This window comes from Gorilla gorilla, chromosome 13 (genome assembly GCF_029281585.2).
Source record: "Gorilla gorilla gorilla isolate KB3781 chromosome 13, NHGRI_mGorGor1-v2.1_pri, whole genome shotgun sequence".
Lineage (NCBI taxonomy): Eukaryota > Metazoa > Chordata > Mammalia > Primates > Hominidae > Gorilla > Gorilla gorilla.
Window position 1 is genome coordinate 103,435,523 of NC_073237.2, and position 72,089 is coordinate 103,507,611.

The window sequence follows — 72,089 nt, forward strand, 5'->3', positions numbered from 1 at the left end:
CAGCTACTCATGAGACTGAAGTGGGAGGATCATTTGAGCCCAGGCAGTTAAGGCTGCAGTGAGCCATGATCATGCCTCTGCACTCCAGACTGGGTAACAGAGTGAGACCATGTCTGAAGGAAAAAACATGTGTAAGAGAGTCGTGCATCTGGAAGTGAAAGAGCAATAGCTACAATCATGAAAACATATGACTCCCAGGTGGTCAAGAGGTTAGGATAAAAATGAAAACACAAAAAACTATAAAATCCACTGGTGGAACAGATAAACAAATGATAAAGAGAATGAAATCAAATGATACTGCTACAGAAAACCTGGCATGGCAGAAATTACACTAAAACATGGCAGAAATAAACAATAAAAGAGGAAAAAAAGAACAAAGAGTATACAAAACGGCCAGAAAACAACAAAAGGACAAGAATAAGTCCTCACCTATAAATAATAACTTTGAATGTCAATGGTTTAAATTCCTCAATTAAAAGATATATTCAAGCCCACCCTTATGGTCAAGAAAAAAAAGATATGTATTTATACATTTATACATTGGCTGAATAAATTTTTTTAAAAAAAGAAAGAAACAAACAAAAAAAAACAAGACCGAACTATGTGCTGCCTACAAGAAACTCACTTCAGCTGTAAAGACAAACATGGGCTGAAGGTGAAGGGATGGAAAAAGATATTCCAAGCAACATAAATGAAAAGTGAGCAAAAGAGGCTATATTTACATTAGTTAAAATAGACTTTAAGCCTAAAAAAACACATAAGGAAACAAAGAAGGTCATTATATAATGATAAAGAGATCAATTCAGCAAGAGAATGTGACAACTCTAAATATATACGTACCCAATACTAGGGCACCTAGATATATAAAGCAAGTATTATTAGAGCTAAAGGGAGAGATAAACCGCTATACAACAAGAATTGGAAACTTCAATGCACCCTGTCAGCATTGGACAGATCATCTGCGCAGAATATCAACAAAGGAACATTGAACTTAAACTGCGCTGTAGACCAACCGGACCTAACAAACATTTACAGAACATTTTATCCAATAGTTGCAGAATACACATTTTTCTCATCAGCATATGAAACATTCTTTAGGATAGACCATATGTTGAACTACAAAACAAATCTCGACACATTTTTAAAAACTGAAATCCCATCAAATATTTTTTCAGATCACAATGGAATAAATAGAAATCAATAACCAGAGGAACTTTGAAAACTGTATAAATACATGGAAATTAAACAACATGCTCCTGAACAACCAATGGGTCAATGAAAAAATTAAGAAGGAATCCAACAAATGTTTGAAACAAATAAAACTAGGAACACAACATATCAAAACCAATAAGATACAGTAAAAGCAGCACTAGGTTCATAGCAATAAATGCCTGCAGCAGAAAAGTAGAAAGATTTCAAATAAATAACCTAATGCAGAACTAAACAAAACAGAGACAAAAAGTACAAAAGGTAAACAAGTGAAAAGTTGGTTTTTTGAAAAGATAAACAAAATCAACAAACCATTAGCTAGATGGCCTAGGAAAAAGAGATGTTCCAGATAAATAAAATTTAAAAAAAAATAAAGGAGACATTACAATTGATACTACCGAAATACAAAGAATCATTAAAGACTATGAAGAACAAACACTTAAATTGAATCCAGTGAGATTCAAATCAGGGATACAAGGATGGTTCAACATACACAAATCAATAAATGTGATACATTGCATCTATAGAATGAAAGACAAAAACCATATGATCATCTCAATAAATGCAGAAAATTCACCTGATAAAATCCCACATCCCTTCATAATAAAAAGAGTCAACAAATTAGATATAGAAGAAACATACCTCAACACAATAAAGGCTATATATGACAAACCCACATCAAACATCACTCTGAATGGGAGAGAGTTGAAAGTTTTTCTCTTTTAAGAAATAGAACAGTTAAAAAAAACAAGCCCACTTTCACTACTCTTATTCAACACAGTACTCGAAGTCCTAGCCAGAGTCAGCCAAGTGAAAGAAATAAAGCACATTCAAATTGGAAAAGAGGAGGTCACATTGTCCCTGTTTGCAGATTATGTGACTTCATAGGTAGAAAAACCTAAAGACTCCACCAAAAATCTCTTAGAACTTACCAATTCCATAAAGTTGCAGGATACAAATTTTTTTTTTTTTTTTTGAGAAGGAATCTCGCTTAGTAGCCCAGGCTGGAGTGCAGTGGCTCAATCTCAGCTCACTGCAAGCTCTGCCTCTCGGGTTCACGCCATTCTCCTGCCTCAGCCTCTTGAGTAGCTGGGACTACAGGTGCCTGCCACCAAGCCTGGCTAATTTTTTGTATTTTTAGTAGAGACGGGGTTTCGCCATGTTAGCCAGGATGGTCTCGAACTCCTGACCTTGTGATCTGCCCACCTTGGCCTCCCAAAGTGTTGCAATTACAGGCATGAGCCACCACACCCAGCCCAGGATACAAAATTAATGCAAAAATTAGTAGCATTTCTATATACCAATAACAAACTATCTTAAAAAAATCAAAAAGTAATTTCATTTTTAGTAGCTACCAAAAAATAATATCTAGAAATTAAGCAAGAAAATGAAAGTTCTCAACAATGAAAACTACAAACACTGATGAAGGAGATTGAGGAGGATACAAAAAAGTGAAAAAAAAATCTCATGTTCATGAATTGCAAGAATTAACATTATTATAATAACCATACTATGCAAAGATATCTATAGGTTTTATGCAATCCCCGTTAAAATACCACAGTATTCTTCACAGTAATTGAAACAATGATCCTAAAATTCATATGGAACCACAAAAGAGTCCAAATAGCCAAAGCAATCCTATGCAAAGAGAGCAAAGCTGGAGGTATCATACCATATGACTTTAATATATACTACAAAGCTATACTACAAAAACAACATGGCCCTGGCATAAAAACAGACACATAGACCAATGGAACAAAATAGAGACCCCAGAAGTGAACCCATGTATTTATAACCAACTGATTTTCAACCAAGGTGCTGAGAATGTACATTGGGGAAAGGACAGCCTCTTTAATAAATGGTGCTAGGAAAACTATCCATATGCAAAAGAATGAAATTAGACTGCTCTCTCTTATCATATATAAAAATTAACTCAAAATGGGTTAAAGCCAGAAATGTAAGACCCAAAACTGTAAAACTACTGAAAGAAAACAAAGGATATGCTTTAGTACATTGTTCTGGGCAAAGATTTTATGAGTAAGACTCCAAAAGCACAAGAAATGAAAGCAAAAATAGACCAATGTGATTATACCAAACTAAAAAGCTTTTGCATAGCAAAGAAAACAACAGTGAAGAGACAAGCTGTAGAATGGGAGATAATATTTGCAATATCTATCCAACAAGGGATTAGTATCCAAGAATATACAAGGAACTTAAACATCTCAATGACAACAAAACAAATAATACAATTTTAAAATGAGGAAAGGGTCTGAATAGACATTTCTCAAAAGAAGACATAAAAATGGCCGAGTATATGAAAAAACATTCAACATCAGTAATCATCAGGGAAACGCAAAACTAAAGTGAGATATCATCTCACCCTAGTTAGAATTGTTATTATCAAAAAGATTAAAAATAAGATGAGTGTGGTGGCTTATGCCTGGAGTCTCAGCCACTTGGGAGGCTGAGGCAGGAGAATTACATGAGTCCAGGAATTCGAGACCAGCCTGAGCAACATAGTGAGACCCCATCTCAAAAAAAGAGATAAAAAAAATAACAAATGCTGCTGAGGATATAGAGAAAAGGGAATTCTTACACACTGTTGATTGGAATGTAAATTAGAACAGCCATTATGGAAAACAGTATGGAGGTTCCTCAAAAAATTAAGAACTTTCAAATGATCCAGCAACCCCACTGTTGGATATTTATCTAAAGGAAAAGAAACCTGCACTCCCATGTTTATTGCAGTACTATTCACAATAGCCACAATATGGAATCAATCTAAGTGACTATCGACGAATGGAGAAAGAAAATGTGATATATATACACAATGGAATATTATTTGGCCATTAAAAAGAATGAATTCATGTCATTCGCAGCAACCTGGATGGAACCAGAGGTTACTGTGTTAAGTAAGCCAGGCATAGAAAGACAATTATAGCATGATCTCACTTATATGTGGGAGCTAAGAAGGGTTGAGCTCATAGAAGTAGAGAGTAGATCGTAGTTATTAGAGGCTGGGAAGGGTAGTGGGGAGAGAAAATTGGGAGGGGGTCTAGTGAGAGGTTGGTTAATGGATCCAATATTATAGCTAGATAGGAGGAATAAGTTCTAGTGTTCTATAGCACTGTAGGGTGACTACAGTTTATAATGTATATTTTCAAATAGAGAAGAGAATTTTGAATGTTCCCAACACACAGAAATAATAAATGTTTCAGCTGAAGAATATGCTAATTTTCATAATTTGATAATTATACATTATATATGTATATCAATAAATCACTCTGTACCCCATAATATATACATACCCCATAAATATATACAATTATTGGCTGACAATTAAAAATAAATATTTATCACTGGATTTAGGACCCACTGAGGTCATCCAAGATGATCTCATCTCAAGATCCTTTAGTTAATCACATCTACAAAGGCCCTTTTTCCAAATAAGGCCATGTTCACAGGTTCTGAGGGTTAGAACTTAGACATATCTTTTGGAAGCTACAATTTAATTCACTACACATCCATTAAAATCATCTGAGTCAATTTTCTTTTCCTCTGTGTTGCAAGGAGCAAAGAGAGACCCCTACACTGACATAGAGCCCACCTTCCCTTGGTCCCAGCTGTACATGAGCAGAAAAGCCATTGATAGCTTTTCTCCACATATGGTTGTCTTATTTGTGTACTGCTTAATCCCTTGGCTAAGGGGTAATTAGGAAGGGATACTTAAATCCAGCTTTCTCTCTGCAGGTCAAACCATATGTCTGGTCAGCACTGCATCCACTGGAAAAAAATAAGCAATTTTTTTCTTCCCACAAAGATGCTGCTCACTTCCCATGCAGTGTGCCCACTCAAAGGGGATTCCTTTTTTTGATTTGCATAAAGCAATGTATAGGCTAGGAGAGACTCTCACCATCGACATTCATGACCTCAACTGTGTTTGCCGGTGCCCAATTAGAGGTGATGGTATAAAGTACCTGCTAAAATTGTTAGGACCATGCAAAATTTGCCAGATACTAAAAGAGATGGAGAAAGGACTGATAAAAAGCAGCGGTGACACAAGGAAGGAAACAAGGGGAACAGCAGGTAGTGAGTTAAAGGGAGTTTCTAGAAGCAGAGGGAGGGACGGAGTGGATGTAGAAGTCCACCAGACTTGGACAGCCTTATGTGAGCACACCCCCATGCTCACCAACCCCACCACAAGCAGCAAGGACTTGTCCCTTTTGTGATAGGAAGGAGCAATATAACCTAGGCTGAGACCTGTTCCCCAAACCCACCTAGCTCTGCCCCCTGCTCTGTAAGACATTGAAGGAACTATCAGGGCCCCCGTAGTAAAGACCTGTTTGAATTTTCAGTGGGAAAATATGCCTTTGCTGTACTGTGGTATCTCAGCCACATGGAGAAGGTCAGCTGGATCCTCACTGGAACCAGCTATGTCTCCAGCAACAGACACCCACAGGTGATGACCCACTTGGAGGAAGACCCAATCCCCCAAGACGACCTGCCAGAGACAGGCCAGACATCCATCTTGTAGAAGAAGAGGATGAGAAAAAGCTAGTCATGCCCTCCACTGACACTGAAATCCCTTAGGTATGTACAACCCCAAAAGCCCTTCTATATCCACAATTTTGTTGAATTCTTACAACAATATCCCATGACAAGCCCATTTTACAAACCTAGAAACTGAGTTTCACAGAGGTGAAGGTCTTGCTGTGATACAGGACTCTCTACTCATGGTCGCTTTTTGCCATTCAAAGTGGTGGATTTTAGTTTTGCTTTTTCCATGTGAGACATACTGGGAATCTGAAGGCTGGGTTGTCATCTAGACTTCCTCGTGCTGGAATCTCAGGCGTGCCACTTTACCCCAAAGTGGTGTTTTTTCTGTAAATAAAAAAGAATAATAATTATCTTCCCCATGATGTCACTGTGGAACAGTCAATAAAAATTATTAAAAAGCAATTGCCAACAATTGAAGTCAAACACATAATAGGAGAGTAAATTGCTGTGTTCTACTAGCTTCTGAGGGAATTTAGATATAATTTTTTTAAAAAGACCAATCCCTGGATATCTATGCAAGTTAGAGGGAGTCATTAGTAGGATGGAAAGAAAAGTTGTTTTATTTTCTTGGTAGTTTTATTAATAAGAAAAAGAGTAGATGTGTATTGTTTCTCAAAAAAATGAGATTTTCAGGAGCATATGGCAAATTAATCATTAAGACTCTCTTATGGATCAGACCCACTTAATATGTTCTCTGTGGTGTGTGTACAACAAACCTGCAAAATTACATTACAGTGACTATTAAATGATTCATCAGGGTCACTTCCCCAGTAGATTTAGAATCTGGTGCTTATTCATGCTTCTCCCTCGGTAAGCTTTATTATCTCAATTGTGTTTGCCAGTGGCTAATTAGAGGTGATGGTACAAGCTAATTGCTAAAATTTTTCAGAACCATCAAAGTATTTATTTTGAGAGCAGGGGAAAATTACAGTTCCATCTTTGGCAGCAGAAGGGATGCATTGTGATTTTAACAAATGGTGTGTCTGCTGGTCCTTAAGAGTTCAGTAGCAGTTTAATATGCAAAGTGATTGGCTGACAGTGTGAACCTGGAGCTGAGATGCTATTATTGCTCCCAGTACCCAGGAGTACTCTGGCTACAGCTGGGCTCACGCTTCATGGCTTGAAATTCCCACAGCCTGGGTTTGGTCTATAAAGACTCCCCCACCGCTCCCCTGCCCCTTTTGCAACTCTTAACCATAGCAAGATTGGGAAAACTGTGGGGGTGACAAATTGAATCAGGCTCACAAGCGATGTCAGGGGAGGCCAGAGCAGATAAGCTCCAGGTGATAAGAAAAAGTGCAGTCTGATAGGGAAACGGCAGACTTCAAAGAGCAGAGGAAAATTGTTTGCCAGTAGGGCACAAAGACACGGATCCGGGAGAAGCAATGCTTAGTAACTCAGGCTGGCAGCCCTGAGAAGTCTGACAACCAATAGCCAAGTCATGAACCCTAGAATGAGGTCAGGAAGGAGATTGGCCCCTAGGGAGAAAGAAGGTGAGAGCCAGAGAAAGAGAAGAATCAAGGCTGGGTCTCAAACACAAAGCCTAGAGGCAAGAAGGATAAGGCTGAGTCCCAGAGAACAGGGGTTAGATAACTCACTTTTGATCATGGGAGTGATGTTGGTTCTCTCAGAAATCAATTATTGGCCCCAGCTCATCAGACAGCTACAACACTTTCACCTTCATGATACCTTGAGATCAAGCAGCACCCAACTCACCTAGTATTCATTTCCACTTCTCTTGCGCCTTCCCATCATGTGTGTGTTGGGGGGCGGGGCAGGGGGCAGAGGGCGGGTGTTAGTGGGAGCTGGAAAGGGGAATTACAATTTCTTGGCTTACTTGTGGCTAGAGTTTGCCATGCAAATTAAATGCACTCATGCCAGATCTGAATGTGGGAAGTGGAGACCATTTCCCTGTTTTTTACCATTTCTCCAGGTAAGAAATGTCATGAGGATATAGGGCTGTGGCAGCCATGACAATGCACCTCTCACTTCTGCACTGCAAGGACTGGGGTTGACAACAGTCTTGCTACTGCAGTCTGAAATCCATGCTCACATTTACCGCACCACAGCCATGCTTCTCACAGACTGATTGCAGCCAGTGACTATGCATGGCAGAGAGACATGAGCTCCTTGGATGGGTGACTTTGGCTTAAGGATTCTCCATATGCTTTGCTGAACATTTCTAAGGTCTTCTGTCTTGCAGATTGGATTCTCTGGCATCAGTAGAAAGAATCTAATAGAACATTGTCTTTTGCTCTCTGGTACTTGCCACTGTGAACTTCTTGAGGGAAGGCGTAGTGGCCTCCTCATTTTGTGCCTTACAAACCCTGAAAAAGACAAAAAGGTTAAAGACTCTAACATCTATTTTATTCATGTATTGTTTGTTTTTGAATTAGTAGTGATGATAGCCATTACTAGCTGAATACCTAATCCATATGCCAAACATTTTACATTATGCCCTACTAAATGTATTAGCTCATTTTATTCAATTCTCACAACAAAGCAGGTCTTATTATTAGCCCCATTTGGCAAACGAGGACATTGAAGCTTAAAGAGATCATGCAATTTTTCCCAAAGTCACATGGCTAGTAACGGACAGGCTCTCTTGCCTGATTTTCGTACAAACATCACATGCCAGGTGCCAAGCTAGGATCTACCTAGAATTTATTTCACATATTTCTTACTATAAAGGTAACACCAGCACCAGAAGTACAGCAGGATCAGGCTTGGCTTAGATGGATCTGATTAAGAAAGCTTCATTGCTGGGTTCCTTTTCAATGTTGTCATATCTATAATAATAGAGATTGCCAGATAAAATACAGGACACCCAATTAAATTTGAATTTCAGATAAATAATGAATAATCTGTTAGTATAAGTACGCCTTCAGCAGCATTTGGGACATACTGATTTACTTGGGTGTCTTGTATTTTCATTTGCTAAATTTAGCAACCCTAAAAACAATTAAGAATCTGCTCCCAGAGATCAGGGGGCATGTTGTTCAAAGCCATAATGCAAAAAAGCCAAGCACTCTTAGAAGAAAGATAATAATAACAGTAACAACAACTGCTAATTTATTGAGTACCCTTTTATGTGCTAGGCACTGTTCTAAGGTCTTTTGTGTAATAATTTACCCTAACCTTGCAACAAGCCGGTGGAATAGGCATTCCTGTTCTTCCTATCTTGCAGACAACTGAGCCAGAGAAACTTGCCCAAGGACAGCCAGCCAGCAAGCAGCAAGGTTGAGATTCAAACCATGACTGTCATTTCTAGATACTACATGTTTAACCACTAACCTCATAAAGAGTAAGGCTCAATTTGCCAAATTATAAAGCGAATATTCAACTCAGGTTTACACAAATTCTATAGACTCTCTCTTCATTTGTTCTTTCTCATTTACCAAAAATCTAGAACCCATTTTTCTCCTTATAGGTATCATACCCTCGTAGGGCAGTGATCTAACCAGACACTATATTTTTAAAATACAATTTTCCTGTTTAAAAATTATTATATGTTAAGGTTTTCTAAATTTTGGAATACAAAAAAGAATACAGAAAACTACAGAAAGTATAAAGAAACTTAAAATTACCTTAATTTCCTTTGTTAATGTTCTGTATAGCTTTTCAGTCTTCCTATGAACACATATTATTTGCTTTTTTAGACAAAATATGAATCATACTATACATACTGTTTTGTGGCTTCCATTAACAATATGCTCTGAACATCTTTCCTTTTTATAAATTGTCTAAATTGATGCTATGAACTGAATTGCATCCCCCACAAATTTCATATGTTGAATCTCTAACCCACGATGTGACTGTATTTGGAGAAAGGAAGTAATTAAGGTTAAATGAGTTAATAAGGGTGGGGCTCTGATTCCAAAGAATTCATGTCTTTATAAGAAGAGACACCAGACAGCTCACTCACTTTTTCTGCCGTGTGAGGGTATAGCAAGGAGATGGCCATCTGCCACCCAGGAAGAGAGCTCTCACTAGATGTCAACCTTGCCATGCATTGATCTGGGACTTCCAGCCTCCAGAACTAAGAGAAGATAAATCTCTGTTGTTTAAGCCACCCAGTCTGTGGTACTTTATTATGTAAGCCTAAGCAGACTAATAGTTTTTCAGGACTATAATACTCCATTGGATGGATACACCAAAATTTATTCAACACATTCCCTTGATAGGGCTTGCATCTGTGTCCCTACCCAAATCTCATATTGAATTGTAATCCCCAATGTTGGAGGTGAGGCCTGGTGGAAGGCAGTTGGACCACGGGGGTGGTTTCTCATTAACTGTTTAGCACCATCCCCTTGGTGCTGTTCTCATGATAATGAGCTCTCGTGAGACCTGGTTGTTTAAAAGTATGTAGCACTTCGCTCTGCTTTCTTTTCCTCCTGTTCCAGCCATGTGAAGAGCTGGCTCCTTCTTCGTCTTCTGCCATGATTGTAAGCTTCCTAAGGCCTCCCTAGATGCCAAGTAGATGCCAGCATCATGCTTCCCGTACAGCCTACAGAACTGTGAGCCAATTAAACCTCTTTTCTTCATAAATTGCCCAGTCTCAGGTATTTCTTTATAGCAGTGTGGGAATATCCTCATTGCTAATTCTATAAATTGCATTCAAATTTGCACTTTCAGAAGTAACACCTGTAAGTAAACTTTCCCAGCCCTAACTTAGGATAGATTTTTAGAGACAGAGTCACTGGTAGAGTGACCGATTGTCTCAGTTTGCATGAACTATCCTGGTTTTTGCACTGAAAGTCCCATGTCTTGGAAAACTCCCCCAGTTTTGGCAAACCAGGACAGCCAGCCACTGGATTTCTAGGTCAAAGACAATGCACTTTCTAGGGCTTTGTTACACATACTGCTGGATCACTCTCAAAATGGGTGCTAATTTCCATACCCACCATGTAAGAGGTTTCTCTTCAGAGGTATAGTACCTTATCTGTAATTTACATGAACATACTTTAGCATAGATAGTGAGATATAGGAGGTGTAAATTAAAAGTAATCTATACCCTAGAAAGATCTAATTAATATGTGAAGTACCCTAATCAGGAATCCACATTCTAGAGGTGGCTGGTTAGCATTTGAAAGACCCTAATCAGGAGCCCCTACTCCAACTCCAGCGCCTGCCACAGGCACTCAGACAAGTGCTTGCTTTAAATGCCATTATGTGAAGCTGCATATTGAGCTTGTTAATTAGCATAAGGGATATTAGAAATAATGTTTCATTGGTGAAATATGAGCTATTCAGAAAAACATTCTGCCTTGCATCAACAGAAGATTTTGAAAAATCTGGTATCAAAAACCAGCAGCCAAACACTTTTGGAGTAACACTTCAGTTGTGGAACTTTGTTTGATCCCATCACCCCTACATTTATCAGAGGATTAAAAAGGTTTGGAATTGGGGGAGTTATAATTTGGGGGTTACCACGATGACTAGAGGAGTGGGAGGAGGATGGATAGCAGAATTCAGTGCCTGGGTGGAGGCAAAATGTCCTACAATGCCCATGCCCAGACCACACAAAATGCCGTGGACGCTGGAAGAGTTTCCAGCTAATGTTCAGAATCTTGTGGCATTTTTGCCTCAAAATTATCCTTCCAGGTTGGAGAACCCCAAGAACAGAGGTTCCACACTTAAGTGGTTTTAGAAGAGAAAGCAACTGGTCTTTGTGTATTTTTGTTGTTTTACTGTATTGGGGCCTTTTGTTTATTTATTATTTTTGTTGTTACATGTGGCTAGGAGTTCAAAGGTCTGAGAACCAGGCACTCCAATGTCGAGGGCAGGAGAAGACAGATGTCCTAGCTTAAGAAGAGAGAAGGAGAAATTGCGCTTCCTCTGCTTTTTTGTTATATTTGTGCCCTCAAGGAACTAGATGATTCCCACCCACATTAATGAAGACGATCTTCTTTCTTCTGTCTATGTATTCAAATGCTAATCTCTTCTGGAAACACCCTCATAGACACACTCAAAAATAACCTCTTCCCAGCTATCTGGCCATCCCTTAGCCCAGTCAAGTTGACACATGAAATTAAGCATCACATCATCCCACAAGGAGACCCACTGAGGACTTCTGCAGGCTGAGATGGGGGTGAAAGGAGCAGACTTGGGTTCATGGCTTTAAAGGAGGTCTGAGATGAGGGGATGTAAACTGGGATTGGGAGGTTCAGGGAAAGAAAGGGAGTCAGCATTAGGAGATTGCCAGGTACCCCTGGTGGCCGGGGCCTGAGAATCTCCAGGGAGCTGAACCAGCCCCTACCAACCCTCAGGGGTTGGGGGGAAGGAGCACCTCATGCCATAAAGGTGGAAGGGCCACAGGAGCTTCTCCTTCCTATGCTCTTACATCCCAGTTGCCTGCAACCGTCAATGCATCGCCTATCACAATGGTCCTTCATCAGTTGCATATCAGAATCACTTGGAAATGTTTAAGATACAAGTGTTCAGGCATAGATTCTGATTTAATTCGTCTGGGATTGGTCTAAGCATCTTTTTTTAATGTTCCCCTGGTAATTCTAATGGACTGCCATGTGCTAAGATAACCATAATTTTCTTTAGACCACCTCAGCACAGACTATATGGTGTTACTGTGTTATAGGATTAAGCTGGTGGTTCTTGACCTGGGCCGTATGCTGAAGTCACCTAGGGAGCTTAAAAAAAATACCAATGCCTGGGTTCCACCATCAGAGATTCCAGTGTACTTGGTTTGCAGGTGCGTCGATGGTTTTAAAAGTTCTTCTAGTGACTCCAATAGAGATCAAGAATGAGGCCCACTGGATCAAGTTCTAGCTCAGAAACCACAGTATATTTAAGCGTGCAAAGTTTGGGGGTGGTCAGGTGAGTTCTAATCTAGACACTCATTCTTCAAGAGAAATCTATACATTCTTCTACTACCCTATCTCAATCAAAAAACAAATGCTTTGCAAATTAGCATACTGGACATTAAACATGGGTTTTTATTAAATTGCATGATGAATATGATGAGCAGGCTGTCCACTGGTGAAATCGCAGTTAGATGATATATATGTATTGGCTAACAATATTTTAGAGACACTTTCTACCTTTGCATAAATAGGGTATGGAAATTCAGTGAGGCCTGTATCCTTTACTATTAGGGATATTATTTTAGAAATATTACACTGAAACTATATTGGAGATATATTGCCCTAAGTGAAATCTCTAAGTGGTTCCATGTTCAGCTGTGAATTCTCAAAGGTGTTGGTTGCCTAATGCCATCTCTCGGGGTGACAGGAACTTTGGCCTTCACCACTGTATAAGTCCATTTTCACATTGCTATAAGGAAATACCTTGCTGAGCACAGTGGCTCATGCCTGTAATCCCAACACTTTGGGAGGCCAAGGTGGGTGGATCACTTGAGGCCAGGTGTTCAAGACCAGCCTGGCCAACATAGTGAAACCCTGTCTCTACTAAAAAGACCAAAAATTAGCTGGGCATGGTGGCACGTGCCTATAGTCCCAGCTACTCAGGATACTGAGGCATGAGGATTGCTTAAACCCAGGAGGCAGAGGTTGCAGTGAGCTGAGATCACACCACTGTGCTCTCGCCTGGGTGACAGAGAGAGACTCTGTCTCTAAATAAAATAAATACATATGTATATACATACATACATACCTGAGACTGGGCAATTTGGAAAGAAAAGTTTTAATTGGCTCACTGTTCTGCAGGCTGTACAGGAAGCATGATGCTGGCATCTACTTGGCTGCTGGGGAAGCCTCAGGAAACACAATCATGGCGGAAGGTGAAGTGGGAGCATGGGAGCAGGCACATCTTACATGGCAGGAGCAGGAGCAAGAGGGTGGGGGGAGGTGCTATACAGGTTTAAATGACCAGATCTCATGAGAACTCACTCACTGTCACAAAGACAGTACCAAGGGGGCTGGTGATAAACAATTCATGAGAAGATGTTCCCATGATCCAGTCACCTCCCACCAGGTCCCACCTCCAGCAGTGGGGATTACAATTCGACATGCAGTTTGGGCAGGGACACAAATCCAAACCATATTAACCACAAATGAACCTTTGATGCAAAGTGCTAAGTTGAGCACCTGGGAGCAAACTTCCTCAGGTATAGAACAGGTCATGAGAATCCTTTCGTGATGACTTGCTAACAAGCATTTAGTTAGTAAATGTTTGTACACCTAGCAGAACTGTCTCTGAGACTTGGTTTAATTAAAATGTGTTAGTAAGGATGTAAAAGCATGTGACTCTCACCCACCCTGCACTAGAGCAGCCCCTGATGGCTGTCAGCATAGAGCTGGCCTGGCTCTAATAGCAAACTCATGGTGTTCTCTTCTAGAACATAAGCAAAGCCTCTCTCATTGTTACAGAACAAGATGTAAAACACGACCACTCTGGAATCACGTCCCAGCAGAAGGATAAAACCACCAGCCAAACCATGAATATGGTCAAACACCTTCTACCAACTACTAGAGTGGCTGGTGCTTCTTTACCTGTTCTAGATTTGGCTCTGCTCTGTTCCTCCCACCTCCTAAATAAAACTTATCTAGGAACTGTGCAATCACAGAATAGCCTTGCTTCTGATAACACCCAAACCAGAGCAAAATCATATTCCCTTGAACTCTCCCCTAACACAAGCCTAAATTCTATAAAAAGCCCCTTCCATAACTCCCTTACTGAGATAGACCAAGTTTCTCCATTTTGTTTTGTCTCCCTTGTTACAATTACCTATTCGTATTAGTGTTCTATTATATGTTAGTATATAACAAATTATTAGAAATTTAGATGCTTAAAAACAATACAAATTTATTATTTCAAATTTTCCACAGGGCAAAAGGCTGGGCTTGGGTAGCTGGGTCCTCTCCTTAGACTCTTACAAGGCTAAAATCAAAATGTCAGCTGGGGCTACATTCTCATCTGCAGCTTGGGGTTCTCTTCCAAGCTAATTCAGGTTGTTGGCAGAATTCAGTTATCAGGAATTGAACTGATAAGGTATAGGACTGATAAGGTTTGGCTGTGTCCCCACCCAAATCTCATCTTGAATTGTAGTTCCTATAATCCCCACATGTTGTGGGAGGGACCTGGTGGGAGGTAACTGAATCATGGGGGTGATGGTTTTATAAGGGGCTTCCCCTTTCACTCGGTTCTCATTCTTCTCCTTGCTGCCTCCCTGTGAAGAAGGATGTGTTTGCTTCCCCTTCCACCATGACTGTAAGTTTCCTGAGGCCTCCCCAGCCATGCTGAACTATGAGTCAATTAAGCCTCTTTCCTTTGTAAATTACCCAGTCTCAGGTATGTCTTTATTAGCAGCGTGCAAATGGACTAATGCAAAGACCGAGGTCTTATCTTCTTACTGGCTGTTGGCCAGAGGTTGCTTTCTGCTCCTACAGGCCACCCTCACATCTTAGCCCCATAAGCCCCCTCCACAGGCAATGAACAACTTGCTGTTTGCTTTCTTCCAAGCTGCCAAGATGATCTCTCTGAGATTTCATCTTCTTTTAAGATCTCACCTGATTAGGTCAGGCCCACTCTATATAATCTACTTTTGATTGTAGTAATGTAATCATGGGAATGATATTCCAATGTATTCACAGGTCCTACTCAGATTCAATTTAGACTCAAGGTGAGAAAATTATACAAAGCATGTTCACCAGGGAGCAGGTATCTTCAGGGCTATCTGCCTACGACAACAAGAAACCTGTATTTGTTCAATTATGTTCTTCATGGTCTTTGGCCAAAAGACATCAACACTTTCCAACTATTATTTTCTATTAAAAGGAACCAAAGACTTGTGCATGATCAGACTACAACAAGTCAGTTCATAACATCAGGATGGGAAACCACTGGGCGCAGACTTGTCAGAACACTTGACTGAGTCCCAGTCAAACCATCTGGGTGATCATTCCCCCTTTTCAATAGCAAAGGCATTCAGAAGCCTCTTTCACTAACAGGCAGGTGAAGCTTGATACACAGAGGACTAAAAAGAAGCTAGTTGCCTAATGTAAACTATTTGCTCAATAACCAATTATCCAAATTTGGACTACCTATTAATGATCTATTCCCAAATTTTAACTTTAATCATTTACTGAAACTTATCTTAAAATTATTCTTGAAATATTAAATAAATTTCAGAATATTCTCTTAAAGATAGGAATAATGTCTAGCACTTCTCCCCTTCTATTAGAAGCAAAGAACACTTGCTAAGTGAGAAAATAATGGTATTTCTATTACCTATGATTATGAGCACTTTCTGTCCCAGGAGTCTAATTTAAATTATCCTTTTGAAAGAAAATATCAGAATGGTAGGGAACCTGGAATTCACACCCAATGGAAATGTCTCTATGAACCACAACAGGTTGATTTGCCCCCTGAGGAGTGTCCTTACAACCCCAATTATCCTTTAATTTATGTGAATCCTCTGATTTCTTCTTTTAGGCTTTTACTCAAATTATCAGGATCATTCATTCATTCATTCATTCACTGAATAAATACATTTGAGCACCAACTATGTGCCAAGTGCTCACTATGGAGATACAGCAGTGGATCATAAAAATTTGCTTCATGGAACTTCATGGAACTTTCAGTATAGCAGGAACACAGGCATTCAACAAATAATTCAAAAATGAATACATAATTACAAATTCCGATGACTAGTTGGAAGGAAAAGTGTAAGAGAAAGAAAAAACCCTATGGTTATCATGGTTATTTTAACTATGGGGTGAAAATCGTGAGTTTGAACATTTTCTCTTTTTTCCTGTTTCTACAAATATTGATTAGGAAGACATCTAGCCTCCCAGAAAATGAGGAGGGCAAGTAGGAATGTGCCAAGGGATAAGGAATCCACTCGTCCCTTTCCGGGATTAAAAAACAGGTCAGCTGGTAATATGGTTTGCCTGTGTTCCCACCCAAATCTCATCTTGAATTGTAATTCCCATTATTCCCACATGTCCAGGGAGGGACCCAGTGGGAGGTGATTAGATTATAGGGGCAGTTTTCCCCATGCTGTTCTTATGATATTGAGTGAGTTCTCATGAGATCTGATGATTTTATAAGTGTTTGACAGTTTCTCCTTCACATGCTCTTTCCTGCCACCTTGTGAAGAAGGCACATCTTCTTCACCTTCCACCATGATTTTAAGTTTCCTGAGACCTCCACCACTATGTGGAACTGTGGGTCAACTAAACCTCTTTCCTTTATAAATTACCTAGTCTCAGGTATTTATAGCAGTGTGAAAATGGACTAATACAACTGGTGATCATAACCTACCACTCGCTTCAATGTAACTGGAACAAGTCCTACCACACAAAGATCTCTACCTCCTGATATTACTTACTGTATCAATCTTTGTTACAAAGTCAGCTAAAGGAGAAGTATTTTTTCTACCTATGGCCATACCACCCAGAACACGTATGATCTCAGAAGCTAAGCAGGGCCAGGCCTGGTTAGTACTTGAATGGGAGAAGTACTTTTTCCCACTCTGAATAAAAAAGTAATCTACTTTGGCTGGGCACGGTGGCTCACACCTGTAATCCCAGCATTTTGGAAGGCCGAGGCAGGCAGACCACGAGGTCAGGAGATCGAGACCATCCTGGCTAACATGGTGAAACCCGATCTCTACTAAATACACAAAAAATTAGCCAGATGCGGTGGCGGGCACCTGTTGTCCCAGCTACTCGGGAGGCTGAGGTAGGAGAATGGCGTGAACCCAGGAGGCGCAGCTTGCAGTGAGCCGAGATAGCACCACTGTAGTTAGGCCTGGGTGAAACAGCGAGACTGTCTCAAAAAAAAAAAAAAAAAGAAAAGAAATCTACTTTGGATATACTTAATGCCCATTAAAATTGTATATGAAAATCAGGAGTACCTCATGTTTAAATATTTACCAAACATGGATAAATCTTAGATCTTATATAGAACAGTATAATCCATGTCAGTTTATTCATTCTAAAATAGGGATTCTCCATCATAATTATCCAGGTAAAGTCAGCTACTCTCTAAAACCTTCCTTAATTTCCCCAGGCACGGTTATTAATAGTGTTATGTCCTCGTCTCTGCTCCCACAAGACATATTACAGCTCAGTTTTGCATAGTACCATAAATATCTTGAGGTCTTTAAAGTTATTTTTCTGCCTCTTTTACTCAACTGAGGCCCTTAAAGAGAGCAACTTAGTCTTATTCATTTGTGTGCCCTTAGTACCTAGCAGAGTGCCAAGTTTACGGTAATAAAATCGATAAAAGTTTGAGTGAACAAAGAAAAAGGTTTCTACAAATTAAATCTCATTATGATGAATGGAGGAGGATGACTTGACTTTTGACTTGGGCCCTGAATGAGGAGACAGACATGCAATATCTAGGCAGGAATAGCAGTCAAGGGAGAACTGTAAGTGCCAAGACATGAGGGGAGGAAAAATGATACAGAAATCAGGCACATGGGGATAGTAAAAGAGAGGGGAGAAGCTGAGATCAGAGAAGAGAGGTAGAGGCTCAATAATGTAGGTCAGGATAAGAAGTTTAGAGATCCAAAAATAAAAATAAAAAATAAAGAAGTTTGGTAAGTGTATTATATACAAAGGATTCATTTTCAGCAGAAGAATTACATGATATATGTTATATTCTGAAAAGATTACCCTGGGTATTGTTTGGAGGATTCATTTCAGAGGTGCGTGCTTGGGAGCAGGGAAACCCTAGGATACTGTGGCAGAAATCTAGGCAAGAGGTATTGATGGCTGGTTCTAGAGCAGTAGGAGGTGAGATGGACAGAACTAGCTGGACTTGAGATATGTTTTAGAGGTAAAGGCAGCCAGACTTGGTAAGTTAGATATGAACAGGGCTATTATTTAGCTGGTGAGTCCCTAGAGAGCTCCCCAGTTATCAAAGTATTGAAATATTTTTATACCTTTTGGAAAACAGTCACAGCCAAGGGCCCCCAAGTGGGGCCTCAATTGCAACACCCCAATACTCCTAGACTTCCCTGTAAGCAAAAACAAAAGTGTTAATGCCTGGCATGGTAGAGACCTCTCTAGACAGCTCTATTCCCTGCCTCTGTTCGGATTGATGAGTCCCGTTCTGTACCATTAGCTAAAGATCACAACTGGCTTTAGAGGAAAAGAAACAGGAGGAATGGGGAACACCTAGGCTTTTGGCTTGAGCTGTTGGATGCATAGCATTGCTATTTACTGACATGTGGAGGAACTGGAGAGGAACAAGTTTGGTAGGGGGAAAATAATAATTCTGTTAAATTTGGTACTTATTAGACATCCTAATGGAAAAGAATAGAAAGACTTCATAGGTGAAGTGAAGGTTTCCAGTCACTACCCACACCAGCAAACCTCATTGCAACAAAACTCTAAAACAATAAAACTTTCAAGTGACCTTAAGAATCATTTTACTGCAAATAAATTTAGAATTTACTACAAATAAATCTGTAATTCTCTGGATTCTATTAAAACCATGAAGTACCTCCAGGCCCTTTATAAATCCAGGTTCTAACAATCCATTTGGATAGCTGTAGTAGGCTGAATAATGGCCAAAGATATGAAGTCCTAATTCTGGTACCTATAAACATGTCCTTATTTGGAAAAAGGGTCTCTGTAGACGGGATTAGATTAAGAATCTTGAGATGGGTCGATTGCCCCAAATTATCCAGGTGAACCCTAAATGCAATCACATGCATTCTTAGGGAGGCAGAGGGAGATTAGAGCAGACAGAAAAGGAGAAGACCATGTGAAGACAGAGGCAGAGACTGAAGTGATGTGGCCACAAGCCAAGGAATGCTGGCAGCCACCAGAAGCTGGAAGAGGCAACAAACAAATTCTCCCCTAGAGCCTCCAGAAAGCAGGCAGCACAACTGACACTTTGATTTCAGCTCAGTGATAACAGATTTCAGACTCCTGGCCTAGAGAACTGTGGGATAATACATTTCTTTTGTTTTAAGCTGCCACACTTGTGGTTATGTATTACAGCAGCCACAGGAAACAAATACACCCACCAAAGTAATCAAGAAGAAAGGCAGTGTTGTATACCTCTTATAAATGAAAACCCAGCGGCTGGGCACCGTGGCTCACACCGGCTAATCCCAGCACTTTGGTTGGCCGAGACGGGCGGATCACGAGGTCAGGAGATCGAGACCATCCTGGCTAGTATGGTGAAGCCCTGTCTCTACTAAAAAGAAATATAAAAAATTAGCCAGGCGTGGTGGCGGGCGCCTGTAGTCCCAGCTACTCAGGAGGCTGAGGCAGGAGAATGGCGTGAACCCAGGGGACAGAGCTTGCAGTGAGTGGAGATGCGCCACTGCACTCCAGCCTGGGTGACAGAGTGAGACTCCACCTCAATAAATAAATAAATAAATGAAAACCCAGAGATAGGGATGCTTATGACATTGTGTTATAAACTCACACTACTCCTATTCCCCCCAGCTAGATGAGGCTAGATGACTTTCCCTAGACTCCTTTAAAGCCTTTATTTCCTGTGAGACAAGAGAGAGGGGACAAAGACTTTCCCTGACCAAATTTTAGTCAGGCTCCTCTGAGCCCTCCTTTCAACTAGGCCTCAACCTTGGCCCCTGTCCTACCTTCCACCTGTCTAGCCCACTTTTAGAAAGAATCCTGCTGTCAATTGAGATAGAATCTCTCATCCTTAATATCTAATCACCCTTAGTATATAATCAAGTTTCTCACCCCCTACCTTTGATGTATATGTCCATAACCTGCCTTCAGCAAGAAAAAATTCCCCTACCCCCTCTTAGAAATTTTTCATTCACTGACCCCTTTACCCTTCTCCTTGGCAATAAATATCCACTTGTCCTTGTATTTGGAGATGAGCTTGATCTCTGTTTTCCATTGGAATAAAGTTAGCCCCTATTGTGATTGTCTTAAATAAAGTTTTCTCACTATTTTAACAAGTGTCAGGATAACTCATTCTTTAATAGAGAAAGCATTGCTAGCTTATCAGCTATTGACTTTCAGACATTGGAAACTTCAAATGGCTTTCCTTTCTAGATGTGATGTTTGGTGCTGCTGAAAATGTCATAGGTGAGCAAGAAAAGGAACTATCCCAGTTCTATTTGGATATACTTGGTCTTTAAGTTGAAACTCCTCATAACTTTTGTATTCCAAAGAAGACATAAATGGGACAACTCTTTCATTTAACATCTTTTCCCTCCTTCCCTCCTTCCATCCTTTCCTCCCTTTTTTTCTTCTTTCCTTTCACCCAATCATTCATTCACTCATTCAGCAAACATTTGCTGAGGCATGACTGTGCACAAAGCTACCTGCTCTGGACCATAGAGCTAGAAACGTGTAGATATGATAGTCACCACCCCCAAAGGAGGAAGGAAACCACAGTAGGGCTCCGAGCCCGTACCTGGTATCTGGCTCTATTCTGGAAATTTTCACATGTATTGTCACATTTCATCCACTCACAGAACCAGAGAGATGATTGTTATTATTCTCTTTTTCCCTAACAGATGATGAAAAACTGAGTCTTAAAAGAAATTGAGTATGAGGAGAGATGAATAGAGCACAGACTATTTTTAGGGTAGACAAAATATCCTGTACAATATCATAATGGTGGATACGGATTATTATACGTTTGTCTAAACCCACAGAATATACAAGCCCAAGAGTAAACCTGATGTAAATTATGAACCCTGGGTAATAATGATGTGTCAACGTAGGTTCATCAATTGCAACAAATGGACCACTCTGGTGGGGGATGTTATAATTGGAGAGGCTATGCCTGTGTGGTAGTAGGAGGTATAAGGAAAGTCTGTTTATCTTCCATTTTTCTGTGACCCTGAAATGGCTCTATAAGAATAAGGACTTTTTTAAAAAGAAAAAGAAGAAAGATTGAGCAGCTTACTCAGGACCACGCAGTTACTCTTTTTTCTCACTGTGCTGTAGCAAGATATGCACACAAATAACTACGATACAAGGTAAATGGTAACAACTTTGCTACTCTAGAAGAGAATAGGTAAATCCTTTTAGAGTTCAAAGAATTTTTAAATATAGGAAAGAAAGAACTATTTTGTGTCTGGTATGTGCTAGGCATTTCACCTTGCATATCCACATGCATAATCTTTCTTTATGGAAGTAAGAACACATAATATGGGCTCTACCCTCTTCATAAATTTTCAACTGGACAATACAGTATTGTTGACTACAGGCACAATGTTGTACAGCAGGTCTCTGGAACTTATTCATGTTGCATCACTGAAACTTTATACCTGTTGAACAGCAACTCCCCATTTTCCCCTCTTCCCTGCTCCTGGTAACCACCATTCTGCTGTCTGCTCCTATGCATCATCTTGTTCAATTCTTTCCACAGCCCTGTGATGAGTGACATCCCACTTTCAGCTGGAGAGACTGGGGAAGTCATCAAGGAAAAGGCAATTCTAATTTTGAGCTTTGAAGGGCGAGGAAGGTAGAGCATACAGAATTGGAAAAAAGGCACATTCCAAGGGAGGAAACAGAAAAGTTCTAGAAAAAGAAAAAACATTTTTACAAAGCAGCTGTTGGTGAAATTGGCTGGAGCAGTAAAAGCACAATAGGAAAGAAAAAAGGTAGAGAGCCTTGAAGGCCATGTTCAAATATCTGGGCCTTGTTCAGTGAACCATGGGAGCTCTTGACAAGGAGGCCAGGGCTGAACTTGAGGAAAAGTGTGTCGTGTAGGATGAACGGGAAGAATTAAGGGAAACTAGGGTCAAGGGAGCGAGGTGGGAGGCTTTGGAAATAATCTAAGGAGTGGTTGTAAGACTCTTCTGAGAAAGGGGACAGGCTCGGAGGGAGGGGGGAATCACACAGTGAGATAAAAATTGACATCATTTTTCAAAAAACATATTAAAGATAGGAAAAAAACAGCTTAAAATAACTGGTTCTCTTTTGGAAAAGAGGCAGCAACGGGCCAAGGATATTTTCATTTAAACCTATATTTGTTAGGTGGCAAGGGCGGCAGCTGGCCAGTAGTAAATTGTTCCTTATCTCTAGACCTAGGCCATTTCACTCTTCTACCCAGAGTCTGAATAATAGATGTTCTGCTCTTCCAAGGAAAACAATGTCATTGAAAAAGGTGGAACAGGATGGTTTGTTTTTTATGGACAAAGTTTCATGCACTGTGTCAGAAGTCATCTATTTCTTTCCCAGTTGACCCAACAGCCCAACCAGCTGACCTTGAAAAGTCATTTTCTTTCTCTTTTCAGTACAGTTTTAAAAATCGAAGTGTTCTTAGAATTGGAGAGACAAACCTAGGAATGAAGCTTGCAGCAAAACAAAAAAAAGGTAATCGATCTGTTCGAGAGTTCTCCTGATAAGACTGAACAGTGAAGGCTACGGATTATGCAGTGATGGGGAAGGAACTAATTTACTGGCGCCTGTTAGTCCTCAATACTCAGCTTGATGCTGTGAATTTAACAACAAACAAGACAATCCCTACCCTCAGTGCACTCACAAACAGAAAAATTACTTGAACAACTAGTTTGGAAGGCAAATTTCCAGAGGTATTCAATGGGATGAAAACTCTGGTGATCTTCGGATTTATGGATCACTTTCTGATCAAGTCTGATGGACATCTATACCTGCAAACATAGTATACGTTCAGTGATTGAAAAGTCGAATCTTGTGTAATAGTACTCAAAGCTGCCAAATCATTTGAAATTATGACTCTCTTCTCCTTCCTAGGAGGAGGGGGCAGAGAATGGAGAAAGGGGGAAATGCAGTCATTTTCTCCACCTAACAATGTTCCCCTCCCCCAGCTGATCAATGGCAGTTCCTGATCCCCTCGAGACTGGGTTAGGGCATGGTGGAATAGGTGTCAGTGGTAGGAAAAAAAGGTAAGGGTAACAGGTAACGTCTTCCCTGACTGGGTGTATTGTAAGCAGTTTGGGCAATGGGGATGGGAAATGTTAAAGCTGCTTTCTAGGGAGCTCACTGATAAGCTTCCACAGGCCATGCCCTTGATCGAAGTAAAAGCCCACTGATCCAGCATTACTCACTCTCTCCTCTGCTCTTAGGAATCCAGAAGTGCAACTTACCCTCTGTTGAGGCCATTTCTCCCCACTTGATAACCCTATTGGATAAGATGATAAGATGATCCCACCCACGGTTGTCAGATAAACTGTTCTGTCTTTGTCCAGAAAAAATCTGAGAGTGAAGACTAACCCCCAGAAGGAACAATTCTCATCCTCTGATATCCTGGGTGGGGTGGGGGAATGGGGGTCAGACAACAGGCCCGTGTGTTCCCCTAACTGCTCTCTGCATGGTGCCTTTGAACTCCTCTTCCTTGACAAGGTGAAGGGGAAAGCTCCCCTTTCAACCCTCCTCCTTGGATGGAGAACTCACAACTCTTGTGGAGGACTCACAACATAGCCACAACTCTTTCCAAAGAAATCCCCATAAATTTTTCCTAAATCTGCACTCTCTCAACCCTATTATATCCTGGGTATGGTGGGGGTTAGGCAAGCTATGGTTTTCAATTTATCTTCTCTAGAATTTCTGCATATGACCTAAAATCTACTATAGAATGTATGGTGTTGCATAAACTGAAACCTTCAATATAATATCCTGTTTAGTTTTCAGAGACAAAGTTGAAAATAAATTACAGAATTTATTAATAGCAGTAAGTGCTTGATGCTCCTACGCAAAGCCCTTGTAAGAGAATAAAGAGTACAGATGAGGCCAAAGCCTCTTGCTTCCCAGTCATTGACTCTCTCCCTCTTCCATTCCCCAAACACCAGGGTGGGAGGCTATCACTGCAGTGCAAGGAAAGACCGATGTGAAGTGGCACCCCATGACTACTAGAGGAAGTGGAGCATGTCAAATCACTAAAAGAAGTACATCTGACCCCAAATCAGGTGCTGAGTAATCCAGGCATCTTGGCGCAGAGTGAGAACAATGAACAGGGTCAAGTTGTCATCTGGGAGAAAAGAACGCTGATTAGAGATGAGTAAGTGTCTTCCACCACAGTAAAGGACCCAAGACCTTTAACCAGTTCTTAGAGCAGGAAGTAAAAGAAGAAGGGGCAGGAGAGCCCACCTTGTAAAAACTGAAGATGTGACAGAGAAAGAGATTGGCTTGGTTTCTGCCACTGAGTAATACAAAGCCTTCTAACTGGCCAAGTTATGTATCATGAATAGGCTACAGTTGTGCCACAAGACCTTCAATCCGTAAACCTTTGGGGCTGCCAGAGACCCTGGATGGGTCACCTCTGACCATGAGCAGCCTTATTTGGGGCTCTTCAGAGGCTGGCTCAAGATTAGTGGGATCAGTCTGTATACCCCACAGTCACTGTAGGCAGGAGTGTAATAAGCACCACTGTGAAATAATGGCTCAGCTTCAACATACTGAGCAGAGCCAAGGAGAAGCCCTTCCATCCAGGCAGCCACACCAGCAGCTAAATGGTGTGGCATTGCTGGATCAAATGCTGGATCTAATGGATGAGCGAACAGCTCATCATGGACAAGTGGCCCATGGGGCTTATAGAGAAGTTTGTGTTCCTGATGTCCAAGGTCTATAGTACACAGACTAAGGTGCCACCTGTCTGCATTGAAAGACAGGGACGTCAAGCTCCTGAGGTGGCCTGCCAACATATTTGGAATTTCTGGTCATTTGTTATTGATGTGCACTTTAATGGCATTCAAGCCTTCTGCATGGCAACTTCTCTAATGATATGTGAGAGTTCTGTAAATGAGAGTCACATTATTATTCTGAAGTACCAGATATGACAAAGTTAATTACATTTGAAAAGCATTTGCATTATCACAAGACATTTCAATAGTAAATTTGTCAATGAAAAGATGGGCTATTATAGTCCTAACTATAATTTCAACTATTATGAGTTTTGGAATTGTTGTAAAACAATAATCTAAATACTATTTTATGACATCTTCATGCAAATTCTCTCACTGATAGTGAATATCCAAAATTTGAAGAGATCATTGTTAAAAAACTTTTGATCAGGAATTGAGTGTAGCCATTTCAAGCATCAAACTTGATATTAAAAAGTTGTGTTTCTAAAAGTAAACTCTCATTTTTAAAACTGACAATACCCTATTTAGATGTTCTATGCAAACATATCTAATATCTTTCTAAATTTTTATTTTCTTATAAGAAATTGGCTTCAACATACATATTTTAAAGTTTTGATGTTTTATAAAGAATATATTCCTTGTGTATAGCATCCAAGGACTGTTCCATAAAAAATTTGATCCTCAACTATGGCTCTCAGTCTTCAAGATTCTAGCATGAACCTCCTCTCCTTTTAAGAGGAGGGTTCACATCTACCTCGTTCTTGGGACCCTCCTTCCCATGGGAGGAAATAGAACAACCTGGGTCCTGTGTTTTCCCAGGTGTTTTATCTTATTAAGTCGTGTTTTCTTATTTGATCACTTTTTTAAAGAAATATTTAAAAACAATTTCTAAAGACACATGGTGAGATTTCTTAAAGAACTAAAAATAGAACTACCATTTGATCCAGCAATCCCACTGCTGGGTATCTACCCAGAGGAAAAGAAATCATTATACAAAAAAGGTATTTGCACACACGTTTATAGAAGCACAATTTGCAATTGCACAAATGTGGAACCAATCCAAATGCCCAACAATCAATGAGTGGATAAAGAAACTGTGGAATATATATACGATGGAATACTACTGAGCCATAAAAAGGAATGAATTAATGGCATTTGCGGCAACCTGGATGGGATTGGAGGCTATTATTCTAAGTGAAGTAACTCAGGAATGGAAAAGCAAACATTGTATGTTCTCACTCATAAGTGGGAACTAAGCTATGAGGATACAAAGGCATATGAATGATACAATGGACTTCGGAGACTCACGGGAAAAGGGTGGGATGGGGGATGAAGGATAAAGACTACAAATTGGGTGCAGAGTATACTGCTCAGGTGATGGGTGCACCAAAATCTCACAAATCACCACTAAAGAACTGAAGTAACCAAACACCACCTGTTCCCCAATAACTAATGGAAACAAAAAATTTTAAAGACAATTCAGTCTACTTTTAGCATATGCTTCGGCTAATTTTACTATTTTCATTATTTTATCTTTAAAAATATTTTCTCTGCACTTCTAACTTATTTGTGATATTTAATCTTTTTTCTCCTGGTCCTACACCATTGTAGAATGGGAAGATTGGAGAGGTGAAGGTCCTCAGGGACTTTTTTTTTTTTTTCTGAGGCGGAGTCTTGCTCTGTCGTCAGGCTGGAGTGCAGTGGTGTGATCTCAGCTCACTGCAACCTCCGTCTCCCCTGTTCAAGAGATTCTCCTGCCTCAGCCTCCCGAGTAACTGGGACTACAGGTGCGCACCATCACAGCCAGCTAATTTTGTGTTTTTACTAGAGACGGGATTTCACTATGTTGGCCAGGATGGTCTCGATTTCTTGACCTCATGATCCGCCCACCTCCTCAGAGACTTTTCAGAAAAGGCATCATAAAAGGGAGCCAGGTCAGAGAAAAAGGCTATTCAGCCAGGTGCACTCCTCAGGAAGCCTTGCTGAATTTCTCCTATGTCATCATTCGTTGTTCACCTACTACCTGGAGGCACATGCACAGGCTTTTGCTAGTCATCACAATGACTCAGCGGCATAGGTATTAGTAGGTCGAATTTACAGAAAAGGACACTGAGGCTCAAAGCAATCGCTTAGCAATCACCCAAGGGCAGCAGACACATCTTTAGTGAGAAGGTGAGTGCGTCAGGAGTTACAAAATCTGTCTGATTTTGAACCTGTGCTCTTTCTGCTCCTTCAGTGCTTCTCAAACTTTAATGTGCTTAAGAATCACCTGGGCATCTTAAAATGCTGATTCCAATTTGGCGGGTCTGAGGTGGAGCCAGAGATTCTGCATTTCGAATAAGCTCCTAGGTGAGGCTGAGGCTGCTCCCCTGAAGACCACACTGGAGCTGAAATGTGCACGTGGTCTTCACCAGGCCCCTCTGGGTACACCGGCATCAAGGAGGCAGCCCAGATAGAGCTGTCGAGGTTATCATTTACAGCAGATTTCTCCTTTCGCTGACTGGCTTTGATCAGGGTTCCAATGGATGGCTAGCAAGAGCTAATTACAATCCCAACTAATTCACTGTGTCAGTTGTTATTCATTAACAAATTATGTTCCTGACAAACTGCTCTAGTGTGGTACCCTAAGTACTGTAATTAAAATCTTAGAAAGTTGCATGTGGGCCTAATTGATTTCCTTAATGTATTACTCAGACTAAACATTCCATTATTTTGTGTCTTGATGTTTATGAAGGGGCGGAACTGCTGCTGCCACCCAGGCGGCAGATAGATCCATCTCTGGGTTAATGCGGGAGCTTTTCTGCTCTTGGGTCCTACTCAGTTCCCCAGCAGCACTGCCCAAGCATTCAAATGACAGTGGCATTTCTCTCCTCCAGAAGTGTTTACATAGAAAGGGATGGAGGGCAATTGGAATTACGTCTATAATTTGTATTTCCTTCTTGGGTTTCCAAGCTTTCAAAATTTATGATGACTCTTTAGTGTTGCTTCCCAAGGCTGTAATGATCCCATATCCTATAGCTCCCTGTTTACCACTGAGCACCATGAGGCAGAACAGGAGATGGAGCTGGGGTCAGTATCTAAAAATGTCTGTGCTTCGTCCAAAGCCGTGTGTGATGCAGACAAATCCAAGTGTATTTGGCAAATGTGGAATGTTATGAACAGCCAATATGTATACTGCAGTTCACTGAATTGGACTACGTTTATTCATTCATTCATGTATTCAACAGCCTCTGAATAAGCACCTAGCATGGGCCAGGCCCAATGCTAGGTTTAAAAAACAAATAGAAAACAATCAAAATAAGCACAATCGTAATAACAGCAAACAGTCATGTATTGTAAGCCAGGCACTGTTCTAAGTGCTTTAAATATATCCACTCCTTTTATTTTTGCTTATTTCCTTTGAAGAAAGTACTCCTATTATCCCTATTTTACAAATAAGAAAACTGAAGCAAAGGGAATTTAAGGAACTTGCCTAAGGTCACACAGCCAGGATTCAGGTCCAAACAGTCTGGCTCTGAGTCCTCACTTGAACTACTACACTATACCGCCTCCCTTCAGTATTATAATAATAATAGCTGGTGAGTACTTAGTAAATCCTCATGAATAATTTTATACTCACAAACTCACAAAAAACCTAATGAGGGCTAGGCATGGTGGTTCACACCTGTAATCCCAACACTTTGGGAGGCCAAAGCAGGAGGATCGCTTGAGCCTAGCAGTTCGAGACCAGCCTGGGCAATATAGTGAGACTATGTCTCTACCAAAAAAAAAAAATTAACCAGGCATGGTGACATGGGTCTGTAGTCCAGTTACTTGGGAGCCTGAGGCGGGAGGATTGCTTGAGCCTGGGACATAGAGGCGGCAGTGAGCCGTGATTGCGCCACTGCACTCTACATTGGGCAACAGCGTAAGATCTTGTCTCAAAAAAACAAACAAACAAAGCCGAATGAGATAGGTCTTTATCCCCATTTCACAATTGAGGAAACTGAGGCACAGAAAGGTTGCTGAACTGCCCCCAAAGTCTTAGGTTGTAAGTGGCAGAGTCAGGATTTGAGCCCAGGCCTGGAACCTAACATTTCAATCTCCACGCATCCTATGTAGAACTAGCAGAGATCTGAGAAATCAAATAGGGATTTGGGGCCAGCACCATCCAACCAATTTAAATAATCAAACTCCAGGTATCCCTGCCCTAGATCTCCAGCAAATGAAGCTACGGCCCAGGTGGAAAGTGTAGAGCTGGAATGTGAAGCCGTGGGCTGCCCTCTGCCTCTGCATTAGAGTATTTCTTGCACAGCCCTAGTTCTCTGAAGCTCCTTCCTGTGCCCTCTGCCCTACTCACCTTCACTCAGCATCCAACACAATGCGGGTGGATCACATGTGTCCAAAGATAAACTTAGCAGGCTCACTATACATTGCATGATATGCTACATACTGTATGTTAAACTAAAATGTGCTTCATTTGGGAACACCCCTTTTTTTATGAGTGTACATCAAAAATGCAAACTATGAAAGGCAAATATTTCTTACGGTTTCGTAATTCTTAACAACAAAAAAAGAAATGCCAGCTATGAGGTCTTTTGGAAGAATTGGGCTATTTTGTTTGCTAGAATAGGAGACAGGGCTTTTTCAATAGGTTATTTCTCACGCTGCATGGATGCATTAGGCGAGGGCTCTCACCTTCTAGTGGCTGCCCCAAGAACGATGTGGTTCATTAGTGTGTTCAAGCCCTTTCCTTGGTTCTGGTACTTTACATGAGTCAACACCATTACCCTCTGAGTCATTTCCTGTAACCCTGGTTCACAGGCTTCCACATCACAAGTTGTGTTATTTCTGCTTCTCTTCAACAAGTGCCGTTGCATACACCCAATCCAGGACCCTCCAAATCACTTTTCTCCTAGATTTCTGCCCCAGGCATCACAAATTCCTTTCCCTCTGGTTTCTGAGAATGATCTTACTATGCACCATCTTTAGTGAGCTCCTTTCAATAGTTTCCACTCGTGGTTAAGCACTTTCTCCCCTCAGCTAAACCAACTGTGTATCCTCCCATTGAAATGTCCCACTAGTAGAACAAACTGGCTTTTCATTCATCACTCTCAACACATGATGTTCTTAAACTGTTTTTTAAAATGCATGTGTGGCCGGGTGCGGTGGCTCATGCCTGTAATCCCAGCACTTTGGGAGGCCGAGGTGGGCAGATCACCTGAGGTCAGGAGTTCGAGACCAGCCTGTCCAACATGGCAAAACCCTGTCTCTACTAAAAATAAAAAAATTATCCAGGTGTGATGGTGGGTGCCTGTAGTCCCAGCCACTCAGGAGGCTGAGGTAGAAGAATCATTTGAACCTGGGAGGCAGAGGTCGCAGTGAGCCGAGATCATGCCATTGCACTCCAGCCTGGGCAACACAGTGAGACTCTGTCTCAAAAATAAATAAATAAATAAATAAATAAAATTAAAATGCTTGTGTGTGTGTTAGCAGTCAATACCACAAATTTTTATTCATATTACTAAGCAAAAACTAGATTTAAGAAAACTAGATTTAAGTTTAAAATATCGTGTAGATATATTCATCCCAGCAAATTCCATTGTCAATTCTTACGTACGACTTTGTAGCATTGATGACTTGGCTAATAAAAATGCTGTCGGAAGTTAAGAACTACTTCTGGGGTAGTGCTCCCTTTCAATAAGAGTTCTTAAAAACACTTGACCAAACTAGGGAACTTGGTTATGCATTACAGATTTTTCTCTCTACACAAGCCACCATTTTTAAGCAAAGAAGGAGTCAGTGCAATTGTCAGAAAAGTGTCAACCATTCTCTCCAATTTATTTGATATAAAAAAAATCTGGTTTAGGATATGTGTTCAGAATACAGACTATTTGTGAGGCATGATGCTGGTACCTGGTAAAGACAGGATTTCTTTCTTTTTTGTGTGTTTGTTTTTACTGAAATGGCCATTGGGATGTTGCTCAGAGTTTTTAGTGTGGGGAGGCTGAAAGGCTCTCAGGCTCTTTGGAATGAACTTGTTTTTGGAAAATTACCAAGATTGATCCCATAGTTACATAAGTATAAAGCAAGTACCCATTTCTTGTCCTTGGCGACAGCAGTGAAGTCACCATAAATCTGAATGCTGATGGTGCAGATTAAGATGCCAACTCTTTTGCCCAGTGATGTAAGTAAGTATCTTTAGCCAGGACCATGCCCTTGAAGAGGGGGAGAAATGTTTTGCCCAAATGTGAATCTAGGGCATTGGTATTTAAGTGGTATTTGAAGAGTAAATGATAACAACCTTGTGGAATGTACTTTCAACAATTTGGGTACTTTCAACTTTTTTTGAAGCACCGTTTTTAAAGACTTTTTAAAAGATATTTTACATTTTACATTGTATTCCAGTAAATACATGCAACAAATATCTTAACAGTAACAAAATTTCATTAAGCAATACTTATCTTTATTATATGTAATGCTTTCTGCTATGTCTATATGTTCCTATTTCATTGTTTTTAATGTTGGTCATGTCCCATTTAATTGATACTACAACCTGTTAATGGTTCGTAATTTGTAGTTGGTAAAACACTGAACTATTGTGATTGCTTTATCTGGATCCAGTGGTCAACCACATTCTGTGAAGGGGAGTGGTTAAGAAATGAGTAAACCTTCCACTGAGCAGAAGGAGCACCTTCTCCAGTCTGTGGAGTCCAGGAGGTTTGGGGCCTTAGACTTTAAGGTTTGAGGACCTGTAGTGATGACAGCAAGGTACTATAAAATACTTCAACATAGACAGTGAGATACTACATATGTGCCAGTTAGTTGCAGCTTTAATTAGGAGCGGCCAGGGGTGGTCAGCTGGCACTTTCGCCTTGAGTCCACCCACCAGTGCTTCTGTTGTCTGCATCTCAATCAATAGTCAAAGCTTCACCATTGAATATCTTACACACTGAATATCAAAAGTGGGTTTTTATTGGCCGGGTGTGGTGGCTCACACCTGTAATCCCAGCACTTTGGGAGGCCAAGGTGGGCGGATCATGAGGTCAAGAGATCGACACCACCCTAGCCAACATGGTGAAACCCCGTCTCTACTAAAAATACAAAAATTAGCTGGGCGTGGTGGCACGCACCTGTAGTCCCAGCTACTCAGGAGGCGGAGGCAGTAGAATCACTTGAACCCAGGAGGTGGAGGTTGCAGTGAGCCGAGATCACGCCATTGCACTCCAGCCTGGTGACAGAGCAAGACTCTGTCTCAAAAAAAAAAAAAGGGAGGGGGGTTATGCAACATTGTGTTCTATTGATTCACTTAACAAATTTCAGAAATGATCTTTTGTTGGTAACATTAGAAGAATTCTTAATGTGTGGACTGGCTAAAATATCTCTACCCCCATCTAATCAGAGTATTAGAATCCAGGGAATATGGTAGCCTACTACCCTGGGAGACTTGATTGCTAAAAGGCTCTATGTGCAGCCATCGGTGTGCAGCCATCGATGTGGAATATCCTTGCTATCTGATGTTGACTATAAGGGTAACAGAATCCTGCCTCTGAAGTATTGGCTTTTGTCTCCAGTGAACAGAAGTTCACGCGAGGTGTTCATCAGAGCATGTAAAAGGCCAGACAGGGGCTATGACTTCATCAAGCCTCCAGAATAGGTCATGTGAGCCATTTTGTGCTCACTTGCTAGTGAGTGTGTGTTTAGCAAATGCCTGCTGTGTAGCAGAATCTGGTCTGAGAATTGCTTTCATTGTAACCCAGTAGTGAGGTTGTGTGGGAATGGCAAACTCTTACCCCCTCCTCAAACTTTGGGTGGTTTGTGTTATCTTAAAAAATAATAATAAAACCTAAGAGCTGTGATTATCAAATTGATTATATTCAGTTCATAGGCCCCTTCCTCACTCGCAGATATGTGTGGAGAGTGAAGGATGCTGGAGAAGCAGATAACTTGGGGAATGAATGGTTGATAAACATGCCCAACAGCACAGGTGTGTGGGGCATGGGAATGATCCCTGGATTCCCAGAATTCAATTGTGGAGGAAAACTCAACAGAGGAAGGGTGTTCAAAGGGTGGGGGCTCAGGGCCATATTACTCTAGATTGTAAAAAGAAATATGACCTTATTTGGCAGTCAAAGGCTGGTGAGGACTGGAAATCCACAGGTCATATTTGAAATCACAGTCTACAACAAGAAGGCTTTTATTGGCATTCCACTCCATATAAACATTAACATTTAAGTTATGAAGTAGACTTTCTCAGGGTAATATTGTAGAGGAAAAAGTGGAGAGACTCCATGTGTTCCTGAGATGCACCCAATGCTGTGTCCCAGGACTTTCTGACAAGTCAAACAAAGGGAAAAGCCCTAATGGAATAACCATTGAGGAAGGGGCTATCTGCATTTTGAGACTATTTGGAAGGAAGCTAGTAGAGAAGGCTTGAGAAGTGTCTGGAAGAGATGAAGATGGGAGGAAGAGCTTGAGATCTGTGTTGCCTATCGCTCCCTGGCCCAGCTCCATGAACTAGGTCTGATCTGTCTGGGCCATAGGCAAAATCAAAAGGAGACACTAGGATGTTGCTCACAGTGCATTGGGCCTCAGAAACTAAGTATAACACCAAAGGGGAGAGGAAATTTTCTTTTATTGCTGTATGGATCCAACACAGAGAAAATCCAAGAGATTGCAGAGCCATGTAGGAGCTAGAGAGTCAGGGTCTACATCCTGGGTATCACCTGGAGAGTGCAGACTCAGCACAGGCATCAGCATTGTCACCCAAGACATCAGTGACAGTACTGAGGCACGACTGCCGAGGGGCGTTCAGTGGACATTGACTGTGTAAGCCAGGGAGGAAGAACTTAAGATTAGGGTCATGCAGTTTGGAGGAAGAGCCAAGAAATTTTCATCTTTACCCGCAATGTGCCTCCGTTGTACCTAAATATACAGGTAAGACTTGAGGAAATTTGAGTTATATTGGAGAATCTTATTGGAATTATGGTGATTTTGGATTTTTCCACAACAGTAGAGCCCAAGACAAGCATTTGTGCCAGTAGTTTATCTGGGAAATGATCCAGGAAAGAGAGGATAGGAGGGAACAGCACTGTGAGAGGACATTATCAAGTTGGTCACCACTTTGTGACTAGGGCTTGACCCCACTAAGACCTTCTGAGGAGCCATGTAGAATATGCCTCATTTATCCATCATTTATCTAACAGCTCTCATCCCCCATTAGAAAAGGGATGCCCTGTTGGGCTTTAACTCCCCTGCCCTTTCAAGGTACACATGCCTGAGTGGGTTTCCACAGCCATCTCACAGCACAGCATTTGAGAAGTCCCAGGGCAGAAAAATGTGATGCAGATGAAGTGAGGCACTGTCAGAATATATTTGTGCAAAACTAGTTGCTGCAGCAATGACTGGAGTAAAATATATACTGAGAAGCTGTGAAGATGTGAAGTGGTACACACAAGATGTCTGACAGAGTACATCTCCTGCACTGCTCAGCTCCACTCATGCCCTACATTATTAAATCCTGTTCCCCAGAGAGCTCAAGGTGGTGGCCAACCACAGTCTCTACAAAGGATTTAATATGCAAAGCTTCCTGAATAAAGCTATAGTCCCTATTGCTGCAACTGGTGGAAGGGGTTTGATGCAATCAAACTGTTATTAGTTTGGTCTCTTCAAGTGGTGGGGCCATTTAGAGCATTAATATCAGTCTCTGTTGTTGCCAGGTTGGGCCCTCAGCTTTAATGAGATGGAACCCAATGCCATTGCAGTCATGTATAACTTCCATCCTTGTACCATATAACCACTCTACCATGAGCCCATTGCACAGAGCTGGAGTGGCTGAGACAGAGGGTGGCTGAAATCTGCAGGAAAAGTGATCTGTAGACTCAATTGATGACGGCCTCCTCCAGATGACTGTTCTTCACTGGGCATTACCGTGAGACACAGAAAGCCAATGCTTTATGCTTACTTTCATGGGTCCATGCACATGCCTCTTACTTATACTTCTTGTCTTTGATCATCCAAGCTTGACTTTTTTAGGGCCTTGATTAACGACCCAAACCATTTGCCACTGCCCAAGACTCTATGTATATCGCCACTTCAGGGCACTTCGCCCACCATAAAAAGTAACTGCCACTGCACTGTTCTCAGCTTTACTCACTTCCCCTTTGCCACTTTCTTTTAGGGGAACACCCTTCAAGGCCATGCCTGGGTGCTATATCCCCCGATCTTATGATTCTGAGGGCAGAATCATGCCCAGATCATGATGGGTAGCATCTATTCATAATTATTTGATGTCCTATAGCCAGGTACTCATTCTCTATTAGAAGCCAGAACATGCCAGGAGGTGCTCTTCAAATGGAGACTATTTCTCTGCTGCAGAAGGCATGTCCTTGCCCCAGAACCCTACTGATGTATATTATGATGCTCTTATTGGAGTTTGCAAGAATATCCACACACCTTGTTTATCCACAACAGACTCCTTTAGCACCATTAACCTCGTTGGCTTATATCCAGCCTGGACCTGCTGCAAAGCTCTCTCTTGCTCTGGCAGTACTCCCAAGGGCTTCCCTCCAAATTCTAAGCAGCTTACCAAGCACCATGACTCTTTCTCAGTGGTAGGAGGATGCAAAGTGCAACTACTCGTCACTTATCTCAAAAAGCATGTCCTGGTAAGTCCCAGACCATTGAATTTCTAAAATATTCACTGACTTGGAAAGCCCCTTAATCTTTATGGGGTTGTCTCCTGCCCTCTGGCATGCATTTGTCCTATTAGAACATCCAGATACTTGTCACTTCCTACTCACCAGGTCCAATTAGCATGATGTCACTAATGTAGAGGTTCCTCATGACATTCTGTGAAATGCCATAATGATCAATGTTCTTGTAGACTATATTATGGCAGCAAAAAGTAAGATAACATCTCTGTGTCGAGGTAGTGAATGTATACTTGTATCCCTCCCACATAATGTGAACTTACTTTTGAAACTCCTGAGTCATGGGTATTAAAAAGAATGCATTTGCCAGATTAATTACCACATACGTTATACCAGAATAATGAAAGCTGTGCTGATCTACCCAGGGAAAAACTCCACATTTCTCCACAGCATCTGTAATTGGGGCCATCATCTGCCATAACCCTATGGCTTTTATAAAAGTCATACAGATAATCAAACAGGAATATGATAAGGACCACCATCCCTACAGCCTTTAAATATTTAATGATGACATTAGCCTCTGCAATTCCTCCCAGGGTATGGTATTGATTCTGAGTTACTATCTCAGTCACAAAAAGACAAATGAGGGGGTTCCCACAGCTTCAGGGCCTTCCACTTAGTCCTTTCTTCCCTGATGGCACAACACAGAATATGCCATAGTGCTTTCTGCCCAAGGAATGGATGGAGGTAGCCCTTGTCCACTGGCTTTTATCTCCCTATTAGTCAGGATTGCCCCTGATCTTCAATCCCTCAACCCTTCCAGATTTTGCATGCATGAGAGCTAAGTAGCCACCATATCAGTGATGTCCCAGGGCATAAGAACAGATGAAGCTGAAGGGAGGTACTATCAAAATACACTTACACAAAGCTAGTTGTCACATCTGTAATTAAAGCAAATGGTGGCCAAGAAAATGTGAGGTGGTGTACACAAGTTATCCTATATGGTGGTGCACTACCAATCTTTACTGCTTACTAATTAGTTATGACCTCCCACATCCCCATCTAATTCATTACTAATTAATTGCTACCTCTAGAATAGCACAACGTTGGCTTGCCCAACTCCTAACTTCATGATGCCATTAAGTAAAAGACTAGGCCTTCCACCAATTGTCTTGGTCCTTAGACTTTTCACATACCTCCCAAATGAAAAAGAAAGTGGGATGGGCATAGCGGCTCATGCCTGTAATCCCAGCACTTTGGAAGGTCGAGGCGGGAGGATCACTTGAGGTCAGGAGTTCAAGACCGGCCTGGCCAACAGGGTGAAACCCTATTTCTACTAAAAAATATAAAAATTAGCTGGGCCTGGTGGCACGCACCTGTAATCCCAGCTACTAGGGAGGCTGAGGCAGGAGAATTGCTTGAACGCAGGAGACAGAGGTTGCAGTGAGCCGAGATCGCACCACCGCACTCCAGCCTGGGCTACAGAATGAGACTCTGTCTCAAAAGAAAAAGAAAGTGATTGAAACTTCTCTGGTGGGGGATTAGAATTCCTGGAATGGGTATGTTCATTCTAACTGGGTTTATCAAATCAAAAAAGAATCCTAGTCAATTTCATGTGACCCACAGAAAGCACAGAATGCCATAGGCCCCCCTGAGAAGTGTTAGATGAGGCAGGGTCCTGAAAGATGTCGTGAAGAAGCTAGCCTCTACATTCAATTATAAAATTTAAAAAGTAAAAGCCTAGTTTTTCGTAAGCTAAAAGGGAGTATATGGCCCACTTGATGAGAAGTCCCTTTCCTTCCCTAACTACTTGGAAGAAATACCCTGTCAAGTGAGTTGAGGCCCTAGGATAGGCAATTAAGTGAGCAATGAAGCCTATGACAGCAGCTTCTTGATTCCCAAGACAAAGACTGGGGAAGGAGTAGTGCCAGACCCTGAAAAGGAAGCTTAGGAATTGTCCCTGGATTGAGGCTCAGCAGGGCTGCAGTGCCGGTTCCGTGAACAACACAGAGAAGAGGAAGTTTAAAAATCCACAGGAAGAGCCTCAGTTAGGTACAAACGATAATCCTTATATTCAGAGGGATTTACAGTTCATGAAACTTTTGCCTCAAGGTTTTCTTCTTTTGGTTTGATCTTAACTACAAGGGAGCAGGGGGCGTACCCTGTAGCCTCTCCTTCTGATCCCCTTCTGATGTCTAAACCTTTAAATTTGATTTTCCTTTTTTGGCCCTGAACCCTTGAAGAGCAGAAAATTAACACTGTGTTTCTAAATTTATCCAGAACAAATGTTCACTGCTGCTGTAAGGATTCTCTTCCTATTCAGGTGTAAAGCTTTCAACCCCTGGATCAAAAGTTGATATGTTGTCCCTTTTTTGCTTATCTATCTTTTCTAAATTTTCTATAATGAACATGTTCAGGCAGTCCTTGCTTTGCACAAATTCCTGTGTGCACAAATTTCAGTTACCATGGTTTAAATAATACCAGTCCCCCAGCAACACGGTTCAAATTCCAGTTTCCACAGTATATTAACTGTGAAACTTCCCTGCTCAGTCTTGAGTACACAAATCACTACATAAATAATGGATGTACATCATCATCATTAGCCAATCACGTCCCTCCTTTCAGTTCGTCCAGGCTCGGTCACTGCACATCTATTATTCAGTTCACTCACAGACAGCAAACCAAGGGTTTGTGCTGTCTCCTTGTCTCCCAGGGATAAACCCACATGACGGTTTACAAAAACAGGTAATCATAAGAAGCAAATGGCCCAGATGAAACACAGCAAAGGAATGAGAAGTGGTAACACTGGGAGTGAAATTTGAACCAAGCATAAATGGAGTGATCGTAGAAATAGATGACTGTGGAATGTGGACACTGTCTGTATCTGCAGCCTGGGAAGCTTAAAGAAGGTGAACTTACTGACACCAGTTAGAAAGTGACTGTGATGAAACGATGAAGATGCTCCAGAGGAAGTGACACCAGCAATAGGAAAAAAAAAAACAAAAAACCTCTCATTGAAGGAACTCTCTGAGATATTTCATGACATACAAGGCACAAAGGATACAATATTGGCAACTAATCGAAACTTAGAAATGATATGACAGCTCACCAAGGGGTAGAAAAAGATGCTTGCTCTATCATAAGTTACAGAATGAGAAGAAGGTAAGCACCATTCAAACTATTTTTGATAAGTTTTTTACACAGAAAAAAAACCTTTAGTTCTCAGTACTTCCAACATTCTAAATTACAGAGTACTAAATAAATGTGAGCTTTACTATTTTTTCATTACTCTACATATTTAGAATGGAAAGTAAGAGAATATTTAATGTTATGACAAAATTTGTTAAAGGCTACAGGACAATCATAATTTTTCCCATTGATCATGAAAATCACTGCAGAGTTTTAGCTTGCATGGTCATTTTTATTGTTCCATACTACTGGCTAAAGTGGGGATTGCATGAGATGAAAAAGGTGCTTTTATTATGTGTTTTTGCTGGGCAAAGTGGCTCACGCCTGTAATCCCAGCACTTTGGAAGGCTGAGGCGGGTAGATCACCTGAGGTCAGGAGTTCAAGACCAGCCTGGCCAACATGGTGAAACCTCATCTCTGCTAAAAATGCAAAAATTAGCTGGGTATGGTGGCACATGCCTGTAATTCCAGCTACTCAAGAGTTTGAGGCAGGAGAATCACTTGAACCCAGGAGGCGGAGGTTGCCGTGAGCCGAGATTGCGCCACTGTGCTCCAGCCTGGGCAACAGAGTGAGATTCTGCCTAAAAAAGAAAAAGAAAGAAAGAAAAGAAAGAAAAAGAAAGAAAGAAAGAAAGAAAGAAAGAAAGAAAGAAAGAAAGAAAGAAAGAAAGAAAGCAAATGTGTTTTTAAAAACTAACAAGGAACAGGAATGTTTTTTCTGCTACCTCGTGTTGACTAGTGTGTCTCTAAGATGAACTATATTCTTAAATAGCAAACATTTAAGAATTGATAAGCTTCCGCATACACAAGAATCGTAAATATCCAACTGCATACATGGTGCAGGTAAAATAATCTATTGCATCATTTTTACCATTTTTGGTGTAACAGAAATGGAAAAGTAATAGCTTATGAATTAGCATATTTACTTAATCTATCATTCAAAAAATACATCATCTAAACTTTTTCAACTGAAATATTTTTGGTTCTCAAAAAAATATGGAAAAAAAATTTCCCTAAAATGTTCTCTAAACTTTCAGGTAGATGGGTTCTGTCTTTGACTTTGCAATTTATTTATTTATTTAGAGACGGAGTCTCACTGTGTCGCCCAGGCTGGAGTACAGTGGCATGATCTCGGCTCACTGCAACCTCCACCTCCCGGGTTCAAGCGATTCTCCTGCCTCAGCCTCCCAAGTAGCTGGGATTACAGGTACGTGCCACCAAGCCCGGCTAATGTTTTGTATTTTTAGTAGAGACAGAGTGGTCTCGATCTTCTGACCTTGTGATTCACCTGCCTCAGCCTCCCAAAGTGCTGGGATTACCAGCATGAGCCACCACACCCAGCCTGCAATTTATTTTTTAATAGATATCCATCCTAGCGTTTTCCAGGACCTGAAAGCTTTCATGAAAAAATAAATGTATTAAATGTCTTCTATGTTTGAGGAGCTGTAATAGATATGGGGAATATAGAAATGTTGCAAATGCTTAATTTTCAGTCTAGTATCCTGTAAAATGTTGTGTTTCTGGTAATGCTTGGGAGATTTTATCATTTTGGAAATGCTTTTGCTTAATTAGATTCGCTAGTGTTCTAGGAGCCAAGCATTCACAGACTGCACTTTTAAAGGGATGATATTTTCACATTTCCTTAGTACAGTTCTTTTAGTAACAATATTTATATAAAAATTATTATGACGTGTGAGTCATAATATTTGTTTTAATTCTCAAATTACCTGGTAACCACTGTTAATAGTTTGGTATATAAACACTAAGAGAGCCAGTAAGTAATCTGTTGTATTTACATTTGTACTTTTCTCTGTGCTATTACACACACACTTACACACACAAACACACACATACACATCTCACATGTACATAAATAGGTTAAAATTTATATCCTTTCTTCCAAGGAAAATGAGATTATCCTACAGACAGGTGTCTGAAACTTGCTTATTCACCTGTGAGTACATCACAAGTATCTCTTCAAATTAATACATGAATATCTAACTCACTATTTTTAATAGCTGCAAAATATTTCTCAGTATGGGAAGAGCATAATTTATTCAATGATCCTCGCTACTGATGGACATTCACATTTAAATTTTGTCTGGTTTTTTTAACCGCTATAAACAAAACTACAATAAACATTCATGTGTGCACACACATGAGTGGTATATTTTTGTGGATAGACTCTGTAGCTGACTCTTCAACATCCACTCCCAGATAAATAGTCAAAGCCAAGGATAATTCTATCCCTTTGTTAACGAATGGTGATAAATGGACAAATGTCCATGATAAATGGACCCAGCTCTGGACAGTGAATGTGAGGGGAAGTTGATCATGGAAGTTGTGAGATTTGATTCATAAAACTGCTTCAAGGCCGGGCGCGGTGGCTCACACCTGTAATCTCAGCGCTTTGGGAGGCCAAGGTGGGCAGATCACGAGGTCAGGAGATCAAGAACATCCTGGCTAACACGGTGAAGCCAGTCTCTACTAAAATTACAAAAATTTAGCTGGGTGTGATGGCCCATGCCTGTAATCTCAGCTACTTGGGAGGCTGAGGCAGGAGAATAGCTTGAACCCGGAGGCAGAGGTTGCAGTGAACCGAGATCGCGCCACTGCACTCCACTCCAACCTGGGCAACAGAGCAAGACTCTGTCTCAAAACAAAACAAAACAAAACAAAAAAAAACATTTGCTTCAAACACCATGTTCCAACTCAAAGATAAAAATGACAATGAAGATAAAGAAAACAGAAAGAGCCGGGATACTCAATGACATTTTGGCACACTGAATTAACCAACTTTAGCGTCTACTCTGTTTTCTGGGCTTCCTTTCAGGTGAAAGATACATTTCTTACTATTTAAGCCAATTTAGTTTTTCTGTTTGTTATAGCAAAGAACACATCCTATCAGACATATCTCATGTATAGTTTTATTTCTGTGACATAAATTTCCAAAAGACGGTTTGCTGTATTTTTACTGTATTTGAGTCTGACAGATTACAATCCAAAAATACTGTAACAATGCATACTTCTATCAGCAATGGTATATAGGAACACCTGTTTTCCCCATACTTTCACAAGGAAAGGAAAGTATCAACTATATGAATTGTAATTCAGTTTCAAGTAATAGGTAACTAACCCAAAGGGGCTTAAATTTAAAAGGGAGGTTATTTGGCTCATATAACTGAACAGTCCAAGAGTAGATGTGTATTCAGATAGGGCTTGGTTCACAATATATGTGAATCAATCCATGGAACAGAAGAATTAATGCAGGACAAGGAAAAAGAAATATATAAAAATATAAATATATATAATATAAAATATATAAATATATAAATACATATGTGCGCATGTAACACCACTATTTTAAATTTTTCCCAATATATGAAAAATATGGCATTTTACTAGCATTTTTCTAACCAAAGTTATTCGAAGTGAGATTTGAATACAAATCAAATGACTCAGAAATTCTTTTACCTATACCCTGTATTATATCCTTCACATCAGCTCCATTTGAAATCCTGAACTATAGAAAGCCATGAAAGAAATAAAATACTGTCTAGTAGTTCTATGAAGCTGACAAAAGATTTAGAAATTCTGCCTGGGAAAACTTAGTGATATGCTAATTTTTACAGCCTATAAAATAATGTATCTTCTCAAGAGCAATTAAGGGTTTAATTGTTGCCTTTTGTTGAGGAAGAATCATGGAAAGATATTGAGTAGCAGGCAGAGGAAAGGAATCAAATTAGAGCCAGAAGGAATCAGTTTAGTCACAAAAATTCTATTTCTCAACAGAAAAGGTCCCACACAGGGCTGGGTGTAGTAGGTCTGTGTTGCTTGTCTGCCCTGCACCCTCCTCCGGTTCACATGGTCCTGATGGAATTGTGAAAGATTGCCTCATCATCCTCAACTCGAGAGCCATCATGTGACCCAGGCCAACCAATCAATATGCCCCATCCCTCTGGTCATAGTGAATGGTTCTAAGATGGGCATGTGACATAAGTGGAGCCCATTAGAATCCTCCTTAGGACTTTTCTGCCAGAGTAATTAGAAGAGAATATCTCTTTTCCATTGGGGTTGATAGCCTGTCATCTTCATGAAGCCAGCTGTAGCCCTGAATTTCCAATTCGTGTGGTCAATACATTTCTTATTTTGCCAGGGTTGCTTTGTGCAGTTTTCTGTTCTCCAACAAAATGTTTTTAAGCCATATTGTGGGTCACTCACAAGTCTGTTGTTGCTCCTTCTTCTGAGGCTATTAATATGAGAGAACTTATGTGCAGAAGGAGGATGGTCAAATGACACCTCTAGAGGTTGGTTGCATCTCATCAGGGATCTGTCTGTTGGTGGATGTAATGGAAATAAAAGAGAATGCAGGGCTGGTGTGATTCTCACTTCAAATTCCCAGAAACGCATTCATTGACCCCACATTCTTTAAATACGATTTCAGAACTCATAGGTGAGACATATTTAAGTGATTTACAATACATAATGAATAAAGCTATAATCTTTTTTTCCTTTGAGAAAAAAAAGAAAAGAAAAGTTGATTCCTATTTACAATTGTTCACACAAACCAGATTCTGGACCAAGTGTCAACTGCTGTGTGATTAGCCAAAAGAGTACTTCTTAAACAGTCCTTTCTAAAACTCAGCTAGTCAAGCCAATTTATCCATCAGGATGTGAGTTGGAAGCCAGGCTATGATGGTTAGAACCATAGCCAAATTAAAGCCTTTCTGAGAGCCTTTGTAACTTGGGGTTTGAAGGGAACAGAAGGAGCTGAACTGAGCTCTAACCCGAAGGTGTTTAGATTCTATGGAGAAGGAGAATAACATCAGACTATGATAAGAATGGCCACCATTTGTGGAGCTGCTTCTACAGGCTAGGTACACTGCACGTTTTATCCCATTTAATCCTCACAACGATTTTGTAAAGGAGGCATAGTTAACCCATGAGTATTCACATGGGGAAACTGAGGCTCACAGAAATCAAGGTTTGTCCAGAGTTACATAACTGGTACATGAAGGATCTAGGAGTCATGATCAGTTCTAGCTTGTCCAAGGTCTGTGCTTTGGGTCTCTTCCCTAAACTCCATGTTTTTCTCACAGCGTTATGTGGCCATCTACAGCTGAGTTTATTAAGTTTTGACTTAAGGCATTCCTTCCGGAACTAGATTTCTAGCCAAGACCTCTGAAGGAATCAGATTACATCCACAGTTACTACAGTATTTCTTGGTCTTCTCTTCCAGAAGGATGTTCTTCTAGAGGAACTGTTTACTGACTTGAAATGCTCTTATAAAATCTCAGTTCAAAGGTTGTGTATCTCCCAGGAAACAATCGGCTTTTTTATTCCTCGCCACTAGCTTAACACTGCATTATAGCTGCTCATAACAAGTCATGGTATGCTAATTTATGAGTCACGTGACACACTCAATTCATATTATAGACATTGCCCTGATTATATGTCTCCTTAACTGAAATGTTTACATAGTTGTGATGGAATCAATTTTATTAATTTTACAGCATTCACAGGTTTCTCCTCTTCCCAAGACTGCCAGAGAGATCCTGTAATTACCTGCCCAGTTTTTCTTCTTAGGAGACATGAGAAAAGAATAGAATTCCTCTAATTATTTTCTGCTTGTTTGTGCCTCTGTAAATTTGACTCTTCTCAGAGATGAAACCACCTGGGACACAGCTTCTTTAGAGTTGCACAGTGACACCTGCAAATAGTTAGCAGTGCACCAGGTACAGAAGCACACACACCTGGTGGCAGGGCAAGATGGGGTGATTCCTGGAGCCAGATCATCCCTGATGTGTTCCTTGCAGTGTTATCAGGGGGATTACAGGAAATAATATACACAAAAAACTGTTTCTTAACTGCAAAGCACTGTGCAAACGTGAGCTGTTAAGCCAGGTGGTGTGTGCAATGGAGATCACCTTTTGCCGGGGGGTAATCATTTCAGTTTATATAACACTTATCACTCCAGGAGCCCCAAGCCCTTGTGAATATTATCCTGAGAAATATCACTTGAAATAAAATGCGCATGCATAAACAGAGTCTAGCAAATGGAGGCACCAATTATGATGACAATGACGAAGGTCTTAAATGAGAACATAAACATTTTGACATGTCAGCTCCCAAGGATGTTGCCACTGTAGTCACAACACCTTCTGAGGGAAAATCAATTCTCAACATTAATGTTTCCCATGAGTGTTGACTCCTTGGGGGATGGGGGAGGAAGAGGGAAACAAAAGAGGAAAAACATTTTAAAATATGAATTTTATTTTCCATAGCAGTATATCAGAAAACTCAAATATAACTCCACAACTTTTTCAAGAGTTTCTTTTTGTTTTCCAATGGTAATGGGAGAGAAAATAAGCTGTCATTATCGGAATGATCAAACACAGAGAGAAAAGAGGCAGAGGTAAGTAAAACACCAATTACAGCGTTGCCAATCTGTGTGAATTGGGATTCTTCCAAACAACAGTGCAAATGGATTTGAGGATGTGGGGAAGGGGATACGGAGGGGGCAGGGAAGAGAGAGCTGCCAAAATACAAGACAGGGAGGCTTAGAGAAATTGCCCCTTGGCGCTCTGGCAGCAGTTTAATCAGCCAGAGCCCTGTACATTCCCATGCACCAATTCCATTGAGTATGTTCACTTGCAGATTTGGCTTCTGGCTTGCTCTCTTTGTTTGGGTAGCTAGGCATGAAAAAGAATCATCTGCAACCAGAGCTCAACTTAATTCCCAGTTCCTCTCTGGAAACTATCTGTTGGCATCATGAAATGTTCTGTGTAAAAGGCCATGCTTTGACTGATCAAAAGTGGGATTTCAGACCCTCCATCAGAGTCTTTGTGGATGAAACTAAGCCAATTCTCAGGAAGTGACAGAAGAGGCCTGCACCTCTGGCATAATTTGCATCTTCCCAGCATCTCACTGTTCCTGCCAATGACAAACAGGAACCCCCGACAATTTTTCCTCTCTCTCCTGGCAATGCAATGATGGCCCAGCTGTTTTCTCACTATAAAAAGGCAGTCACTTCTCTCTATCACTACAGTCTATAGCAAAAGGTCTACTTACATTACTGATTGAACAACCATGTATCATATGAAAAACCACAAAAGAAATTCACAGGAGAGGCTCTAAGATTGCTGATCATTTTATCCACATCCCAGTGTCTACATCTGAGCATGGTGCTCAGTAGATATTGCATGAATGAAGGACAAGAAATTTGGAAAAATACTGCATTGTCTACTGTTTTCAGAAATATTTATGCAGGGTAATTTTAATGTCTGCCATTTTCCCTTGGGTCAGGGAAGCCACTGTATCATATTATAATTGCTTTGATTTGTATCGTGTTTCCTACTAGGTTCAAGACACATTCAGGAGTGTTCTGAAAAACATAATAGAAATTGACAGAAAAAAGTGACTAAATAGACTTTCAGTAAATATGAAAGATTGAATACAGAAGTTTGTTTTCCCTTTTCCAAGCCCCTGTAAAATGACAGGAAAAATAAAAATAAAACACGGATCCCCCAAAACAAAGGAAACAGAAAGGGAAATGACCACAGATGATAGCCACAAAATTTTGGACATGGCAACCCAAGAGGAGAGAGGGATGAGGCTACGGGAGGAGGAGTCAACCAGAAGAAGCAAACCAATGTATAGCTCAGAATCCCCAGAAAGTGTCAGGAATTGAGGATGCCACCTGCCTCTGAAGGCAAATTGAAAACAAGACAATCAATTAAAAATCTTTGTTAGGAGTAGGCAAATTCTGAGGTCTCCTCATCAACCCTTTGTGGCCGGTAGCCAACTCTCCCTACTCCAGCAGAACACCAAAGATGTCCTCCCTGGAGATGTGGATGAATAGGTATTCCAGACTTGGGAACACCAGACACAGCTGAGGTACCACAATTAAATGGAGAAACTAAGCAAAAAATCACATTATAAACAAAAAAATCTGACCCAACTCCACCCCCTTCTTTATGTCAATTCTCAGAAATACTGCATTGTCATTAAAGCTTAGAACTGTAGACAGGAGAGAGAAAACTAGTCATAAATAACTAGAAATAAGAATAGCATCATCTTCTCAGTAGCAACAATGGCAGCTTGATCTCAATTTACTCTGATTCAATCCCACCCTCACATACCTCAAAATACTTGGTTCTGTGGCTTTGACTTCATGCATAGACTCCTATAAAATACTAGTGTTTGCCTCTTAAAGCATAGCATATCCATCCAGCCCCTGGGACCAAAGAAATGGTCTTGGCTTTCATCCTAAAGAGATATTAAGAAGCAGCCTTAACAAAGGAAAAGACCAGCATGGATTGTGCCCCTGGACCTTCTATTCTTTGGATAGTACTTTACCCTTAATTCCCTGTTCTCCTCTTTTGATTATAACCTAATTGGCAACTGTAGAAGCCAATCTCAGATATGTTCTTGATTTCTGCAACGTAGCCAAAGGCAGATTTCATCACATTCTCCTTTTTTTTCTTTTTGCTGGTGATGGAAGGAGCAATTGGATCATGAGCTTGGTTTGATGATTAAATAAATGGCTTGGTGACATTTGGAGTGTCAGCTTTCCAGATCTGCAATCACCACAAAACTGCAGACACAGATAACGAACCTGGGGTGGAGTTGCTGGGTTCAGAGACCATAGATTGGATATTACCTCACCATTAGAACATCAGTCTTGATTTCCCTTTCTTGGCTGCATTTAGAGGCTAGATGCCCGCTCCTCCACAACTATGTAATGGAGACAAGAAGGTGATACAAAGAAAGTCCACCACAGTTTATGGAGCCTGCAGAAGCCAGTGTGCTTGACACACACTGTCATCGTGTTGTTGCAAGTATTCTTTTTATAGTGGAGGAGGAGGACGAAGAGGAGGAGATCAAATTTTAAAAAGAATGATCTCATCTTTTTAGGTGAGAAGATGGAGAAGATGAATACATTTGCTTTCAGCAAACCAATGGAAGTCAATTTGCATGATCCGAAAAGGAAAATGAGAAGCTAATTTTTCTATACAAGGCAGAATTTAAGAAATACAATTCCTAAGGACTCCAATGGATACAGCTCTGGTTCCTGGACTTCGTGTTTTGGCTTGGTCTTTCTGCTTTTTCAATTTTGTCACTGGTAAGACTGGCCCCACTTCACCCATAAGGAGCACACTTTCAAGGTTAAAATGCTGAGTTAATTAGAGAAAGTGGTGTTATTAACTGAATGGCAATAGAGAAGCAGCAGCAATTGAGGGAAAGGAGATGATAAGTTGTTTTGGGGCATGGTGAATTTGAGATATCTTGCAGAACATTCAGATTAAGGTTCTTATCACCCCTGAAGTTGTCACGTGTTAACCAGAAAACAGATCTGCCAGGTGCGGTGGTTCACACCTGTAATCCAAGCACGTTGGGAGGTCGAGGCGGGAAGATCACTTGAGGCCAGAAGTTCAAGACCAGCCTGGCCAACATGGCAAAACCTTGTCTCTACTAAAAATGCAAAAAATTAGCCTGGTGTGGTGGCAGGTGCCTGTAATCCCAGCTACTTGGGAGGCTGAGGCATGATAATCATTTGAACCTGGGAGGCAAAGGTTGCAGTGAGCTAAGATCGCACCACTGCACTCCAGCCTGGGCAACAGAGTAAGAGTCTGCCTCAAAAAATAAAATAAAATAAAATAAAATAAAGGAAAAGAAAACTGGGATCTGAGCTAGGGCATCAATCAAGTTTAGTCTGGTAGATTTGATTAGAGGATAAAATTAAAGTCATAATCTTTTATAAAACCATCAAGGGATAAGGTAAAGAGTTTTTTTTTTTTAAAAAAAAAGGCTGTTTCAGTCAGGCCACAGCTAGATTATGCTACAGTAACAAACAACCCCAAAATCTCAGTGACTTAATACATGACAGTTTTATTTCTCATCCATTCTTTATGTCAAGAGCTGACTATGAGTTCTGCTCAGCATCATCTCGTCCTGGATTTGAGCTGATGAGCAAACCACCCACCTGGAACATTGCTAGTTTCTACAGCAGAAAAAAAGGAGGATCTCACGCTGGCAATTAGATATTCTAGCCCAGATGTGACAGACATTATCGTGCTCACATATCAAAGGCCAGGAGTCATCACATAGCCCCACTCAACCACCAAGGAGGCAGGAAATATCATCCAACCATGAGTCTGGAAAAAGGCGTGCTGCCATCAGTGAGCCATGTTAATAACTACTTTAAGGCCCAGGGCAGAATTCGTATAAACATGCTGCTTGAGAGATGTAAGAACTAAGAGTTAGCATAGAAAGAAGTTAATGAAAGAACCATCAGACATAGGAGGAGGACCAAGAAAGCAAGGGTCATGGATGACCAGGAGGAAGAAGAGACAGTGAAGAAAGATGCAAGTGATGAATGCAGTAGTTTCTGATAGGAAGGTGCACCATGCACAGTTAAGACAGACAGATTTAAGAAGGCCAACCAGCTGTCTCACAAGGGGAGCTTCAAAATGGCACTTATCTCCTTGATGGATTTCTCAGGATCGCAGTTTCTTTGCCTCAGCCCAACCCTAACACCACATCTAACCTTAGTTGTTATGAGGTACACGTGGGGTTGCCTGTTGCCACTGAACATTCTAAACGTCTAATCCAAACTCTCTTGCTCTGGTGTCATTCTTATTAAGCAAACTACTGTTTATGGTTTGGCTTCCCTTGAATACCTATCTTCGGTAAGAGAAAATGTTAGTCATACAGACTTAGAGCATTTCAGACCACATGACAACTCCACTATTAATTGGGTAAGTTTAAAACCCAGTATTCTGATACTTCAGTGTGATGAACTTGGTATATATGAGTCTCCCGCCAAATGGTTCCACCCCTGATATGCAGGCAAATATAAGGCCCATGAGCTTTATGTGTAATATCTGATTTTTCTATGAGCATTTAGCAGTAAAGAAAAAGCCAATAAAGGCAAATTTCCTATTGAAGAGAGACAGAGGGGAGAATAAAAAGGAGAATTCAAGAAGGGGGAGAGCTGGATAACAAGGAATTAAGCAGTAAACGAAATAGGGAAAACAGAGACCATGAGTGGAGACTGCAATTTCAGATATTTAAAGAGCTTGGTGGCCTTTTTGTTTTTGCTGAATTTAAAATGGGACTGCAGGCCCAGTGCGGTTGCTCACCCCTGTAATCCCAACACTTTGGGAGGCCAAGGAAGGCAGATCACTTGCGGTCAGAGGTTCGAAACCAGCCTGGCCAACATAGTGAAACCCTGTCTCTACTAAAAATACAAAAATTAGCTGGGCATGGTGGCCGATGCCTGTAATCCCAGTTACTTGGGAGGCTGAGGCAGGAGAATCACTTGAACCTGGGAGGCAGAGGTTGCAGTGAGCCAAGATTGCACCACTGCACTCCAGCCTGGGCAACAGAGCGAGACTCCATCTCAAAAAATAAATAAATTAATTAAGTAAAATAAAATGGGACTGTAATTGTTTACAGACTACGAAGTGAGTATAATTTGGCAAAAAAATTAAGGTTATTGATGGTGGGATGAAAATACCAAACCCGATTACAAGCCAGAAGACAAATATGTATCAGATTTTTCTATTTCTAAAAATAAGCATGCTGTGAATTGCTACATAAATTATATTAGGGTAAGATTATATACTACAATACTGTATACAATAATAGGCATTATAATATAATAAATTATAACACATTATAAAATGATACAATACACTTCAGTCATCAAAACTAGATTGTTAGTGAGTATTACACGACACAGGAAAAAAAGATGGCTGCTATATAATGTTCAGAGAGTAAAACAGCAGGATTTTTTCAAAGTATGTGCACTATTTTATCAGCTTTGAAAAGTAGAAAAGACTGGAAAATCTTAAGAATGAGTATGGAAGTGACAGTGTGATTATGACTGATTTTTATTTTATTCTTTATACTTTCCTGTGATATTCAAATTTTCTATAATGAACTTAGAGTTCTTTTATGATAATGTAAATTATATAGAGAAGCATGCTTCCATTAGCAATTCTGTTTTTCAATTATTTTTGTTAGTTATACTGGAATTAAAAACTCATTCGATACATTAAATGTAACATTCTTAAATGCTGAGGGTATACATACTCCCAGCTGCTTTTAAAATGAAGTTGTAATTAGATGGAATAAGAGAATTGAGACTACAAAAGTTCTCTGAAGGTAATAGCAAAGGCGTAAAATACCCTATTTCAAATATTGTGAAATACTATATGAATGGCAATCTTTGGGATGTATTTTACAAAATACCACACATATAAATTAAAACTTGACTTTAGATCCGCTCGTAGGTTTTAATACAAATAAGCAAACCAGTAATGAAAATAAGATTATAGAGGCAACGGTGCACCTGCCAAGGAGAATATATTTTCTTTCCTTTTTTCAAGACAGAGTCTCACTCTGACACCCAGGCTGAAGTGCAGTGACACAATCACAGCTCACTGCAGCCTCAATCTCCAGAGCTCAAGTGATCCTCCTACCTCAGCCTCCAAGTATCTGGGACTGTAGGCACATGCCACCACACCTGGCTAATTTTTTTATTTTTTTTATTTTTTAGGGATGGTGTTTCACTATGCTGCCCAGGCAGGTCTCAAACTCCTGGACTCATGTGATCTTCCCACCTTGGCCTCCTGAAGTGCTGAGATTACAGGCTTGAGCCACCACACTGGGCCTATACCATTTTCAAATAGTGGAGCCCTCCATTACATATTTGTAACATATGTGTTAATTAACAATTAATACTCTTAGTTCCAAGCTCCATTTGGCAATGTAAAATAAATGGAGGGTTTGCTCACATCTGATGGATATGACTTTCTCTGTGAAGACTGAAGCAAGATCATCTGAGTGTAAGGAGGCAGTATAAGTTCGGAAATTAAGGAAGGTAGAGATGCTTAAGGTAGCTTTGCAGAGAATAGGAGAGCTTGTCCACCAGACAGATGTTATAGGATTGCCATGGCTTGAAGTTTGAGACCCAGCTGTGGATGATTGAGATGATTCATGTATTTAATGATACTAATAGAATGATCCCCGTGAGCAAGCTGGATTCCTAGGATGCAAAAAGAAAATAGCTTTATTCTTCACCTTCAACTGCCCATTTGAATCTTCTTTTAGGCCAGTTCTTTTCCCCTCCCCAACTTCAAATGAAATAATAGAAAGGTCTTTGGACTCTCTGATCATCTCAGATAATAAAATGCCCTCTGGTCACTTCAGTTCCAAACCACAACCTCGGTTTATAAATTAATCTGCCCAGAAACTCCCAACTTCATTGTAGGCTTGGCAATGCTTTAGACTAAGGGGCCTATAGTGGGGAATGAGATACCCATCTCTGTGTTCCCTTAATGCTACTTCTCCATGACCCTGACTTTGTTTCCCCAGCACTTAGCTACCAATGGGTCTTCCAGGATGGGAAGCAGAGACAGCAGGAAGGGAAGAGGAAGAAAGGTCTTATTTGGCCTACATAGGTATAAGCTGGTGTAGCTGCCCTCTGGCTCCGGCTGATGTTTCAAGCTGACTTTTATGCTCTCATTTCAGTATCTGTAGCCTCCTCAGACACTCACCTTCTGCACCTGTCCAACTGGAATTCCTTCACTCAGGTAGTGCCCCTCCTTTAAGCAGCTGTTTACAATCTCCCTCTACTTCTCCATCCAGTGAAACCTTCAACCTCTTTTTGTCAAGGACACCTCATCCATTCCAGGAAGCCCTCTGGGTTAGAATTCCTTATAAAACAACTCAGACTCACATTCCTACTGTGGATTTTATTTGGTCCCCAGAAAAATACAACTTTGGCCTGGCATAAGCCAAAAAGTGCTTACTTCCTAAGTGCAGCCCTCTGCTGTGCTGACACTGTTCACTTCAGCCAGCCTCTCACTCAAAGGCTTTCTCTTTTGGCATAAGTCAATTCCTGCCTGTGTCTCCAAGCTTCAAAAGATACCTATCAAGATCTCTTTGAAGTTCTCACATGATGGAGGGTCTGGGGATGGGGTGGTAAGGAGTGTCAAATAGGAAGAATTCACAGCTAAAGGTAAAGTACAGATCACAAAACCTATTTTCATGCACGTTCTTTAGAAGTCATTGATAGATGGGCTAATACTTTGCCTTGGAATTTGACAGTATTTGGCATCTTTGGTTTTGGGGCCCAGTGAAAACTAGAACGAAGAGTTCTATTTTAACTCTATCTTCCTTCTGTGCAATTTCTCCAGTACTGCTCAGCCTCCTAGTAGAAGAGAAAGATGGTTGGGTCTAAGTTGAATCAAATAGAAATGATAAAAAATAGAGTAGCAAGGGGCTTTGGGCTCTGGCAAGAGTGACTGAATTGATGCATCATAGATTCAGACTGGAGAAGGAAGAAAGGAAGAAGATTAGCGGCCTAAAGGGCTCAGGAAGTTGGAGAATGTAGAAGAAATAGTTGAGTAAACATTCTGGAAAGATACTTTAACAGCTGATTGGCTAAAGGAAAGGGAGACGAGATACAGTGGAATGGTCTTTGGGATTTGGAGCCTTATGGATGAGACAGATTATGGAATCATTCACAGGATTAGAGTACTGGGGAAGAGAACTGGTTTTCAGGGCATAATGATAAACTTCATTTTGAATAAACTGAACAGGAGAGGATAATGAGACATCTAAGTGGCATAGAGGGCTGGAGTTCAGAAGAAACACAGGATTCAAGATACGCCTTTCAGAGTGAAGACCAGAAACATTATTGGGGGTCAGGATTCAGTGATACCTCCAAAGGAGAAAATGTGAAGACTGAAATGCAGGGGTTGAGGACCGTTTTGTTAAAGGAAAGGGTATAATGAGAACCTGTTAACACAGAAGAAATGGAGTTCTCTGTCATTCAAGACAAAGAGCTGCATCTGAGTCAAGGTAATCTGCTCTGAATAGTGCTTCATCCAAAAATATCTCCTCTTTTTTTCCCAATCATCTTTATTGTCTGGTTATGCAAGTAAACCTCCTACCTCTTAAGCCTCAGGTTCCACATCCATAAAATGAATACAATAGTACTATCTACCTTCCATGGCTGTGATGAGGATATAGTGAGGCAAGGGGTGATATGCCTGGCACAGAGTACAAACCCAACCAATGTGAGCTACCCTTGTCATTGTCATTATTATTATTCGTCACATTTGCCTCTGTTTAATCAATAATCATTCCTTTACAAGATGAGTATCCCAAACTTACTTCCAAATACTTTGTCATTTTTTTCACTCCTCACTTAGCCTTTCTGTCTGATTCAAATGGCACGGGGAAAGAGAGAATGACTCAAACATCACAGATTGCTGTTACCCTGGCATCGTTAAGATAAGTATGTTGCCATCAGGATACTGGTTTGACTCTGAAGTCTCATGTTCAGTGGTTACTATTTCCTCTCAGGGACTGTGCTTAAAGGTTTGGAGACATCGCCGTCATCTAGATGATCATTGCTCAACTGAAACATTTATTTGCTATATTAGTTTTCTATTGCTGTATAACAAATTTAATGCCTTTAAACAACACCCTATGTATTAGCTCACAGTTCTGTAGGTCTGAAATCTGGGCACCACATGGCTGAAATCAAAGTGTAAGTTGTGCTGTGGTTCTCCTGGGATGCAAGACCCTCCTACAAGCTCATAGTTGCTAGAATTCAGTTCTTCGTGGTTGTAGGACTAAGGTTCTGTTTTCTTAAGAGTTGTTGGCTGGGGATCTGTCTCAGTTCCTAGAGGCTGCTCGTCTCCATCAGCAATTCGCTACATAGCTGTATGCTTTCTTCCAGGCCAGCAATTACATTTCTCTCTGATTTCTTCCTCTGCTACCAGTCAGAGAAAATGCTCTGCTCTTAAAGGACTCACCTGATTGGTGCAGGCCACCCAAGACAACCTCCCAATTGCCATATAACATCACAATTAAGAGACTGATACCTCATCAGATTCCTATCTTCCACCCACACTCAAAGAGGAGGGGATTACACAAAGGCAAGCGTGGTTGGAGGCCATCTTAGAATTCTGTCTACCACATTTACTTATGGAACAGCGTTTATGTCCTAGGCATTGCTCAAAGCACCGTAGGGACAAAGATACATTACAGTTGCCTTTGAGATGTTCATGCTGTAGTCCAGCACTATCAAATACAGAAGCCATTAACCACGTGTGGCTACTGAGCATTTGAAATGTGATTGATCTAAATTGTGCTGTGCTGTAAGTATCAAATGCACAGAGGATTTCAAAGAATTGGTAACAAAACAGACTGTAAAATATCTCAGTATTTGTGTAATGACTACATATTAAAGTGATAACATTTAGGAGATGTCGATTTAAATAAAATATATTATTAAAATTAATTTCATCTGTTCTGTTTACTTTTGTAAAGTGTCTACCAGGGAACTTCCAATCACATAAGTGGCTCGCATTATGTTTCTGTTGGACAGTGCTGGTCTAGATCAAGAAAAACAATAATCACTTCAGAGTGTACTAGGTGCCATAACAGGAGAAGCCAGCAGTGTTTTGAGGTCACAAGAGGGAGTGGTCAGTTTAGCTGGGGAAGAGAGTGAAAATAGGAAAGACTTCAACTGCTTGGTTTCCCATTCATAGCAGACAAGGTAGAGCCTGATTTTCTATGCAAAAAATCCTTTCCCAAGAGATAGAAATTCTTTATGTAAAACTGCAGAGTAATTACTAGAGACTTTTTATTTTAGAAGGCACAATTCAGAGCAAAATTTTAAAACAAATACAAATGCCCAAATGCACATTAGCACTTCTCTGACAAACCTTTAACTGTTCTGCCTCTGCCTGCACCTTTCTTGTCTTTCTCTTGGACACCAGCAGACAGCTAATTCCCTCTCTCTGAGCTACTTTGTAGGGTCAAAACTTCCAGTTGCTCATCACCAAGAGCAGCCTGTCTTCAAAATTCCTCATAAGCAGTGATTCTCTGGCTTTTGATCTCTCCAATAGAGGGCAGCTATTACCAGCTTAATTGGAGTGTAATTACCTTCTCGGCCCTCCCACTTAGTTCAAAGAGCTCTCTTTGGCTTCCTAGCTTACGACAAATCAGAAAAAGAAATATTGAAATGTGATCTATAAAACTTTTTTCTATGGTGGCTTTTTGTCCCATTGGGAGTTTCTCTATCAGTTTTTGTTGTTGTTGTTTTTGGACTAGGCCATACTTCCCATAAGGACCCACGTGAATATTTTGTACTCATTAGACAAATACTTTTACAGGCAAATAGTTAATACTTGTTAAGTACATGCTATGTATTAGATGCCTTGCTAAGTACATCCTCTCATTTAATCTTTTCAGCTCAAAAAGGTAACAATAATATCATAATACTAAAAGTTAGAGTGCTTGCTATATGCCAGGTACTTTTCTAATCTCCTTTTATTTGTGATGAAGTTAATTTAAGGAGTTAAGGCTCAAGTGAGCTAAGAGATGGGAAGTGCTAAGAACAGTGTCTAGCACTAAGTATTCAATAAATGTTAATTAATATTTAATCCTCGCAAAGACGCTGTGTCATAAAAAATATTGCTATCATTCCTATTTTACAGATAAGTAAACTGAGGCTTAAAGAGCTTAAGGTCCTTGCCCTAGATCAGTTGTTCTCAATCTTTAATGTGCCCCAGTTATCATCTGGAGGGTTTGTGAAAACACAGATTGCTGGGCCCCACCCCGAGATTCTCATGCAGTAGGTCTCCAGCGGGCCTTGGGGATTTGCATTTCTAACAAGTTCCCCAGTGATGCCCATGATGCTGCCCAGAGGAGCTCACTGCTCTAGATCATTGAGTTAATAAAGATTTCACCCCTGGCTGGGCACGGTGGCTCATGCCTGTAATCCCAGCACTTTGGGAGGGGGAGGTGGGTGGATCACCTGATGTCAGGAGTTTGAGACCAGCCTAGTCAACATGGTGAAACCCCATCTGTACTAAAAATACAAAAATTAGCCAGGCATGTTTGTAGGTGCCTGTAATCCTAGATACTTGGGAGGCTGAGGCACGAGAATCGCTTGAACCCTGGAGGCAGAGGTTGCAGTGAGCCGAGATTGCACCACTGCACTCCAGCCTGGGCAACAAGAGAGAAACTCCCTCTCAAAAAAAAAAAAAAAAGAAAGATTTCACCCCAGCTCTTCACACTCTGCACGAGTATTCAACACTCTCTCTTTGTCATGTTATATTAATGGAGCTTGAAATGTCTAACATTCAAGCTAATGTCAGAACTTAGACAACTTTAAGTAAACCATAAAAGATTTTAAAGAGACAGTAGAAAATGACTGGCTCACATCAGATATTGGAAAAGTCTGAACCAAACAGAGCATCAGCTCTCTTTCTAAGGAGCATGCCATTCATAGATTCTCACGAATAAGGGTATTTTGCTCACTTCCGGCAACTCCATTTTTTAAAGTTTTCTGTTTTAGCAACTCATGGATCAGTTTTAGCTACCCATGTATGCTGGCAAAGCTGAGTATTATCTTTCCTGGCTATGTATGTAGATGGACCGTGCCATGTAACTTATGGCTTGTTTGTGTAGAAGAGTGATACACAACACCTTCATGAGAAGTGTTTTTCTGCAGAGAGGAAAGGAGCGCTGTGGGATTGAGAGGAATTTACAATGCTTTTAATTAAAAACCAATGTTTTTGTTCTTAAAAAAATTTTTGAAGCAATTCTAGCAAAATGTTGGTATTTGTTAAAACTGACTGGTAAGTACACAGGCATTTATTATACTCTTCTGGATATTTTTCTAAATCTTTGAAATGTTTTATAACTGCATATTTTTCAAAGGCCCAATGCCTACTATTTACTACAAAAAAATAAAAAAGACAAAAACACAGGGAGCACAAGCAGATACAGCCCCAGCTCCCACAGGAGTTACTGCCCCCTGAAGCAAGTAGCCCATAATCAAATAATCATAGATAGGCACATAGTTACAAACTGCGATCAGTTTTACAAAGCTAAGGGCTGGAGTGCTATGAAAGCTTCTAACTCTGGTACCTGACTAGGACTCCAAGTCAAGGAATGCTTCTCAGAAGAAGTGGAAATTCAGCTATGAGCCAAAGGCTACATAGGTGTTTACTAGGACACGTGGGTTAGGGCACAAAAAGAACTATCAAAAGGCCAGGTGAGGCCAGGCACAGTGGCTCACACCTGTAATCCAGCACTTTGGGAGGCTGAGACAGGGGTATCATTTGAGGTCAGGAGTTTGAGACTAGCCTGGCCAACACGGTGAAACCCCATCTCTGCTAAAAATATTAAAAAATTAGCTGGGCATGGTGATACACACTTGTAATCCCAGCTACTCAGGAGATTGAACCAGGAGAATCACTTGAACCCAGGAGGTGGGGAAAGAAAAGAAAAGAAAAGAAAGGAAGAGAAAAGAAAAGAAAAGAAAAGAAAGAGAAAGAAAGGAAGGAAGAGAGAGAGAAAGAGAGAGAGAGGGAGGGAGAGAAGGAGGGAGAGAAGGAGGGAGAGAGGGAGGGAGGGAAGGAAGGAAGGAAGGGAAAGAAAGAAAAGAAAAGAAAAGAAAGAAAGGAAAGAAAGAAAAAGAAGGAAAGAAAGAAAGAGAAAGAGAAAGAAAGGAAGGAAGGAAGGAAGGAAGAGAAAGAAAGAGAAAAAGAAAAGAAAAAAGAAAAGGGAGGGAGGAAGGAAGGGAAAAGACAGAGAAAGAGAGGGAGAAAGAAGGGAGAAAGGGAGAGAGAGAAGGAAAGAAAGAAAATAGAGTGGAACTACAAATGTTAAACCTTGAGTATTAAGGATCTGTTCTATAACCAGTATCATAATGGCAAACTAGCTCTCCAAAATAGGGGGGAAACATGTAATAAATCAGAAGAAAACTATGATTTCAATCTAACCTTGAGTTTATAAATCTCATTCATTCTTTGCTTCCTTATGCGTAGAATGAGGAATCCCTTGAAGGGATAAAATCTTCATTATTTTATGAAATGTCTTTTATGATCAAGATTTAACTTATGTTCATTAACAGTTATAGCTTTCTAGTTTCATTGTCAGGGCGTGGGGACACAAAACATCTGCCATCTGCTTGCTAGTGGTTGCTGACTCGTAAAATGGCATTTTCCCTCTTCTCTTTACATAATCATCACTGAGACTAGTTAAGTGATTTGACTTTGCCTTTTTAACACCTAGTCCTGAGCCTACTGTGAGGAGTCATCTAATAAGTCAAATATCTGTAAAACTACTGCAAGCATTTTTTATATCCAAATTTTTTTTCCTCCAGGACCTAAGATTAATTCTACCATTTAAAATTAAAGTACCTGATTTTCTAGAGCCTCTCTAGGTACTGGCTTACTGTATGCAATTGTCTGAGGTCCTCAGGCATCCCTGGCTTTCTAAAGAAGTTTAAAAGAAAAACATAATAATAATCAGGGCTGATGCTATCTCACTAATCCCAGTTTGGTACACCATAGCTGTTTTCAATAGCTTTTATGCTTCAGGTTATACAGAAAGTAGAATTTTCCGATTACAATTTTTTTTTTTAAGACTGCAATGCAAGAGTGGTCCCTTTGACAAAGGAGATTCTTAGGCAGAATCTCCCAGCGTCATTGACAATGGGCCACAATAATTTCTCTCCTAAAATATTCCTATATGATTCATTTATTGCACTAAATAAAAGTGAATGGTGGCACATGCTCACATGGAATATCATTTGAAATCTCTCCAAGGGCTTCTTATTACTTTAAAAACACCCCATTACAGTAATTTATTGTTACATCTTATTCACTCGTGCTTGCTTCAAGGGCTGTAATTAGAACCTGGAGAGCCATCCAGGGGCACATGGCCATAGGTTGGCCATATTGCTCCAAGAGACTTTCTAAATTTTTATTATGGACATGAATTTTCAAACATACCCCAAATTAGAGAGAATAGCACAATTAACCACCATGTACCCAACACTCAGCTTTGATAATTATCAATTCATGACTTTTCATGATCTCACCGCCTTTCCATTCACTCAATCATGTTTTAGATTCCAGAGAGGCTTTCAAAGGAAGTCGTGGAATCTTCTGTGTCAATAACAACCATTCATATTCACTCCCGGAGATGTAGACTTTCTTGTGGCCTTACAGATTGATCACAGCCATCAAAGCAGGAATGAACACGTTTCCTGAGGCACTCTATTTACATACTCAGGGTTTTTCATCAATCATGTAAAAGAGAGTTACATTTTCAGGTCAAAGTGACTCATCAAGCCAGAGGGGTGAGTCATGGAAGACATATGACGCTTTCCAGTTTAACCTGCTGTGCGACTATGAACACCTGTAATAGTCATCTTGCCATAAATCTCTCCCTGACCTTTCTGTGACAAGAGAAACTGCTACCAAATCCTGAATCCTACCTGTATAGTAAGAAATGATTTCAGTGTTTATTGCAGAAATCTTCTATTTGGAGAATTTAAATTTAAATCAAATTCAGAGGCAAATTCATATCTTACTTTAGAAGTAAAGCAAATCATTGGAAAAAGCACTGGGGGAGAGAGATTGAGATAGTGAAAGAGAGAGATTCTCTTTCAATCAGCAATTCTGTGTCTATTAGTTTTTCTTGAAATAAGCAAGTCTTGAAAGATGTATGTACTGGGTGTTTATTGCAGTAGATTGAATATTAGGAAAATATTGAAAATTATCCAAAAATTTAATGCTATGAAATTTAATTATGGAATATTCATACAATGAAATACTATGAAGTCTTGAAGAATGATAGGAAATTGTGATATATTGTTTTAAAAGTTGTATCTTCAATAAATAGTGAAAAGAAGAAGATATCAGAAAAACCTACAGATTAAAAGAGACTTATGAAACTTTTTTGTTAATGGGAGAGACAAGTTCTCTGTTGCCCAGGCTGGAGTGCATAGTGTGATCATGGCTTACTGCAGCCTCAACTTCCTGATCTCAAGTGATCCTCCTGCCTCAGCCTCCCAAGCAGCTGGGACTATAGGTGCATACTACCATGTCCAGCCAGGAAACATATTAACCAGTTGCAATGTACTGCATTGCCCTCATAAGTCTAAGCATGCACACATACAGAATATTAAGGAAATGTAAACACTGACCAATTATTGAATTATATTATGGAATTTTTATAATTATTTTTAAATGTGATAATGGTTTTTTTTTTTGAGTTCTATATTTTAGAGAAAAAATACTATGCTGATTGGAGAATGTAAAGATATAGATGAAACAAGATTGAGGAAGTTTGAAAGTTTACTATACACTTCTCTCTACTTATGTACATGTTGAAAATGATCCATTTGTTAAAAGGTTTTTTTTAAGTTATAAAACAGTGACCCTATTTGTTAATTATTTTAATATCTTTTTTCTTATTCTTCTATATAAGACATGATAATATTTTGAGGTAAAAATACTTTTTACTTATTCATGTATTTATTTTTTGAGATAGGGTCTCACTCTGTCACCCAGGCCTGAATGCAGTGGCATGATCTTGGCTCACTGCAGCTTCTGCCTCCCAGGTTCAAGCGATTCTTCTGCCTCAGCCTCTGAGTAACTGGGATTACAGGCAAGAGCCACCATGCCTGGCTAATTTTTGTATTTTTAGTAGAGACAGAGTTTCACCATGTTGCCCAGACTGGTCTTGAACTCCTGACCTCAAGTGATCCGCCTGCTTCGGCCTCCCAAAGTTCTGGGATTACAGACGTGAGCCACCACGCCTGGCCCAAACATACTTTTTATAATAAATAAGTAATTTGACAACTTGAACTGATTTACTCTAGCCATTAATCTCTCAAAATTTGCTGTTTTCCCATTATATCTAATATACTACTGAGTTTACAGTTCATAAACTATTAAAAATGACAGCGTGAGATGGACTCACATGTTGTCTCAAATTAAGATCTTCTATTATCATAAGGCCCATCCCTCAGTTGTGAGGTGACTTTTATCCTGTGGCCAGGGAGCCTGATAATTCATGCCTGGGGCAAGCAAGGAGATCAGGACAACTCACGCAAAACCCCGGACTTTCCAGTTTTCATACAAAGCTGGACTTTCATAAACAAAACAAGGAAAGAAACTGAGCATCTTAACAGGCGAATTTAGGGGAAAAAACAAACAAACAAACAAACGTCTTTTTTATATAAATGATTTGAGTAATTTAGAAAAATTTTAAGGGCCATTTTGCCTAAATTAATAAGAAAATGTGATTGCTCCAGGTACCAATTTTGCTCTTTTAAGATGGCCGGGTTTACCTCAGCTCTCAGAAAAAAAAACAAATCATCACACCGTAACATTTTCACACTCCTAAAATAAGCTTTAAATTTTATTTATTTATTTATTTTTGAGACAAGGTCTCTCTGTTTCACTCAAATTGAGTGTAGTGGCATGATCGTTGCTTACTGCAGCCTCTAACTCCTGGGCTCAAATGATCCTCCCAACTCAGCCTCCCAACAAGCTAGGACTGCAGGCACGCAACACCACATCTAGCTATTTTTTTTATTTTTTGTAGAGATGGGGTCCCACTCTGTTGCCCAGGTTGGTCTCAGACTCCTAGATGCAAGTGATCCTCCTGCCTCAGCCTCCCAAAGTGCTGGATTACAGGCATGAGCCACCACACCTGGACAAGTTTTAAGTGGGCCTTCCTGAAAGTGAAAGTGAAAATGACTGTGTGCATATACAATGGAATTGGAATAAATTAAATGTAATGAACTTCTCACATCAGCCTCTGTTGATGGGTGGGCTGTGCTATGTACTTGCTCTTGCTTAAAGACCCAACCGCACATCCTGTGTGCAGGAAAGACAGCAGTTTGGAAATTGCAGGACTGTGATTCTGCTCATGCCCTCCAAGGCTCCAAACTGTTTGACTCGAAAATTCTGCTTTGCTTCTGGTGTTGGTCTCCCCTTGCTAGGTCTCTCAACTGCAGGCCCCGAGCCCTATCTCAGGTAACTAAGTTCTGCCCCACTCAACTTCTGAGTCCAAGTTCATCATCTGTCCAGAGTGAGTCTTTGCCACACCAGAGTAGGGTGGAGTGGGCCTTGCTACCCTGCCCTGTAGCCAGATGGGTGCTAGGTCTGGAGGCTTCTCCCCTGACCCCTTGTCATTCACAATAGCACCTTGGGACTTCTGTTTTTGTTTTCTGAATGTTCCCCTGGCCCATACCCAGGGGGAAGCCCACAGTCTCAGCCCCCTAGAAGTGGCCCCTTTTCTTCCTGTAGTAACCACAGGCTGAGGTCTGACTCCCTTCATAAGGGACCACCTGAAACCACACTGCCCCCTCCTGGATGCCATTCCTCTTGCTATGACATCCATGCAAGCAACTGGCCGCCCCCCTCCACATGAGACACCCAAAAATTTTCTTGGGATGGGATTGAACTCTAATTTGCTATACCTGTAAAACATAATTAGGACCGTAGGGTATGCCTCAGGGGTAATACAGAAGCAGGAGCCGATTGATAAATTTTCAGGATTTTTGCAAGTTGGACTGTTAAACACCCCCAGTATTAAAATTTGAGTCATATAAACTTTTAATTAATCTATACTAAAAATAAAGGTCATACTCAAAACTCATCACTTCTTATCTTACTACATTTTACTACTGTCTATGCTCTGAGTTATTTACATCGACTGTAGTGTTATTTGTAGGACTGTAGTGTTACTTGTATGGTGGAAATTACTCCACTTATCAAATCATGGTTGAATTGCAACCATCGGTTGGCTATGGAGACAAGAGTTCAGTAAAAATCAATGAAAGCATTCTGTGAGAGTCAATTGGCCATATGGGACTTAAAATAAAGGGTATTGCATATTTTATTATTATTTATAAATGGCATGCTACTCATCCTTTTTTGTATCAATAAAATTTATAAGTTGATGTATTTTATTTTCCGAAGAGCCTATTGTTAAGCATTTCCCAGCACACCACTGTATCCCATCTACCGGACTGTGAGCCCAGTTCTATGGTCTCATCCACTCCTTCGGTTCTGCTCACCTCCTGCACTGACTTTGAGACTGTTGGAGAACAGGAGGCTCATACCCAACCCACTCTTAATTTATCTCATCCATGTGGCAGGACATCCATTAGCATAACACACCTGGCTTCGGCTCCCCGCCACACTCCTCTAGGCAAACTGACTTACCCGGTTGGTGAATTTGGAAGAAAAACTGTGTCATACATAGCTTAGCTTTTTTCCTTTTCTTAGGAGCTACCCGCAGAAGGGGCATCATTCTCCAGAGGCAAAGCCTGCCTTGTTCTGGTGTTGCCTGAGGCTGATGGGCAAGTTGGTCAAATCCCAAAGTTTAGTTGATAAGAACTGCACTTGCTTGAAGATAGAAGCTATGCTTTCCCAAGTAGCATTGATCAATAAGGAGCTACCTGCAGGTAGCAGGTATGTTGGCCTCCATCTGCTGGCTACTTGGCTTTATTTCTCAATTGGCTGAAAAATTGAATGGAGAAAAGGAGTGCTCTTTATTGGCCCCCTTAGAAACTCCACAGTGGTCCTCTCCCATCAGCCTTTGTTCCTGAGGTCCCAGAATGCCTTGTGGCTGTGCCCATATTTCTTGGCACACATAAGCTCTTTCTTTCTTTCTTTTTTTTCTTGAGACAGAGTCTCACTGTCACCAGGCTGGAGTGCAGTGGCACAATCTCAGCTCACTGCAACCTCCGCCTCCCGGGCTCAAGTGGTTCGCCTGCCTCAGCCTCCCAAGTAGCTGGGACTACAGGCGCGTGCCACCACACCCAGCTAATTTTGGTATTTTTAGTAGAGACGGGGTTTCACCGTGTTGGCCAGGATGGTCTCGATCTCTTGACTTGTGATCCGTCCACCTCAGCCTCCCAAAGCTCTGGGATTACATGCATGAGCCACCGTGCTCAGCCATTAGCCCTTTTTAAAAGAAAAACCGACTGGCAAATTTATTTTATTCTAATCCCTTTATTCTCAATATGTACATGTAATGATCATAGTGTTCACACAATTGAGCCCCTTTTATATGTTAGATATTGTACATACAAATAGCAAATAGACCTTGGAAAACAAGTGTTATTATCACTTTACAGATGAGGAAATTATGTCCTAACGTGTTTAAGTAAGTTGCTCGGGGTCACAAAGTGACTGAGCCAGTTGTCGGATGCCAAGGCCCTTGCTCTTTCCATTACAATTTCCCTCCCTTCCCTTTATCTTTCCTCCACCCCCATTCTTCCAATCTTCCTTTCTCTTCTCTCTCTTGCCCTCTCTTCCACCGAGCCCTCTATGACTACCATTCCTCATTGCCACATTTTCTAGCCCTTTAACATGTCAGAAAATTGAAGAAGCATTTGAAACCTCAGATATTTCAGTATATTTAAAAATATCTACAAAATCTTACCCCAGCAGCTGGGCCCCTAAGAAGCCTGGCAGCAAGCAGTAGGAAAACTGTGGCTGTGTTTTTAATATCCTCCTCAGGTTTCTCAGGAGGAATGTCCAGCATCCCATTCGAGGTCCTGGGGGAGAAGGTCACAAAGAAACCAGTACATACAGAGACAGAGGCCACAGGACTTCATCAAGCTGGGGTCTGCCCAGGCATGACCTGGGAGCTGGGCCCTGTCTGAAAAATGCAGCCTTTCCTCAGATGGAATGTGTGCCCGTTACCTCTGAATCAAGGTTTCTTTCCCTGGGGTCAATAGTTGTGTAAATAGCTCAGGGACTGAGCAAACAGTTTAGCAATTACTTGGGGAATGACTGAGAGAAGAAGAAAATATGTACATATCATGCATTCTCAATCAGGTAGTATTGCCCCCAGTGGGGTGAAAATTGGTTCTTGAGAACTCAAAAAAATACACAGTATATCTATGATATTAAAATTTCATAGAGGGGTTGATTAAGAAAAATACGTCTTAACCAGCTCCTTAGGAGAGCAATGATTTTTTTAATGGTTGAAAAACATAGATGAATATAAAGAACTTAACATAGCATGTGACACATAGTAGGTATTCAATACATGAGAATTGTAGTTGCTATTATAGTCATTAGTTGTTATTATGATTGTTCTGCAAACTCATTAGAGAAATCATCCAGACCCATGATAGCTAGGGCAGAGAAGGTTGTGCTGTGCCAAGTTCACAGATGAAGCTAGCTTTTGGCGGATTTTGCCTGAGCTAGAGGTCAGAACTGCCCAGGGTTCTAGAAAACGGAAAGATTCTTGCACACTGCTGGGATGAGCAGAAACATTTGTGTACACAGTGTTAAAATAAAATTTAAAAAGTGGGGCATGGCATGAATGTTTAGGCTGTGTTCAGACTTTCACAATGCCTGCTATCATCCTCTGGGGAAAGGACATGATTAAGGCATGAATGTAGGGTTGGGGAAAATGCTGGGCAACTTCTCATACATGCTGCATGTGCTCTGCAGGTTTGTAAAAACCTAAATATCTAATGAATATTGTTTTTGTTTTTGGTTTTTTTTTTTTTTTTTTTTTTTAGACAGAGTCTTGCTCTGTCACCAGGCTGGAGTGCAGTGGCACAATCTTGGCTCACTGCAACCTCTCCCTCCCGGGTTCAAGCGATTTTCCTGCCTCAGCCTCCCGAGTAGCTGGGACTACAGGCGCCCACCACCATGTCTGGCTAATTTTTAGTATTTTAGTAGAGATGGGGTTTCAGCATGTTGGCAAGGATGGTCTCCATCTCCTGACCTCATGATCCGCCCGCCTTGGTCTCCCAAAGTGCTGGGATTACAGGCGTGAGCCACTGCGCCTGGCCCCCAGTGATTATTCTTAAAACCTATGTTTGTATGACTCTCAGTGTACAAATGTACATTTATTTAAGTGTAAATTAATTAAATGTAATTAAATACATTTAAAATGTAAATTAGTTCAACAATTGTGGAAAGCAGTGTAGTGATTCCTCAAAGAACTAAAAACAGAACTACCATTCGACCCAGCAATCCCACTCCTGGGTATATACCCAAAGGACTGTAAATCGTTTTACCATAAAGACACATGCATGTGTATGTTCATTGCAGCACTATTCACAAGAGCAAAGAATCAACCTAAATGCCCATCAACAGTACTCTGGATAAAGAAAATGTGGTGTATACACACCATGGAATGCTATGCAGCCATAAAAAAGAACGAGATCATGTTCTTTGCAGGAACATAGATGAAACTGGAGGCCACTAGCCTTAGCAAAATAATGAAGGAACAGAAAACCAAACACCACATGTTCTCACTTATGAGTGGGAGCTAAACAATAGGAACACATGGACATGTAGAGGGGAACAGCAAGTACTGGGGTTTACTTGAGGGTAGAGGAGGGGAGAAGGGAGAGGTTCAGGGAAAAAAAAATGTTGGGTACTGGGCTTAGTACCTGATTGACAAATTAGTCTGTATACCAAACCCCCAACTCAGGAGTTTACCTATATAACAAACCTGCACATGTACCCCTAAACCTAAAATAAAAGTTAAAATATTTTTTAAAAAGTGGTTTCACATATAATATCTTATGAAATCATCATAACAACCCTGCAAATTCAGTATTAGATCCCTACCTGAAGGATGAGGAAGCAGAGGCTCAGAGTCCTCTCAGTTATTTGTTCTTTTTAGCTACCCAGTAGTAAGTATCAGAGCAAGCTTTATTTCTACTGTACTCCACCACCTCTTTAAAATCCCTTTCCCACAGAGGAGGAGGACACAGGAAATGCTAAAGCTATGGAGCAAAAGCCACATATTGGGACTTGGGGACTCCCTGGTAAGGGATACGATAGTGCCTGTAAGTGGACATAACCAAACCATGTAAGAAGTGGGTATTATGTTCATGGAGTATGAATCTAGCATATGGCAGAACCTACTGAGGCTGGTCAAAGTCATCTACTGCCAAGTTATAGGGAAATGAAAACCCATTGAAATAGAATATGGAAGCATCACAAGATGCTGTGAAGCTCAGGACATAAAAGACTTAGGAGCACATTGAGAATAAAAATATAATATGAAAAATCAATGGCTAGGTACACAGTTGGTGCTGGAGTTTATTTTAAGGCCATAGCTTCAAATGTAGGAATGATGGCTATTTGGCTAAGAGTGGAGAGAATTTTTCAAAGACTGAAAAGAATGTGTTTAGTCAGAGACTAACTCATCTGGCCAGAGGGCTGTAAATGGAAAACAGATGGGAAGGGAGAAAAAAACACCTAGATAAAACTGAAACGGGTTTCCATGGATGATATTAAGGAGGGCCTGGGAAGAATTTCAACAGTGAGGGAGGTGCCGCATAGTTCAATGAGAAAACAGCTGGGAAGGACATCAGAAACAAAACATAGGCAGCAGATGTCCAGATATCATGCACAGAACATGAGCAACGTGGTAACCTTGAGATTACAGCACAGGGTGACGAACAAGACCTCACAGATACCACTGAGAGTTGGCGGGCTGGAACACATCCATGGGAACATAGCGATAGAAGGGTGTGCTGTGTACAAAAGACCTGTTGAGAGGAGGAGAAGCTGCACTGTAGGCTGTGATAACAATAGATTGAGAGGAATCTCTGAACACTTGGATGAAGATGAAAGGACAGAGGAACACAAGTGATGTTTTTGTGGAAACACAGCTGAGCCACATGGAGGAAAGCCACAAAATTGGCACAGTACCCACAGTTAATGAGGATAAGATTCAGGATACTTCATTCAGATAAAAGCAGAGGTTTTCACTTGCCTCTCTAACAATTTTATGTCCTAGAAGGTAGAGGGAGGAATAAAAACAACTGTGCTCTGACTGATTCCAATACTTAGGAAGAAGCCACCTGGCAAAGTGGAAAGGATGAGAACTAGAGAATGTGCCTGTCATCTTCAGGGGAAAGCCTGGTGGAGCTAGAACAAAGGTGGATACAGGACTTCAGGAAGTTAGACTCCAAAATATTTTAAGAAAATATGGCGGCCAGGTATGGTGGCTCACGCCTGTAATCCTAGTACTTTGGGAGGCTGAAGCGGGCGGATCACAAAGTCAGGAGATCAAGACCATCCTGACTAACATGGTGAAACCCTGTCTCTACTAAAAAAAAGAGAAAGAAAAAGAAAATATGGCATAATTCCACAAGTTTCTAGAAAAGGAAACAGTATCAACAAGCACTCAAAAGCATGGCTTTGGATAATTCCAATGAGAAGAAAAGAGAGAAGGGGAGACTCTCAAAGAAACTAGTGATGGCAGAGCCCTTTAAGCAAGGACGTAGAATGGATGTTCAAAAAGATGGAGGTAGGTGATCACTGCATGAGAGTGGCAAAGAACAACAGAAATAGTAGCAGGGATGTTAATATCCTGGAAGGATCAAAGCATGCAAAAACGGGAAGGACCAGAGAGAGTGTTATGGGGCCAATGGGATTACAATAATGGATGGTAGAAAGTATGCACTATTTCTTAAATGATGTCACATTCTGTTAGGCCCTGTCGAGGACCATGATTGTAGGACTGAAAAGGTTGTACAAAAGTGAATACGAGTATGTTGAAATCCAAGTTTGGGGAAATGTTACTGATCCTTTTTGAAATCTAATCTAGGATCAAAGTTTCTGGTCCACAGTCTGGGAATCAAAGAGTATACATTTGCTGATTTTCAAACGTTCTTATTCCTAAGTATTATGAATCGCATTTCAGCAAGTTGATCTTCAAATTCATCTTGCAGAAGCTTGGGAGTGAGCTTGGGAGTGTAATTCATTTGGGTGAGAAGAACTGATTCCATTTTTCGATCGTCTGCATATTCTCTTTTATTATCAGAATTTTTCAATTGGATATGTCCAGCTGAAAGCTTAAAACTAGCTAACTAGCTGCAGAAGGACAGTTTCCAAGGTCCTCAGCAGGATGCTGTGTGTATCTCTAGGTAAAGAAATGTTACTTAATTAAGGTATTCTATCTTTAAGAAAGCAAATTGCAATGTGTTGGAGTTTCTTAAGAACTTTTAGAGTGGCTCTTCATGAAAGAACTAGTAAAAGTGCTTTTATAATGGTTATGGAATTTTCCTCTAATTAGTACACCATTTCATAAAGTTCAAGAACAGGCAAAACTAATCTGTGAGGATAGAAACCATAATAGTGATTGCCAGGATAGTTGGGAGGGAGTGATAGAATGAAAAGGAACACTAGTGAACTTCCTAGGATAATGGCACACTCTATTTTTCTATTGGGGTATGGGTTATATGGGTATATGCGTTGGTCAAATCTCATTATTGTATGTTAAAGTGTCACTGTATGTCATTACACCTCTGTAAAAATACATACAAGTATATAAATCTGGGCAGTTATATGAAAAGAAAAAGAATAACTTTTCTCCCGTGACTTGACAGTAAATAAATGAAGTTAACATAAACAGTTAAGGAATCAGATAAAAAGCAGAATCTCCGAGTTTGAAATCAGCAGTGTTCCCGAAGTAGATTTGGGAAAGTGTAAGTCTTACCAACACCCTCAAGTTGTTAATTTTCTATTGGCAAGGTCTTCCGTATGGAGAAAGTGGTGCATTGCTACTTTCTATCCTGGTTCCACTGGCACTAAGTACCAGTGATTTCCAAACTTCCATGCACATAAATATCACCTTGGATACTTGTTAAAAATGCAGACTCTGGGTCCATATCTGGAGATTCCTATACAGTAGGTTTGGCTGAGTGTCTAGGACTTGCATTTTAATGATCATCCTTGATGAGATTGATGTAGGTGGTCCATGGACCTACACTTGGAGAAGCATTTCATTAGACAATCAAATCATAAAACTACCACCTACTTGCTCTAATTTTAGGCTCTCCAGACAACCTTCTAATAATAAAGCCTTTTTCCATGGCTTCATGGAGAAAATATGTTGCTTATATCACCCTGTATTCCAGCCCTTGTGCTAGCATTCTTTCTCATTCTAAATAATAAATAGGCATTGGCTTTGTTTCCCAATCTGAGGAGCTTGCTAAATATTGGTTTGCCCCAATAGACGGATGTGCTTACTATGTGATACTGAAAAATCATGCCTCTGGGTTTGCAAGAGACAAAAATATGATTTGTGCTAAATTTACAGAGATAAAGAATATTTCCAAAATAGGATCTCTTTTTAAAAACTCTGTGCCTAACGTCATAATGACTATTATATTCTTTTTAAAGTAATTGGACTTAACAATAAACATGTATATATAAATATAATATTTGACTTAACAATAAACATGTATATATAAATATAATGTTTGACTTAACAATAAACATGTATATATAAATATGTTTTCATTTTAAAGAAATCAAATGAATCTTTTAATAATGTATATTGTGGTTTATTTTTATGATTCAAAATAAATGTTTATTATTGAAATTTGGGGAATATGGAAATGTATTTTTTAAAAATCACCTGTTCTACTACCCTGAGCTAACCATGGTTAACATTTTAACTTTTTTTCCTTCAAGTCATTTTTCTATGTCTTTATGTACATGTACTTATTGTAGTGGTGGTGGCAGCGGTGGTTTATTACTTTACAAACCTGGGATTATGCTTAATAAGTATAATTTCCTAACATGATATAATTGTATCGCATCTTAACATGATTTGCTCTCCTCTGATCTAATTTTATTTTTTTCTTAGGGCACTTATCACAAAAGTGATATATTTGTTTGCTTATTTATTTTTTGTCCTTTCCTGCATGTGTGATCCAGAGAACATGCCTTTCACTATGAAAACCAGCACCTTCAAGGCCAGGCGCAGTGGCTCGCACCTATAATCCCAGCATATTGGGAGGCCGAGGTGGGTGGATCACCTGAGGTCAGGAGTTCAAGACCAACCTGACCAACATGGTCTACTAAAAATATAAAAATTAGCCCGGCATGGTGGCGGGCACCTGTAATCCCAGGTACTCGGGAGGCTGAGACATGAGAATAGCTTGAACCAGGGAGGCGGAGGTTGCAGTGAGACGAGATCGCACCATTGCACTCCAGCCTGGGCAACAGAGCAAGACTCCATCTCAAAAACAAACAAACAAACAAAAACACCACACAAAACCAGCACCTTCCACAGTGTCTAGCATATGTTAGTCACCAAAACAGGTTTGCTGAATGAACAAATGAATGAATGGCATTTTATGTGTCAGTAAATATGCTTCAAAATCATGA